The sequence below is a fragment of the Ipomoea nil genome, unplaced genomic scaffold, assembly GCF_001879475.1.
Source record: "Ipomoea nil cultivar Tokyo-kokei standard unplaced genomic scaffold, Asagao_1.1 scaffold3069, whole genome shotgun sequence".
NCBI lineage: Eukaryota > Viridiplantae > Streptophyta > Magnoliopsida > Solanales > Convolvulaceae > Ipomoea > Ipomoea nil.
This window is the reverse complement of record NW_017619497.1, coordinates 1,382,501-1,435,357: the sequence shown is the minus strand read 5'-3', so window position 1 is coordinate 1,435,357 and position 52,857 is coordinate 1,382,501. Positions and strand designations below refer to the sequence as shown.

Genomic DNA, 52,857 nt, shown 5'->3' with positions numbered 1-52,857 from the left:
AGCTCATGCCCAGTCAACCCAACCCCGAGATCAAGAATCGATACGACCTCCATCTCCTTGGGCAACCTCTGGTTGACCTCGAGTCTCCCAAGTACATCCTTTAAGCTCATGCCCAGTCAACCCAAACCCGAAATGTGACCAATCTTTTTAAGCCAACCCTAAGGTTGGCTCTTGGTCTACATCTTCAACTTGCTTCCACACCAGACCTCTTGAGTTTAAATACCTTGAATTGACTAAGTCTAATATATTTGTCATTTACTATGTTAAACAATACAATACCAACACCATATTGTATATGATATAATAACGTATATATGCATAACGAGTTGTGCATAATACTATTACCATCCGTGTTAATAATATTCAATACAATTTATTACTCTTGCGTACAAAACACACCATAACAGTGATGTTAATCACCACTTGTAATGTTTATTGGATTTAATTTATTAGTAGTACATGGTCAATAGTATGTAGGTACCTGCGAAGTATTTAATAGCAATGCACTCAAATTAATTTTGGTTTGAAAATGTTGACATGGAGTAATGGTGCGTTGGGGGGAGTTTATCAAAAAGTTGGTAAATTCTGACTCTTTGCATTTCATAAATGTTTTGGTAATTGCTAATTAAATTATGAAAATTATTAATTACTTCTATGACACCATGAAACATGCAAGTTACATTGATCCATTATTTTTATCAACATAAATTAATCAATAAAAAAAGGCACAAGTGTCAAATAGACTCATCTACTATTGCGAAGTGCTCAATTCCCACCACGAACTAAATTAAGTGTCAAATAGGTCCATCTACCAGCTAAATTTGTTCAATTGACATTTTTTACAGGTTACTAGCAGGTTACCTATTTAATTATTAAAAATAAATAAATAAATAGAATAAAAAATTAAATTAAAAAAAAAAAAAAGAATATCAGCCACTGGCTGTCCTCGCCGGACAGCCGGTGGCTGAATTTTTTTTAATTTTTTTTAATTTTTTTTAATTTTTTTTTTAATTTTTTTATTCTATTTTTTTTTAATAATTAGATAGGTAACCTGCTAGCAACCTGTAAAAAATATCAATCGAACAGATTTAGCCGGTAGATATACCTATTTGACACTTAATTTAGTTCGTGGTGGAAATTAAGCACTTCGCAATAGTAGATGGGTCTATTTGACACTTGTGCCACAAAAAAATATAAAAGTATATTAAAAGCATATTTGATTGGATGGAAAATATTTCGCAAAGAAGTCGATTTCATAAATTTGGAAGAAAATGCTATTTTCTCTTGTTTGATTCATGAAATTCATTTTTCAAAAGAAATATAAATCTTCAAATTTGATAAAAAAAAATTCTCTCTCAAACATTGATATTTTGTTTTTCAAAAAAATATTCTTTGACCCGACAGAGCATTTGGGAAAATGTAAATCACAGAGACTAGACCTATACTCACTGTGCACAAGAAACCCCCTCACTTTGAGAGGGATTCAATCCCTAGTCATTCTTCCAAAGTTTCACCTCTATGACCAGTTGAGCTGCCCATTATTATTATTATTATTATTATTATTATTATTATTATTATTATTATTATTATTATTATTGTTGTTATTGTTATTGTTATTGTTATTGTTATTGTTATTGTTGTTGTATAGGCGTATATTGATCTTTATATTCATTATTTATTACAACTACTAACTCTTTATATTCACAATAATTTTATTTTTACTTGGAATCAATCTTTCTGGTAATTTCTTTTCAATGGAATTTCAATTCCATTCATCTTCAAATATTTCTCACGAATCAAACAAGATGCAAGTGTTTTAAGAGCAAATTAAATGTAATTAGTTATAATATTTGTCATCATAATCAGAAACTATACCTAATAAATTTGTACTTTAACTCATAAATGTGTTAATTATATGTTGTGTTTATACTTTATGTATAATTCAAACATGTTTCATTTTATGCACAATAAACATTTAATTATACATGATATGTGAGCAAGTTGCTTACGGCACTGCTACCGCGAGTGAGGTGTGCATACGTAATCCTACCTGTGCCGGTAAACATCACGACAGGACCACTTCTTTGTTTCCAGTGAAAACCGAACAGCTTTAATTAACGTTAAAGGCTAACGCCGTCAGTTATTAAAGTTAGCGAATGAGAATCCGACAGCACGACGCAGTCAATCTTCAAATTTATTACTCGTTATATCCACTTGTCCCCAAACATAGCCCCCGCCACCGGCTATTCTTGATTAAAACGTAACGCTTTCATATACCTTTTTTTTTTTTTTGCTGAATTATTTATGTATCTATATTGATCTCTTCAATTATTTTAAAAATGATTATTTTTTTCCTGTTAAATGTATATTTTTATTTTTATAATAAATATTTTATTTATTTTTATTCTCTAACAAATTATTATTTATATGTGAGAATCATAATTGATGTGGTAAATATCATCGGGTATATGTATTCTTATATTATTGAGTAATGTAGTTGTAATGGGCGGGTTGGGTTATTGTGACCGAAGGTCGGAGGTTCCCGATCTCATAAATACTTTTTAGAGAGAGAGAGCCAAAAAGTCCCCCTTCACAAGTATCTAACAAGGGTATTTATAGGGGATTGAAGGAGATACACGCTAAATGGTCGACATGTGCGACACGTGTTCTTCACGCACTCGAAGCTCTCGGAGACCTATGGAAAATACACACGTGTAGAAGTATATATGATTAGCCAATAGCCATCGGACTCAATTATCAATATGCCCTTTTAAGGCTTATACCGCGGGCTCGGGGCTAGCTCTAGTCAATCAATTAGATTGGGGCCGAGCATAAAAGGTTTAGAGCAATGGCTCATCAAGCCAATTAGTTGTTTAACTCTCAGGTAGAGTCGGATAGGTGCTCCTCCCAGGTTGGAAATGGATATCTGCCAATAATGTAATCGGATCCGAGCAGGCGTTTAGAACATACGAGTCAGTACACTAGAGTATATTCCCTCTTAATAATAAATGCGAAAATGAACATATTCTATTTGAAAATATTATAATCATAATTTTAAACTAATGTTAGTAACAAAATTAAGACTTTTTTTGAAAAGCATTCGTTAATGCTTTAATAAATTAGTTGTGTGTTAAGTTTTAATTTTATTATTAGTATTAACTTAAAATTATAATTATAATATTTGTAAATGTTTTTTTTTTTTTGCATTTATTCTGATTTTCACATATAAGTAATAATTTACTGGAGAAAAAAATAAATGAATTATTTATTTTGCCCTTATTTTTAAAGATAAAAATGTACATTTAATATAAAGCGGAAAAAATTGTCACTTTTAACATAATTGATGGGGTTAATGTGAATACATGAATAATTTAAATAAAAAAAATACTATAAATATATAATTTAGATGGAAAAAGTTTCATTTTCCCTTATATAACCTTTTTTTTAAGTCAAAAATTCTTAATATACATCAATTTTTCTTTCATCTGGTACAGTTTTAAAATGAATGGCAAAGACATTACATTTGTACTAAATACTTTGAGGAATATGACCCCACATTATTCAGTACAAACATCATTGTAGACATATAAATATTAATTAAAAAATAAATATTATATGAGAGCAATGTAATTAGAATGTTTCAACTTTCTAATTTTATTCTCACCATTTCAATTGCTCTAATACTATCACTCTTTGCAAGAATCTTAATTAGATAATGAAATTTATTTCACCTTTGATTCATTGATTATAGTAACATTTTCATTTGTTAGTCATCAATTTTGATTTATTTCACTTTTATAATTTTTAAAGTTGAAAATTAAAATCGAAACAAATCAAAGTTGAGAGTCAAAAGGAAAAATATTTCTGTGGTTAATACATTAAAAAAGTGAAATAAATTTTTAAATGAATTAGAATTTAACTACAATAATAAAAGAGGTTGATGTTATTCCAAATTTGCACTACTTATACAGTACTTTCATTTTCCATATGTTATATTTAGACAAATTTTAATTTATACTCTTCTTTTCTTTTTGACTTAGAATAGTGACACATATAGGTATGAAAATTTTTATTTGTCCTATGATATCTACTCCCATCTAACCAACATGGGTTGTATGCTTTTGGGTAACATATGGGGATGGATTGGGAGCTACTATTAACAATTATTACTCAATATAAGTGTAAATGTGAGTAGATATGAATTTTAGATACAATACCAATTGACAATTATTATACCGTAGACCAGTAACATAATATTAATATTCACTTTATATTAAAAGTTCATTTATAATACATTAAATGTTACTCCCTCCGTCTTATTTTATGTGTCTGGTTTGATTAACGAGGCTTGACCGAAGTTGTTTCTAATTTAATTTTTGAGAATATTAAGTTTAGTATTAGTATATAAAATTTATATATTTAAAAACTACACTAAAAGTACTATTAAACACACAAAAATCAAATTTAAAAATAAGTAAAAAGTACTAAAGAAAATAAACATAGAAAAAAAGAGTTGGTTTGACCAATGAATAGTAAATAAGACAGATAAAATGAATAATTTTAGGTATTAAAAATGTGCATACTTTGGACATAATCCTCATATTGCCGCTGTCTAAATTTAAACATTTTTTTTGGGTGTAAAATTATGAGGTGCTGTTTAACGGTCCACCTCGTTTGCTCTAGGAGGCACGGGAGCTGGTCCAAAGGGAATCACCCGACTAAATCCCGTTCGCTCCAAGAGCCACGGAACTAGCCCATGTACACCCGACTAAACCCCGTTCACTCACGGAGGCACGGGACTGATCGTCACTGTGAGAATCGAACTCAAATTATCTCAGAATTCTCCCCTACAAAAAGAGCTCATTTGCCACTTGAGCTATCCCTTAAATTTTTTAAATTTAAACATTGATCTCTTCTTCCAAATATTGTATACTAAATTAGTAAGTTAAACCTCTACGGGCTTCATTAAATTACTCAAATGACTAAAAAAGTTAAATATTACTCCGTAGAATAATAATTTTGATGATAAGATTAATATTTTAGTATTATGGGATAAAAATATTAAAAAAAAGTATGATAATGTGAGTCCGGAGTGGGACTGTGGGAGTGTGCAATGTGGCAGCATACCAATTGTCTATATTGACCCTTCTCTGCTTATTGAAAGGTCTCTGTTCTGTGTCATAACGCTACTAGCCCATCTTCTGCACACACACACACAGAGCGAAGCTGATGTAGAGAGAGAAACTAGAGTGAGAAAGCTTTGGAATCTAGAGAATTTCCAGTTGATTGAGGTGATTTTGGTGTTGTGTCTGACTGAACATCTGTTTTTGGAGAATCGCGTCGGGGATGTGAGATCCGTATCTTGCGAAGAAACTCCTCGAAGGTTCGGAAATGGCTACTTCAGAGGTTACGGCGGCCAGGGGTTACGCTGAGTCGAGTTGTGGCTCGTGTGCGCCGCCTCCTGACGGTGGTCGGAGTGTCTCCGGAGCCGGTAAAGGTGAGCCGAGCCTAGCAGCTTTTGTTGTTGTTGTTGTTTTGCTCTAGTAGAATTTTTCATATATTGCGTTTTATGTGTTTTAATAACTGTTTGTGGTGATGCTAGATTGCTAGGTGCTGAGTTAAATTTGTGTTTTGTGTTTTTGTTTTAGATGTTGAGAGAGCGTTGTACACGGAGCTATGGCGGGCTTGTGCCGGGCCGCTGGTGACAGTGCCACGTGAGCAGGAGCTGGTGTTCTATTTCCCGCAAGGTCATATCGAGCAGGTTTGTTTCTACACAACTCGTTAAGCATCTTTTCGAGCTAAGATGGGATAAAGATTATTCCAGTTCTCTTAATGTTCTTCCTGATTTTGCTTCTACTCGTACATATTTTTGCATTATGTGTAAATTCTATGGCTCCGTTTCGTTTCCTTCGAACTTGGAATTTCCAATTTGGGTTAAATTAATGACGCTGGTTAAGTAAGTAGACACGACTCACGAGTGCGGAAACTTCGATGTGTTTGTTTGGTAGGTTGAAGCATCAACTAATCAAGTGGCAGAGCAGCAGATGCCAATCTATAAGCTTCCTTGGAAGATCCTCTGCCGCGTGGTTAATGTCCTGTTGAAGGTAAGACACTGATCTGTTGGTCTTCTCTTAAGAATTTTTTTTTCTTCTTTTTTTTTTTTAAAAAAAATTTTATATTTGGCTTTAGAAAAATGCTTGTTTCTTGAGATTTTTCTTTTGACACCCCCCACTAGTCCTTACTGGATTTTATTATGTCAAATCATATGCAATTTTCTTCTCTATGTGAATGGTTAGGCTGAAGCAGATACTGATGAGGTTTATGCACAAGTAACATTGATGCCGGAAGAGAATGTAAGTTTTATACCTGTGAAGGGGAGATGGTTCAATTTGTGAATTTGAATGATGGGAAAGATTTATTTATAGTAATTGGTGTTATTCAATGGCAGCAAGATGAGAATGCAATTAAGAAGGAAACCGTGCTACCTTCACCACCACATGTTCAAGTACATTCCTTTTGTAAGACGCTTACAGCCTCAGATACAAGCACCCATGGAGGATTTTCAGTGTTGAGACGGCATGCTGATGAGTGTCTCCCGCCATTGGTTAGAAAGATTCCTTTCTTGCGCAATCTTTGTATATGTATGATTACTGTTTTGTATTATGTTTGTTGTCAGATGTCTATTAGAAACTAGTGCTTGATGGTAAGTGCTCTTTGATTTACGACAGGACATGTCCCGGCAGCCTCCAAGCCAGGAGCTGGTGGCCAGGGATCTGCATGGAAGTGAGTGGCGCTTCAGGCATATATTTCGGGGTATGATTGCATCTTTGGTCTAAATAGTCTTGTGCCTACTTTGTGGAATTTGTTGTAGTTATGGTTGCCACATGCTTTAAAGTCTTTTATATGAGTACGCAACTATTTGTAATTGCAGCTAGTTCAATATGACAATAATTTCTGATCAAATTGGTTAAAAAGATTTAGATACTAGTATCAGCACACCATCCTACTTTTGTCCATGTCAACCCCAAACCTACTAGAAGGGTGTTTTTTTGGGCTGCTTTTTCTTGAAATGATACTTATGCTGCTATCCTAATTCAGGCCAACCACGGAGGCACCTCCTTCAAAGTGGTTGGAGTGTCTTTGTTAGTTCAAAAAGGCTTGTTGCTGGTGATGCCTTCATATTTTTAAGGTTGGTTATTTTTAATATTTTTACTATTTATTTTTAAAGATATTTTTAGAATTTTTTTCATGACTCTTATCCTTTTCGATTTCTAGAGGTGAGAATGGGGAGCTTCTTGTTGGGGTTAGACGCACAATGAGGCATCAGAGTAACATTCCATCATCTGTTATATCCAGTCACAGTATGCATCTTGGTGTGCTGGCAACAGCATGGCATGCCATTCAGACTAATACCATGTTTACGGTGTATTACAAACCTAGGTAGGGACTGAAAGTCTTTTTCTTGTGTCCAGAAAATGACTTAAAAAAGGAGTTGAAAAGAGAAGCATCTTGCCTTTCAGATTGAAACAATGTGTGCACTTACTGGTGATTTTATTTGTGCAGGACAAGCCCCGCAGAATTTATTATTCCACATGACCAATATATGGAGTCTGTGAAAAATAACTATTCCATAGGAATGAGGTTCAAAATGAGGTTTGAAGGAGAAGAAGCTCCGGAGCAGAAGTACGTATGATGTTAGCAACTTAGCATTGCTGAGGTCAAATGTGTCTATAAGAATTTAATACGAGTATCATTAATTCATTTCTGAGTGTTTTATGGGGGATAACTTTACAATTTTTTTAGGTTTACTGGAACTATCGTTGGAATTGAAGATTGTGATCACCAAAGGTGGCCGGAATCGAAATGGAGATGCCTCAAGGTAATATCTTGCGTCTTCTGGTGAGTTACTGGCTGCTTTTTATTTCTGCTTCTAAAATGGTCATTCTGTATGGCTACTTTAAGGTGCGGTGGGATGAAACTTCCACCATTCCTAGGCCGGACCGAGTTTCACCTTGGCAAATAGAGCCCTCTCTTTGTCCATCTGCACTTAATCCACTTCCTGTACCAAGATCAAAAAGGCCTCGATCGAATGCTTTTCCATCTTCACCTGATTCATCTGTTCTTACAAGAGAAGGTTGTTAGTGCTTTTAATTTATATTTCTCATTTTTGCCATTTCCATTCTGTTGGTTTCAAGCTATTGGAGCCTCATATGCTTTTTGGTTTGCTGTAGGTTCATCCAAACTATCTGTAGACCCCTCTTCTGCCAGTGGGTTTTCAAGGGTCTTGCAAGGTCAAGAATTATCGACCTTGAGAGGTGCCTTTGCAGAAAGTAAGCAGTCAGAATCATCTGAGAAGCCAACACCATGTCCACCATCTGTGAATGATGAGAAGCTTGATGATCTTTACGCATCACACCGCTGTAGTTCAAATAAACGTTTGTCTTTAGGGAGGCCAGAATCATCATTTACAGCTCTTCTATCATCAGGTTTTGGGATGTACATTAATTCGTCCCATGGCCTTTCTTTTCAGTCAGGGGATCAAATGCCAGTTCCTGCTAGTTTGGTGAAGCGACAAACTAAATGTCAGGAAGGGGAGTTTAACTTACTTGGAAAACCATGGCCTGCTGTACCCTCTGCCTCTGGTCTATCACTTAATTTGATGGATTCAAGCAGTAAACCTCATGGACAGGGTTCTGATACACCTTATCAGGCACCAGGAGACTCTAGGTGTGGTGGCTTAAGTGAGTATTCAATGCTACCTGGTCATAGACTTGACAGTCAGCAGGGGAACTGGTTTATGCCTCCAACTTCTTATCTGCAAATACCTGCTCATTCTAGAGAACTGATGCCAAAACCAGTATCAGTACAACAGCACGAGGCATTTGAACCAAAAAAGGGGAACTGCAAACTATTTGGCATACCTCTGATTAGTAATTCTTCTTCAATGGGTCCTCCTATGTTAAGTGAAAATGCAATGACTGAGTCAATAGTCCATAGCGATTTGGGTATATCCTCTCATCAGTCACCTGCAATTGAATCTGAACAAAGGTCTGAGCAACCAAAGGACTCTAAAGTGATAAATGGAGTTACAGGCAATGAGAAGGAAAAAGAACTTCAAACCTTTCATGTTGGTGGTAGAGGAAGGGTGGGCAAGGTCTGCAGTGGTTCAACAAGGAGTTGCACCAAGGTTCTAAAAAAATATTTTTTAAAAGTTTTTTTTTTTTTTTCGTGTTTCTTTTATGGACCGCTTGTGCATGACTTTGCTTTTGCACATGCATCTTTATATTCAGGTTCATAAACAGGGCACTGCCCTTGGTAGGTCCGTATATCTTGCCAAGTACAACAACTATGATGAATTGATTGCTGAACTGGACAATCTGTTTGATTTTAATGGTGAACTTAAGGCACGGAACAGCAATTGGATGGTTGTGTATACTGATGGTGAGGGTGACATGATGCTTGTCGGAGATGATCCGTGGCAGTAAGGACATTCTCATATCTTGACTAAATATATAAAGAAAGATTATCTACATTGTAATTTGAATAGCATATTTTGTGTCATCTACTTAATGTTGCCTCCCCTTTCACCAAAAACAGAGAATTTTGTGCTATGGTTCATAAAATTCACCTCTACACAAAAGAGGAGGTGCAGCATATGAAGCCAGGAACTCTGACTTCAAAGGATGAGGATACATCGTCGATTGCAGGATTGGACACCAAGGAAGTGAAGGTTTTGCTGCCTCCTCCTAAGTCCAGTGCTGAGGAATGTTGATTTCTCCTCAGATCTAGGTATTTTGTTTGTAAAGCACTACTAGAGGGAATAATTATACACATATGTATGCTCACAAGTCTTTTCCTCCTCTCGGTGGGCTTTCATCTTAATTAACATACTCAAGGAATTTGAGTTTAAATCAAACTTTTTATCTACGGGTTGGTTGCTACTGAATCTCATTGGCTGTGTATCATACATGACAGGTTGATAATGCTGCCAGGAGAAGACAAGTATCCTTTCAGGTTGTTTGATTTTGTGGGGATGCTTGAATGCAGTGAGATGCATGTATGTATCATTGCAGCTTCTTATATTTTTGCAATTTTGGACCCCTTGGAAGCCAACTTATGGTTCCCTATTCTATACATAGTATGTATATTGGCATTAATGAGGTAACACTGCTTTTGAATGTTTCACATTTTTGTACATAGTAGTTCTGTAAGTAAGAAAAGTTAATACGATTACTCGAATGCCTTTGCAGTTGTTTTTTGTAGAGTTTATGTTTTGGGAGTTGAAATGTCAACCGTTACATGGGACCGGCATTATAGTTTATACATCCATCATGTTCTTGATGCAATTTAATATTTATGGGAGTATTTTGGTCTTGATTTATGTCTATTGGAATCGCACTTCCTACAAGTCCCATTTACATTCACTGTATTGCTCCTTAATTGATTGAACGGATGCTCATTCTTGTGGAAGAATGTATCAAAATACATTTTTTAGGATCAAAGTTATTAGGACTCTAGGTGTTATACTTTTGTTAGATCTCTTGTTGTCGTTTGTATTTACATATGGGCCCTGTTTGATAAAAAATTGGCCTATAGGCCAATTTTGATTTATTTGACCACTATTAATTGTTTAATTGTTTGATTTAGTTAAAATATCAATATAAATGTTTGGTTAATTAGCTTTTTGCAACTCCAAAAGGCTAAAATTGAAAAAGCTACTCTAAGCAACTTTTTCAATTAGCTTTTTGAGAAAAGAAATTATACCAAACAACTATCAACTAACAGCTAATTTACCAAACACTTTTCTACAATCAGCTAATGTTATCAACTATTTATACCCTCTAATTAACACAATCAGCTATCAGCTAGCAGCCATTTTACCAAACAGGGCCATATTCTTTGTAATCTGATTAAATACACAATACACACTTCTATACTCTCATCTGGTATCCGTAGGTTAGTCGATCCTTTCTCTGTAATGGCCACTCACAGTACCGCTTCTTCTGAACGTACGGTAATGACAGTCTCCTCTCCACTGACGATGGCCTCCAACTCGCTATCCTCTGCGCACTATTTCGTGTCCATCAAACTTACCTGTCGGAACTACCTCTTTTGGATCACACATCTGATTCCTTTTCTTAGAGGGCAGAACCTCTTGTGTTTCGTTGACGGCTCTCTGCCCTGTCTGCCGGCGACCTTGGCGAATGATGGTGGTGCGGCTGCAGCTCTGGCGAATCTTGCGTATGTTGCGTGGGTGCAACAGGATTAGGTGATCCTCTTAATGCTCATCTCCTCCCTCTCGGATGAGGTGATGTGTCTGGCGATTGGGCGTCCGGCTTCCCGGCAAGTCTGACAGGCGGTGGAGGCGGCGTTCGGTTCCTCGACGCAGGTATGAGCCAGACGAAAAAGACATCGTTATCCGATGCAAGGTGATAGCTCTCCGTCGGATAACGATGTCTTTTTTCGAATTTATCCTTCTTTCTTTGTTGTGAAGGATCGCGTTACCAATGCGGTACTGCTTAGAGGTCCAAGTTCTATTGGGTTGTACTCGCTGTCGATTCCACGCTCTCCTATTGCGTACCTGTCTGCTCGTGCCTCATCTGTTGTGTGGCATCATCGGTTAGGTCATCCTCATTATAAAGTTCTGAGTCGTGTTATACAAAATTGTTCCGTTAGTTCAATAAATGTTAGTTCGTCATCGTTGTGTTCTGTTTGTCAAATGAGAAAGTCTTCGAGATTTTCTTTAGATAGGGTTGATTCTAGTAGTAGACATGTACTTGATCTTGTTTACACAGATATTTGGGGTTTTACCCCTGTTATGTCTTTGAATGGGAATCATTATTTCGTGTTATTTGTTGATGAGCATACGCGTTATTCTTGGCTATTTCCTTTACGCTTGAAATATGATATATAGAAAGTGTTTGAGTAGTCTCGTTCTATGGTTGAACGCTTATTTTCTTGTTCTATTAAGTTTATTCAATCGGATTTAGGGGGTAAACATAAAAAATTGCACTTTGTTTTCCAGTCTCTGGGTATCGTTCGTTCATAGGTGTAGCAGATTGGCTGTGTGGAGCATTGTCATCGTCACATTGTTGAGACTGACCTCACTCTACTGGCTAATAGCTTTGTTCCCTATAAGTATTGGGATTTCGACTGTCTATCTAATTAATCGTTTGCTGCCTTCTGTGTTGAAATTTGATAGTCCGCATCGAGGATTTTTCAGTCTGTTCTTACTTATTCTTTCTTTCTTGCTTTTGGTTGTCTTTACTTTCCTTATTTGCGTCCATATAATAAGCACAAGATGGAGTTTCGGTCAGCTTCGTGTGTGTTTCTTGGTTATGCTGTGTCTAACGGTATCGTTGTATGACCTGAATACTGGTAAAATCTATATGTGTCGTCATGTGCGTTTTGATGCGGGTGTTTTTTCCTTTGATTCAGTCCCTTCTGTGCAGGTATTAAGTGAGGGTCTTGGTGATGGTGTGATGCCTTGGGGTGCTGGTCCTGTGGCTCCAGCTGGTGAGGTTGGTTCTTCTGATGGTCTTCATGTCGGTTCCGTGTTGAGTCCTGCTCCGGTTGTTCCTGCTTCGTCTCCTCGGAGGAATAGGACACGCACGATGCCCTTGCAGCGCTCACATCCTAAGATGCTGCGTCATATGACTCATGGTGATCCTTCACAGTTACAGGCTTTAGTGGCTTCTACTGGATTGGTGGATCCAACATGTTATTCTCAGGCAGCCCGTCATCCAGAGTGACGTGAGGCCATGGATCAAGAGTTCAATACTTTATTGAACAATGACACGTGGAAGTTGGTGCCTGCTCAGTCTGGTATGAACATTATTGGTTGTAAGTTGGTGTTTCGTACCAAGCGCAAGGTCGATGGGTCAGCTGAGCGCCATAAGGCGCGCTTGGTTGTCAAGGGGTTTAATAAGGTGGCTTGAGAAGACCCCTTTTTGTATAATTGTAAACTAGTAAATTAGCCGTGCGATGCATGGATAAATTTTTTTTATTATATATTTAAATAATAAAATTAATGATAAAATTATAAATAATTCTAATATTAGAAAGTGTATATTTATTTGAAATTATAAGATTTGTATATTAGTGTTGAAATTGATTACTTAAAAATTATATTAGGAAAAGGTCTAAACAAAAAATAGAAGGAAGAACATGACTAATTGATATTATTTTAAGTAACAAAAATATACTATAATCAAATGAAGATATATTATATTATACCAAAATATATAATAGTCTATAGAAAATTTATCATTCAAATTTTCACTTAAAAAGTGACATTCTTCTTTTTCTTCAGGGATGTAAAATCATTCACCAATCCATTGAGTCTTTTCTTACAATATACTTGATCATAAGTAAGATTTCAACAACTTCAACTTTAAAAAGTTCTTTATGCATATACAACAGTAATGGAAATAGTCAAGACTATTTGATATTGCAATTGTAGCATCAAAATACAAAAAATTAGATTTTTATTCACCTATCAAAAAAATTCCAAATTTTGAATAAATTTAAAGAATTAAAATATTTAACTTACATATTTTCATCGTTTTATCATGAAGGATAAAAAAATTGAGGATGTCAAATGCACAAACAATGCACTTCAAATTAATAATTACTGAGACCGAATTTCTGCATTGTGAATACAAATTTAGAAATAAGAGTAAGTTTTTACTCTTTATATATATAATAATTTTACAATAGTCAAATAGGTCCACCTCAATTCCTATAAGTTGACTATAACTCTATACGTAAATCAAGTTCTTAGGAATTAAGAATGTAAACTTTGTAGAATTTTAGACTGTCTTGATTTCTTTATACATAAGTTACACAAACACTAATATATAAAACATAAATATATAATAATATTTTTTTTTTTCATAAAAGTGCCCCAAAAAATTGGGCCAGCCACCACACTATGTAAATGTGTGTACATATATATACTTCATAATATTTGGGGGCACCAAAATTTGGGGGCTCTGTGCGCAGGCCCTGGCTAAATATGGCCAGGGCCGACACTGTCTTGACCTTTTATAACGTATATTTTGATACATAAATCAATATTCCTGATGATATGGCATCGATTTTTTGCTTATGTGGCCTTATTTCTTAATCAGTTCCCCCAAATTAGGTTTATTAGATAACCAAAATTCTAAATTATTGAGTCATACCACTTCTTCTGCCCTTCTTATTGCCGTGCAAGCATATCTAGTAGACTAGATAGTTTCATCAACATATAAGAATGTTGGTGATGTTATCTTTTTCGAATTCATCACGAGTGAGAGCAAATATGAAGTACGAGCCTAGTATATTTTGTAATAGTTGTTTGAAAGTTCCTATTTGCACAACTAGAGACTCGAACACAAAAATTTTCAGGTGTCAAAGATGAAAGGTAGACATTGTGTGAATTTATATTTCAATTTTCTTCATTTTTTTCATTTCTTTCATAATTTTTTCCTAATTTTCCCGTAATTTTACGGTTATTGTCTGTAATTTTTTTTTTTTGTTTCTTATTTTTCCAATTTTAATAGTTTATTTTGCAGTTTTGTTTCCCTAATTTTTCCGTAATTTTACAGAATAATCTGAAATTTTTTTGTTTTTTATTTTTCCAGTTTTAATCGCAAGTCACTTTTTTGTTTAAAGTTTTATGTATTTGTAGTTTTGTTTCACTCTTTTTTTTTTTTTTTAGAATGTTTCACTTTTACATGTCCAGGATGGAAATAGTTGCAAGTTTTTTCTATGGAAGGATCAAAGTTTAAGGAGAGAAGAATTTGAGCACGAAGACATAAACAAGATGCTAGTTTCTTTGAGTTGTGAAATAGGAGGTGTGCATAGTAAGGATCTTTACTTGAAGACTTATGAGCTTTTTGATTGCAGATTTAGGCAAGGACATCATGCACTTTTTTGGCCTTCTAGTTGATTATCCCACATTTTGATTGCAGATTTAGGAAAGCAAAAACCTAATTTGAAGAAATATGTGCGCAGACTGTTTGAAAAGAATCACATTGCTTTAAATAGGAATGCAAAACTTAAATTTCCAGTTTTACCCTTCATTTTAACACCAACTTAACACTAAAACTAACAGAGGACCATTTTGACTTAAATTTCAAACATCGAAGGACCACTTGAGGAAATTAGAAGTCAAGGGACCAATTTGAGAATAGGTCATAGTCGGAGGATTATTTTGGAAATTAACTCAGTCATAAACATTTTTTTTGAAAGGAAAGAACATATTTCATTAAACTTCAACCAAATGAGAAATATAGGAAGGTGGCACAGTGAACCACGATCCTAGGACAGATGAAGAACCTGTTACCCGTGCTAGCACATGAGCGACATATCAATCTTTGCTTCTTTTGAAAATATTTGTGGTACCCTGAACGTGCGTTTTTTTTCCTGTAACATTAGATGGTGACAGAGCGGATAACGGCAATCAGAGAGTTAATTATTCAAATCATTACTTAATAATGACATATATTTTTATAATAATATATAGTTCTACAAATTAGAAACCTAATCATTAACTATAAATAATTATTATAATCATTACTACAATCATCATATTTTTATATTCGTATAAGAGCATGAATATCAGTTGGGGATATTAAAGAGTTATTGTAAGAGTGATTAGGAAAGAAAATGTGGAAGGAGAGAGAAAAAAAAAACAAAAATTGATTTCAAAATTTTAAAAAAATAATATATAATCATGGTCGGCGCCCAGCGGGCGCGTGCACTGCATGCGCCCGCTGGATGCACTTGTGACAAGCTACACAAGGCTGTCACGTTTGGTTGTTTTTCTAGCTGGGTCCCACCATCCTGCCATTAATCGAGTCCTTGCAGTTGCTATCCCATTTTTTTTCTCTCTCTCTCTCTCTCTCATTTTTTTTTTTAATTTTTATTTATTTATTTATTTATTTTTTGTTTATCTCTAATCCATGTAGGTATTAAATTCCTTTGAAAGTAATGTATTCTCCTAACATTCTCCTCTTATGTGCATGGTCTAAACTTCTACAAATATAAATTAGAATACACAAATTTTGATTTTTTTTTTTTTAAATGAACTAAACACGCCTAAGGGTAAGCGCACATCCTCCATGAATCCATGATGTACACAACGTTTTATATTAATCATTATTTGTAATACATAATAGTATTTATCAACATTTTAATTCTTTTTACTTATTATTTATTGCAATAAATAATAATCCTAATCATTCTTATAATAAATATTTATTACCATGCCAATAACTTTGTGGTCTAGTGAGGGCGGTATTGACTCTTTAATTTGTGAGGTCATGAGTTCGAGTGAGGACGGTATTGACTATTTGTGCTTCAATAGATTGAGAAAATAGATATGAACAGATAGTAGTACATTGTAACAGAATTAATAGTACTCAAAAAATATTTATTACTAAAATCACTAATGTCATAAAAACTTACCCTAATCATTACTTAATAATATAATATTTTTATATGCAACATGTAATACGAAACACACAAATATACGAAGCACACAAATACAAAATTTTTGTTTTTTTTTTTTGTTTTGTTTTGTTTTTTGTTTTTTTGTTTTTTTTTTTTGTTTTGTTTTGTTTTGTTTGTTTTTTTTTTTTTTTTTCAAAATAAAGCAAACACTCCTTCCCCTAGGGCATGTTTACTTTTAGCTCACATGGGTGAAGTTTGAAAACAATGATCTAAGATCGAATCTCATCAACTAATGAATTATATTAACCCCCGAGTCCGAATTATATAACCCGAATATGTGAATGAATGTGACAAGTATAGGATTAAACGAATAAAGAATGTAACAACAGGATGAAATATGCACGAATATATGTCACAAGGATAAATATTGTATTAATTGTGTATGAAATGCTATTACAAGGACAAGGATTATGTAATAACGAGACAAAGTATGTAATAAGAACAAGAGATGTTTGAACAAGACACAAATGAAGGTTTTTATACCCCATGTCGTCCCAACAACCCCGGAAAAATCGGTGGAGGTCCCCTCAACGTCTGTCACAGGGATAAATATTGTATTAATTGTGTATGAAATGCTATTACAAGGACAAGGATTATGTAATAACGAGACAAAGTATGTAATAAGAACAAGAGATGTTTGAACAAGACACAAATGAAGGTTTTTATACCCCATGTCGTCCCAACAACCCCGGAAAAATCGGTGGAGGTCCCCTCAACGTCTTGGACCGTAACACGCGCCGCGAGACTCGGGCAACGCGAAGACCCCGCCCCTTGGCCGAGCACGGAGCTTGGCCAAGTGGCCGACCCTCGAGGTGCCCGACCACGAGGTGGCCGACCCTCGGGGTGCCTTACCCTGGCATGGTAGACCATGGGGTGGAAGGCCATCCCATGCTCTAGTTGATTACTTGATTATTTCACATTTTGATTGCAAATTTAGGAAAACAAAAATATAATTTGAAGAAATATGTGCGCAAACTGCTGAAAGGAATCACATATTGCTTTAAATTGGAGTGAAAAACCTAAATTTTCAGTTTTACCCTTCATTTTAGCACCAACTTAACACCAAAACTAACAGAGGACCATTTTGACTTAAATTTCAAACATCGAAGGACCACTTGAGGAAATTAGAAGTCAAGGGACCAATTTGAGAATAGGCCATAGTCGGAGGATCATTTTGAGAATTAACTCAGTCAGAAACACCTATGATCCCTAAAGAAATATCAATCTTTGCTTCTTTTGAAAATATTTGTAGTCCCCTGAGCGTGCCTTTTTTTTTTTTTTTGCTGTAACATTAGATGGTGACGGAGCGGATAACGGCAATCAGAGAGTTAATTATTCAAATCATTACTTAATAATAACATATATTTTTATAATAATATACAGTTGTACAAATTAGAAACCTAATCATTAACTATGAATAATTATTATAATCATTACTACAATCATCATATTTTTATATTCGTATAAGAGCATCAATATCAGTTGAGGATATTAAGGGGTTATTGTAAGAGTGATTAGGAAAGAGAATGTGGGAGGGGAGAGAAAAAAAAAACAAAAAATTGATTTCAAAATTAAAAAAAATATATAATAATCATGGTCAGGCGTGCCTAAGGGACGTGTGCACTGCACGCGCCCGCTAGTTGCACTCGTGACAGCCACACAAGGCTGTCACGTTTGGTTGTTTTTCCAACTGGATCCCACCATCCTGCCCTGCCATTAACCGGGTCCTTGCAGGCTCTCTCCAATTTTCGCTCTTTTTTTATCTCTCATCCATGTAGGTTTTTCACTCCAATTTAGGTTTTTAATCGGGTCTCTCTTTTTTACCCTTCATTTTAACACCAACTTAACGTCAAACCTAACGGAAGACTATTTTGACTTAAAATTCAAAAATCGAAGGACCGGAGAAATTAAAAGTCAAGAAACCTATTTGAGAAAATACCATAGTCAGGTTTGGGAATTAACTCTAATAATTTTGAATCCTCACATTATTCTTTTCAATGTTTTCATCGTTGGGATGAACTAAACACACTTTTATCTTAAACAACCAGCTGAAATGAACCTTGAACACAAGAGAGATCGAGGGTGATTGAACTCTGAACTTCTCTATAGTCAAATAACCATAATATATATAGAATGTAAGAGAGCAAACTTGAAACCAGGTTGGAATGGTAAAATCTCTGCATCCAGTTTGCAGAACGACAAAGCCAAATAACGGTGTTTCTTCCGGGGGCAAAATACAAAACAAAGCCATGCTTAATGCTAAACTAAGCCGAAATATTGAAATTCCAAAGGTTTTGACTTACGAGACGACATTATCTGTTACGACTGATGCATATCAGGAGGACTGCAAAGTTGATCTGAATAACGACATTTAACTCCATGACCTTAAGCGGGAGATATTCCGTTGGCCACTCATAAGCTTAGATCATCCCATTGAAGCGAGCGGAATCCATAAGTACTGCTTTGATTTGATCTGGATGGATGTCTTGGCCTTCCTTGCATTGCTGCCAGCATTAGAGCATCCTTTTCAGTGGGGATATTTAGAGGGGAGAATGTAAGAGTGATTAGGAAAGAAAATGTGGAAGGGTAGAGAGAAAAAAAAAACAAAGCAAAAACTGATTTTAAAATAAAAAAAATAAATATAATATCTATGCGCTCCGGGAGCGTGCAATGCACGCGCCCAGCGGGTGCGTGCAGTACACGCGCCTGCTGGGTGCACTCATGACAGCCACGATTGGCTGTCACGTTTGGTTGCTTTTCAGCTGGGCCCCACAATACTCTCATTCTCTCAACTCATGCAGAAGATCCCCAAAATTTCTCTCTACACTCTCTCTCTTATCCATGTCAACATTAAATATATTAAAGGTACTCATGCTCCCCATGTGCTCCCCTAGTGTGGATGCTCTTATAGAATCCCAAATTAGTTTCAGAATGGAGAAAAGTATAACACACATCTTAAAAGCTGAACATGGTCATTTTAACACCAACTTTACACCAAAATTAACACAGGACCATTTTGACTTAAATTTCAAGCGTCCAAAGACCACTTGAAGAAATTAGAAGTCAAGGGACCAATTTGAGAATAGGTCATCGTCGGAGGATCATTTTGGGAATTAACTCAGTCAGAAAAATTTATGATTCCTAAAAAAATATCAATCTTTGCTTCTTTGAAAATATTTGTGGTCCCCTGAGCATGCGTTTTTTTTTTTTCCTGTAACATTAGATGGTGATGGAGCAGATAACGACAATCAGAGAGTTTATTATTCAAACTAGTACTTAATAATAATATAAATTTTTATAATAATATACAGTTGTACAAATTAGAAACCTAATCATTAACTATAAATAATTATTATAACCATTACTACAATCATCATATTTTTATATTCGTATAAGTGCATCAATATCAGTTGGGGATATTAATGGATTATTGTAAAAGTGATTAGGAAAGAGAATGTGCGAGGGGAGAGGAAAAAAAAAAAGAAGCAAAAACTGATTTCAAAATTAAAAAAAATAATAGAATAATCATGGTCAGACGCGCCCAGCGGGCGCTTGCACTGTACGCGCCCGCTGGGTGCACTCGTGACAGCTACACAAGGCTGTCACGTTTGGTTGTTTTTCCATCTGGGTCTCACCATCCTATCATTAATCAGGTCCTTGTAGTTGCTCTTTAATTTTCTCTCTTTTTTTATCTCTCATCTATGTAGACATTAGATTCCTGAAAAGTAGTGTATTCTTCCCACATTCTCCTCTTATGTGCATGCTCTAAACTTCTACAAATATGAATTAGAATACACAAATTTTGAATTTTTTTTTTAAATGAACTAAACACGCCTAAGGGTAAGAGCACACCCTCCATGATGTACACACCATTTTATATTAATCATTATTTGTAATACATAATAGTATTTATCAACATTTTAATTCTTTTTACTTATTATTTATTGCAATAAATAATAATCCTAATCATTCTTATAATAAATATTTATTATCATGCCAATAATTTTGTGGTCTAGTGAGGACGGTATTGACTCTGTGTGAGGTCATTGGTTTGAGTGAGGGTAGAATTAACTATTTGTGCTTCAATAAATTGAAAAAATAAATATGAACAAATACTGCATTTTAACAGAGTAAGTAGTACTCAAAAAATATTAATAACTAAAATCATTAATGTCATAAATAATTACCCTAATCATTACTTAATAATATAATATTTTTATATGCAACATGTATTACGAAACACACAAATATATACGAAGCACACAAATACAAAATTTTTGTTTTTTTTTTTTTTTTGTTTTCAAAATAAAGCAAACACTCCTTCCCGTAGGGCATGTTTATTTTTAGATGCCCGCATGAGCAGCTCATTTGGTCATATGTGTGAAGTTTTAAAATAATGATCCAGGATCGAATCTTATCAATTAATGGATTATATTAATTCCCGGGTCCGAATTATATAACCCGAATATCTGAATGAATGTGACAAGTATATGATTAAACGAATAAAGAATGTAACAACAGGATGAAATATGCACGAATATATGTCACGGGGATGAATATTGTATTAATTGTGTATGAAATGCTATTACAAGGACAATGATTATGTAATAACTAGACAAAGTATGTAATTAGAACAAGAGATGTTTGAACAAGACACAAATGAGGATTTTTATACCCCATGTCGCCCCAACAACCCCGGAGAAATCGGTGGAGGTCCCCTCAACGTCTTGGACCGTAACACGCGCCGCGAGACTCGGACAACGCGGAGACCCCAACCCTTGGCCGATCATGAGGTGGCCGACCCTGGCATGGTTGACCATGGGGTGGAAGACCATCCCATGGTCTAGTTGATTACTTGATTATCCCACATTTTGATTGCAAATTTAGGAGAACAAAAACCTAATTTGAAAAAATATATGCGCAGACTGCTGAAAGGAGTCACATATTGCTTTAAATTGGAGTGAAAAACCTAAATTTCTAATTTTACCATTCATTTTAACACAAACTTAACACCAAACTAACAGTGGACCATTTTGACTTAAATTTCAAACATCGAAGGACCACTTGAAGAAATTAAAAGTCAAGAGACCAATTTGAGAATAGGGCATAGTCGGAGGATCATTTTGGAAATTAATAACTCAGTCAGAAACATTTATGATCCCTAAAGAAATATCAAATTTTGCTTCTTTTGAAAATATTTGTGGTCCCTTGAGCGTGCGTTTTTTTCATGTAACATTAGATGGTGACGGAACAGATAACGGCACTTAGAGAGTTAATTATTCAAATCATTACTTAATAATAACATATATTTTATAATAATATACACTTGTACAAACTAGAAATATAATCATTAACTATAAATAATTATTATACTCATTACTACAATCATCATATTTTTATATTCGTATAAGAACATCAATATCAGTTGGGGATATTAAAGGCTTATTGTAAGTGTGATTAGGAAAGACAATGCGGGAGAGGAGAGAGAAAAAAAAAAAAAAGAAGCACAAAACTGATTTCAAAATTTTAAAAAAAATAATATAGTAATCGTGGTTAGGGGCGCTTGAGCGGGCGCGTGCAGCTGGGTGCACTCGTGACAAACACACAAGGCTGTCATGTTTGGTTGTTTTTCCGACTGGGTCCCACCATCCTGTCATTAACCGAGTCCTTGCAGTTGCTCTCCAATTTTCTCTCTCTCTCTCTTTATTTTTTATTTTTTTTTTATCTCATCTATGTGAACATTAAATTCCTTGAAAGTATATATTCTCCCCACGTTCTCCTCAGATGTGCATGCTCTAAACTTCTACAAATGTGAATTAGAATACACAAATTTTGAATATTTTTTTTTAAAAAAAAATAACTAAACACGCCTAAGGGTAAGAGCACACCCTCCATGATGTACACAACATTTTATATTAATCATTATTTGTAATACATAATAGTATTTATCAACATTTTAATTCTTTTTACTTATTATTTATTGCAATAAATAATAATCCTAATCATTCTTATAATAAATACTAGTTTTGTACGCGCATCGCGCGATTGGGATAATGCTCAATGTTTTTTTTTTTTTTTTTTTTTTTTTTTTTTTTAATAAGTACTTTAAAGTATATCAAGGCAATATTATATTGGAATTGTTCATGCATAGATAATTGAATGTTAAATTTGCGTATTTAAATAGGCAATTCTAAGTTTACAAATGCAAGATAATATAGTCAAGATTGATTATAATATTATCAATAAAATAATTGTATAGGTATGGTTGAAACCAAATACGGGACATAAGGGAGAGCAAATAAAAATTAGGGCTTAAAATATTAAATATATACTGATATTGAAGAGCTAACGGCTGATTGCCAAACAAGGACATTGCGAGATAATTTCCCACTTCAATTTGTTGTGTGATTTGAATATTCTTTTTGTCAATAAATCCCCCAAGTAGTTAATATGATTGGCTTAATTATATTTTTTTATTTTTTTAAAAACAATTATTATTATTATTATTATTATTATTATTATTATTATTATTATTATTATTATTATTATTATTATTATTATTATTATTATTATTATTATTATTATTATTATTATTATTATTATTATTATTATTATTATTATACCCTTAAATCATTTTACATGTTAATCTAAACAGCTAATTTTTTCAAATATCTTTTTACCAACCGTTGATATAATTCGCTGGTCAAATTTGCTAATATAATCCGCTAATTGCTGATTGTCAAACAAGGACATTGCGAGGTAGTTCTTACTTTAATTTGTTGTGTGATTTGAATACTCTCTTTGTCAACAAATTCCTCAAGTAGTTAATATGATTGGTTTTATTAATTATATTTTTTAATTTTTTTCATGGTATTAATAAAATACTTGGTAAATAAATATATAGCATTATATTGTATTATAACTTTGATATTTAATTAAAAAATAGTGCACAAAAAAGATAATAGACAATGTAGTGAATATAATCAATTGATGGATTTGAATGTAAAGAATTTTTTACATTGGAGAAATATAAAGACAATATAACTAATAAAATTATTTCTCTTAATTAATTTGTTGATAATGAATAATTTTTTTTTTAATAAAGACATTGTAGAGACAATGTATCAAATATAATCAATTGATGAATTTGAATGTAAAGAATTTTTATAGTGGAGAAAAATAAATACAATATAACTAATGAAATTATTTCTCTTATTTAATTTATTGATAATGAATAATTTTTTTTTGAATAAAGATATTGTAGACACATAATTCTAAATTAAAGAAATGCATATGTATTATTTTTTGTTGTAGCTACTAAATTATTATTTAATTTAATGAGAGTAAAATAGAGTACTAATTATGTCAATTTTGATTGGGATGAGGTTCGAACATAAGACCTTTCTTATTGAAATGAATGAGTAAGTTAACGGTGAACTAACAGAAATTAACGGAAAAGATAATATTTAACGGATAAGTTAACGGATAATCATATTCATTAAGGATAAATTAGGAAATCTTAAAGAAAAATTAAAATCTGATCAATCTGAGCCATTCATTTGATTAAAAAATTTGACCGCCATTTTTTCTACCCATTATAGGCCTAACTCTCTTGGGCTCTTATTAGTATAGTAGATAGTAGATAGATTTATTATCATGCCAATAACTTTGTGGTCTAGTGAGGGCGGTATTTACTCTTTGTGAGGTCATGGGTTCGAGTGAGGGCGGTATTAACTATTTGTATTTTAATAGATTGAGAAAATAGATATGAACAGATACTACATTGTAACAGAGTCAGTAGTACTCAAAAAATATTTATTACTAAAATCATTAATGTCATAAATAATTACCCTAATCATTACTTAATAATATATTATTTTTATATGCAACATGTAATACGAAACACACAAATATAAAATTTTTGTTTTGTTTTGTTTTGTTTTTTTTCAAAATAAAGCAAACACTCCTTCCTCTAGGGCATGTTTACTTTTTATACTCCCGCATGGACAACGCAGTTGAACACATGGTGAAATTTGAAAATAATGACCCAAGATCGAATCTCACCAACTGATGGATTATATTAACCCTCAGGTCCGAATTATATAACCCGAATATGTGAATGAATGTAACAAGTATATGATTAAACAAATAAAGAATGTAACAACAGGATGAAATATGCACGAATATATGTCACGGGGATAAATATTGTATTAATTGTGTATGAAACGTTATTACAAAGACAATGATTATGTAATAACAAGACAAAGTATGTAATTTGAACAAAACACAAATGAGGGTTTTTATACCCCATGTCGCCCCAACAATTTCAGAGAAATCGATGGAGGTCCCCTCAACGTCTTGGACCATAACACGCGTCGCGAGACTCGGGCAACGCGGAGACCCCGCCCCTTGGCCGAGCACGGAGCTCGGCCAAGTAGCCGACCATGAGGTGCCTGACCACGAGGTGACCCTCGGGGTGCCCGACCCTGGCATGGCAGACCATGGGGTGGAAGACCATCCCATGGTCTAGTTGATTACTTGATTATCCCACATTTTGATTGCAAATTTAAGAGAACAAAAACCTAATTTGAAGAAATATGTGCGCAGACTGCTGAAAAGAATCACAAATTATTTTAAATTGAAGTGAAAAATCTAAATTTTCAGTTTTACCCTTCATTTTAACACTAACCTAACGCCAAACCTAGCGGATGATCATTTTGACTTAGAATTCAAAAGTCGGAGGATCGGAGAAATTAAGGAACCTATTTGATAGCTTTCAAAAAAAAAAAAGGAACCTATTTGATAAAAGGCCATAGTGGGTTTGGGAATTAACTCTAATAATTTTGAATCCTCACATTATTCTTTTCAATGTTTTAATCGTTGGGATGAACTAAACACACTTTTATCTTAAACAGCCAGCTGAAATGAACCTTGAACACAAGAGAGATCGAGGGTGATTGAACTCTGAACTTCTCTATAGTCAAATAACCATAATATATATAGAATGTAAGAGAGCAAACTTGAAACCAGGTTGGAATGGTAAAATCTCTGCATTCAGTTTGCAGAACTACAAAGCAAAATAACGGTGTTTCTTCCGGGGGCAAAATACAAAACAACGCCATGCTTAATGCTAAACTAATCCGAAATATTGAAATTCCAAAGGTTATGACTTACGAGGACGACATTATCTGCTACGAGTGATGCATATCAGGAGGACTGCAAAGTTGATCTGAATAACGACATTGAAAACCGTGACCTTGAGTACAGCTTAGATCATCCCGTTGAAGCTAGCGGAGTCCATAAGTACAGCTTTGATTTGATCTGGATGGATGTCTTGGCCTTCCTTGCATTGCTGCGAGCATTATAGAATCCCAAATTAGTTTCACAATGCAAAAAAGTATAAACAATCATTTTTGGGTAAACCCCGCCTTGTGACCCTAGCCATGGTCGTAGGTTGCCCATAGCTGACTGGCTCAAACCAAGAGGACTGGGATTTGAACCCGTGAGCTTGTGGTTACAAGTTTGTATCCTTAGCCATCTTGGCTGGGGTTACCCCAGGCCCGAACGTTTTAAAAGAAGAAAAAGAACTAGCACACATTCAGAAACGGTGACACTTGATTGTTCCAACAAAGTATTCAAACAGCAGCACTGTCTCTGAATAGAGGACAAAACAGGACATCTAAAATTCTTACTCAAAAATGGAGGTTGGGATGAGGGTGGGGGCGACAATAATGTTTCACAAAGGATGGTCACTCAAAACAAGAAAAAGTGAAATGGTTAGTCCTAGCTTTCGCCTACATATGTGCATGTGGACAGTTGTACATGTATTGTGCAATGTGAACGCATGTGAAAGCTTGCAGGGGCGAGGGGATAGATTTCTGTGTGTGTGAGCTTTTCATACACATGCTAGTGTGCACCAGTTCATAATAGAAATTACCTCTGCTCGGAAAATATCCAACGCAAACCCGTTGAAGCAGCTGATAACAGCCTGTTGGATGTCTATACCAAGGTTGTCAAGAGCCTTCATCGTTGAAAGTAATAGCCCGGGTTTGCGGCTACAAAACATATGGATGTTCACCGCTCTTCCTTCTCTAACCCTTACTTCAACCTACAAATACACATAATGTCATCATACTTGGGGGTAACTAGGGAAACTCGAAGCCACTACCCGAGGGTGTGCACTAGATAAACCCCGCCTAGCTAGCAAAGGACCACAAGGTCCCTTACTTCAACCTACAAATACACATAATGTCATCATACTTGGGTAACTAGGGAACCCGAAGCCACTACCTGAGGGTGTGCCCTGGGTAAATCCCGCCTTGTGACCCTAGCCAGCAAAGGACCACAAAGAAGTAAACCAGCCTAGGTTGGCTATATCTGACTGGTTCAAACCAAGAAGGCTGGAATTCAACTCGTGACCCTGTGATAACAAGTTTTATCCTTAACCAACTTGGTTGTGGTTACCCCCAATTTCATCATACTTAATACCATAGAAAATGAATATGACACCATATATATTCTTCTTCTTCGTTTTTGTGATGAGTGCAAAATCAGAAATTCATTTTACGTATAAGAATCATATTACCCTTGCAGGCTGTCCAGTTGGACTAGATAGCGGGCTTGCAAATGCAGTTGGACTGATTTCTTCTTTGATACGGCAGGGTAGGGCAGAAGCAGTTGGTGTCAACGGGTAGAAACTTGAATTAGGGGTTAATGCGGAGCAAGGTGGAGTAGACTCGAGTTCATTGTGGAGGTCATTGATTTTCTGCAGAAGTTCCTTCAAGTATTCAATTGCATCCCCTAAAATCGAAGCTCTGTCCATCTGCAATACGCAAGAATTACAATTTAAACTCATAATCATTATGGTACCAAAGTCACGTATCGATCTGCATAACTTTGAATTGCACTAAAAAACAATAAATATCAAGCCCTCGTGAAGAAAAATTCATGACAGAACAAACCAGACTATCTTTCTTCAATGTTTTCTCAAAGCAAGGCCATTGGATTTTAGAAACTTAGCAATAGTTTTGAACCAAGATGCAAGCCATCTTTAGTTCACAAACCCAACCATTCAAAAGATTTTAAAATGTCTTTTTAGGATTTAAAGTTTTAATCAGTCTGTTCTAGTGAAAATTCAGAGTAATGATTAATTACGGTACTAAATTTTGCACAAAAGACTAGGTGTTTCTTGAGCAATATATAATAGTGGGAAAGTATAAAAAGCAATGCAAAAGATTATTAAAATAAAAAATAAAAAAGAAGAAGAAAAAGAAGCAAATTCGACATTACAGCATGTCATTGAAGTCTGAAGAGGATAACTAATGGGGCTCACTGGTATAGTAGTAGCTTTCAAAGCATAGCAGTGTCTATCTCCCTGTCTGTGGTCCAGAACTTAAAGATGCTTTTGAACATAATTTCATAAACTCCATGTGAGTGTATTTAATGCTATCAATACTTTTAAATTAATCAGCATATCTTTTGAATAGCACAGTCGAGTAATTCATAAAATCAAATTACACAAGCAAGCAAGAAAATTCAAAATCGAAAGGGAAGCAAAAGGACTGATGAATGTGAATTGCTAAAACATGTTGAAATTCACGAGAACTTGCTGCAAAGAATTTTACCTTACTAATCTTTGGGACGACAGACCTCAACATGTAAAGCCTGTCGTTGAGCTTCTTGCGACGCCTCCTTTCTGCCATCAAGTTCTTGGCTGGAAGCCCTTTCTTCTTCCCCTTTTGGTCGGCCCCGGTGGCATTGGAGGAGCTAATTCCACCATTCTTGACACTTTCATCAACCTTGCCACTGTTTTCGACAAGCTCATCGGAGTCATAGTTGAAGTTGGAGCCATCAATGCTCACATCCTCCAATTCATCCCCCCCATTGCTCCCTTTCCTCTTCCTCTCATTCACTTCATTCTTGTTATCGAAGCCGCTATCAAGATTGCTACAAGTGTGGCCAATTTCACCACCCAAAAGTGCTAAATTCCCACTAGAATTACCAAGATTCTTCCTAAGAGCAGCCCTCTTTTGAAAGAGAGTAGGCTGTGCCCCAATTGAGGCAAAATTATCAAGTGGTTTTAACAACTTGGACCTATTAAGAAACAAAGCATTCTCATTCTCATTCCCATTCACATTCACATTCACATTCAAGTTCACACACCCCTCTCCAAACCCTAGTGGACCAAACCCCCCTCCTCCTTCACCATTGTGTGGAATTTGCAGCAAATGGGTTGAACCAAATTGAGGAACAGAGCTCAAGTTGGGAGCCCCCAAGAAGTTCTGACAGCTCAAATCACCAAACCCACCACCCAAAACCCCTCCCCCTCTGCTCAAACCGCTCAGAGCTTGAGTTTCAAGAAACCCACTCTCACACCCCAAATCAAACCCACCCTGATCCAAGGGATGGGTCATGATGGTGGGCTTGTGGGGCAAAAAATAGTGAACCTGAGAAGGGTCAAGAGCATTGAACACTGAAGCAGAAGAGGGAGAGCAAGAGGAAGAGGAATCCACTGGGTTCAAGATCAGATTGTTGTCAGGCTCAGAGAAATTCGTAGAGAAAGAGATGCTCCCATGGCCTTGCATGGGTGCACCATTGTGGCTATGGTGATGGCTAGCCATGTACCACTCCACATCCTCAGCTTCCAGCATGGACTTGATCGTTGCCATCTCCATTTCCTCTTTGCCCGCCAACCCTCCTCCGGCGCCACCGCTATGGTGGTGGTGGCCGCCGCCATTTGTGCAGCCGTTGTTGTTGTTCTGTGCCCAAGAACCCGTTTGTTCTTCCTCTTTCCCATCCATCCATACCATGCTTGTCACTCTTGATAACATTTCCTTTGTTCCCCAAGATTCTTTCTTTTCTCTCTGCAATGGCGAATTCAACGAGAAGAAGAGCAGAGTGGGGCTAGAGGGGTGCAGAAAGCAAGAGAGAAAGGGGTGGGGGTGCAAAGGCCAAAGGGAAATGCCTTTTTGTGCTATCATATGGCTTTATACTTGCCAATGTTACACTCAAAACTGAAAAATAAATATTCAAATGTTACTGCTTTTATTGGAAAAATGGATTTGTATAATTAGAGTAAAAACTGTCAATATATATAATCTTTTTCTCACTCCACAACCCCTGTCATCTCACTTTTTATTTTAGATTAAAATATTTTGTTATAGTATTGTATTAGTATTTTCGCCCGGAGGATGCACGGAATGAATATTTTATTATTTTAAACCATAAATTTATTAACTCAGTCACATTTATCTCATTGTGCGCAGTAACTAAAGATTTAGCATGTCAGATGCTTTGTCGGGCCGAGGTGTCGGGGACCTTGGGGGAGAGGATTCAACCTTTTGGGAAGAATATCATCTTCAAAACGCTTAATTTAAACCCATCTATTACATTTGTACCGTCACCATCGATTCATAATCTTTTTGTTAGATTTTTAAATTATTTTGACAATCTTAGATCATCTCCAACTCAAAATACCAAATTATGCACCAAATTTGACACCGATTCAACATATTCTTACATCAAAAAAATTTCATCTCCAACCCATTACACCAAAATTTTTATTTCTTCACTAAAATAATTTGTAATCTTATAAATTAAAACTTTAAATATTTTAATATACAATATAATTATAATTAAATTAATTTTAGATGTAATTTGCTTTAATTTTGTTAAAATTATGTTTTATGTAGTTTAATTTTTAATTAATTTATATTCAATATTAGTCTCGTTTTAATCGTCTCAATGAGATCATTCAAATGGTATAATTTATGTTTAGTAATATAAAATTTATGTATAAGTATTTAACAATATATATATATATATATATATATATATATATATATATATATATATATATATATATATATATATATATATATACATAAAAACAAAATAAAGGATACAAAAAGAATTAAGAAAAAAGAACAGGGATAAAACATGAATATAAAAGTTAAAAAAAAAAAAAAAAACAAGTGAATATTCACAATCGGCAAAAATTTGCCGTTTTTCCGTCCCTACTAGAGATTGATCGAATTTGGCGTTTTTTTTTTTGGGGACAATTTACCGTTTTGCAGCATCCGTTGGAGATGCTCTTACTTAGCACACAAATCGTCATCTTGAATTATTTTTCTAGGTAGATATTATTTTGTGCTTTCAAGCATTACACATGTGTGATTTTTTATATATCGTGATTAATTCTATCTACAATGAGACTTTTTAAGAATAATTCTAGTGATAAAGTGATCTAAGGCACGATAATTTCACGCTTTCATCCAAAAAGAAATTCAACCATTATTTGTTGATGATAAGCTTTTGATTTTATTTTTTGAATTTAGAATCGTATTTTATTATTTAAATCATAAATTTATAAAGATAATCACATTGCATTTATTGTCTTATTATCTTTTATTTTCAATATAAATTATTTTCTTATAAGATTTTGTATTATTTTCAAAACGTTTACTTATATGAAATTTCTTATTTAGAAATTTATTTAATTTTTTTTATAGAAAATATATCAAAATGATCACATTTATTATCACTTTTCATTACAATTTTAGTCATTTCATAAGGTTTTATAACATCTTCTACAATTACATTTGCATCCATCCATTGAAATATTTTTGTGTGGATTTGAACTAAATTTCAAGATTTCCTACAATCTTACAAATATATGAGTTCATGAATTGTCATCTTGAATTATTTTTACTCAACTATTATTTTGTGTTTCAAGCATTAGAAATGTGTATTTTTTTTTTATATATCATGATAAATTCTATCTACAACGAAATTTATGAACAATAATTGTAGGGCTTAAAGTGATATAAGACACGTGAACTGCACGCATTCATCCAAAAAGTAGTCATGTCATTATTTGTTGATGATAAGCTTTTAAGTTTTTACTTTTATTTGAGTTTAGAACCATATTTTATTAGTTTAAAGATAAAAAAATTTGTAACACTTAATTTAAACTCATCTATAACATTTGTATTATCACCGTGGATTCATCATAATCTTTTTATGGGTGATATGAAGTAGATTTTTTAAATTTTTTGATAATCTAACATAACACACTAGTCTACATCTTGAATTATTTTTTAAGATATATATCAATAATTTTATATTATTTCTAAACCCACCATCGTCATTCGTCAACTTATTTTACTAAAATTTGTTGTTTAGAATTGTACTTAATAATTTTAATCACAAATATATCAAGATAATCAAATTTTCTATCTTATTCTAGTTAAGTTTTAATCACTTTATGAGATATACCTTCGGAAAACTTTATAATCTAAGTAAAAACTGTCAACATATATAACCTTTTTCTCACTCGAGAAGCTCTCTCATCATTTGCTATTGCCCACTTTTTAGATTAAAATAGTATTATATTTTACTATTTTAAATTATAAATTTATTAAGATAATCATATTTATCATTTTTTAAAAAATTTTTACTCGTTTTCTTATAATATATTGTATTATCTTCAAAATGTTTAATTTAAATCTCTCTATTACATTTGTATTGTCACCACTCACCATCAATTCATCATAATCTTTTTGTCGATAATATGAAGTAGATTTTTTAAAATTTTGATAATCTTACATAGTACACATATATCATCATCTTGGATTAGTTATATTACTTTTCAGGGTAGATATTAATAATTTTATACTATCCCTAAACACCAACATCATTAATTTATTTTAATAAAATTTGTTGTTTAGAATGGTATTTAATTCTTTATAATCACAAATATATCAAGATAATCAAATTTACTATCTAATTCTAGTGCAATTTTAATCATTTTATAAGAGTTTATATCACCTTTACAAAACTTTACTTGTAACAACACACCACTTTTATACTGTGTACGGTCATTTAGTGATATTATTGTGTAGGCGGTAAAGTAGATTTGTGTATGTCCTTGAAAATTTCTAAGGATTATCAATATTTATTTATTCATAACTTTTAAGATAAAATTTTCTTATTTAGAAATTTGTTTATTTATTTTAAAAAATCTATCAAAATGATCACATTTCGTTGCAATTTTAATCATTTCATAAGTTTTAATATCATCTTTTTACGATTACATTTGTATACATCCATTGAAATATTTTTATCTGTGGGTTTAAATTAGATTTTGAGATTTCCTACAATCTTAGAAATATAAGAGTTGTCATCTTGAATTATTTTTATGCACAAGTTGCAAGTATAAAAGTATTATTTTGCGTTTTCAAGCATTACACATGTGTAAGTTTAATTTGTTATATATGGTGATTAATTTTATCTACAATGAGATTTTTGAACAACAATTCTAGGGCTAAAGACTAAATTGATCTAAGACACGTGAATTGCACGCTTTCATTTAAAAAGAAGCTATGCTATTATTTGTTGATTATAAACTTTTAGATTATTTTATTTTGGGTTTAGAACTGTATTTTATTATTTTAAATTATAAATTTATAAAGATAATAGATTTATCGTATTATTATATTTATTTTTTTTCTTTTGTAAGTTTACTCAATTTCTTATAAGATTTGACATTATCTCCAAAACGCTTAATTATATGAAATTTTCTTAATTAGAACTTTATTTAATTTTTTAAAAATATATCAAAATGAGCACATTTGTTATCACATCTCATTGCATTTTAATTTAGTCATTTCATAAGATTTTATATCATTTTCTACAATTACATGTGTATCCATCCATTATGTGTGGATTTGAATTAGATTTTGAGATTTCCTACCATCTTACAAATATAAGAGTTGGCATCTTGAATTATTTTTATGAACAAATTTCAACTATTATTTTGTATTTTCAAGCAATGGAAATGTGTTATTATTTTTTTATTTTTATTTTATATATCATGATAAATTCTATCAATAATGAGATTTTTGAACAATAAATCTAGGGCCTAAAGTAGTGATCTAAGACACGGAAATTGCACGCATTCATCCAAAAAGAAGTCCTGCCATTATTTGTTGAAGATAAGTTTTTTTTTTTTTTTTTTTTTAGGGGAGGGGGGGGGGGGGGTGTGGGTCTAGAACCATATTTTATTAGTGTAAAAATAAAAAATTTATAAAGATAACGTTATTTATTTTATTATTATTATTATTATTTTCAAAACGCTTAATTTAAACTCATCTATTACATTTGTATTTTCATTGTCCATTCATCATAATCTTTTTGTGTGGGATATGAAGTTGCATTTTTTGACAATCTAACATAATACACTAATCAACATCTTGAATTATTTTTTTGGATTGATATCCAACACTAACTTATTTTACTAAAATTTTTTTATTTAGAATTGTATTTAATAATTTTTAATCACAAATATTTCAAGATAATCAAATTTACTATTTTATTCTAGTGAAATTTTAATTATTTATGAGAAATTGTATCACTTTCATAGAACTTTATTTGTATTGACGTGCCACGTTTATACTATGTGCGGTCATTCGGTGATATCTTCATGTGGGTAGTAAATTAGCTTTGTACGTTCTTAAAAATTTTTAAAAATTGCCTATATTTACTTATTTATAACTTTTTAGATGAAATTTACTTATTTAGAACTTTACTTTTTTTTTTCTTAAAAAAATCTATCAAAATAATCATATTTATTATCACATTACATTGCAATTTTAATCATTTCATAAGGTTTTATATCATCTTCTACATTTACATTTATCACCATTAAAATATTGCTATGTGTGGATTTCAATGAGATTTTGATATATATTTTTTAATGATAGGGATTATACGAGCATGACCGGAGTCTAATGGGTCAAACCGATCGGAACCGAACAAAGTTGAGAGTATCTGAAACATTTCCAGATCTCCGGTCAATTTTCTCACGACACTTGGCATAGACTCCCTGACCAACTAACTCACACCCTACATGTGTAAGACATACGGGGACCCCAACATGTATCTCCGAACCTGCCTATATGAAGCGCATTTATTGTTGGGGGAGGGGGGAGGAGGGGGGGGGGGGGTTTCCCTTTCAATAATTCTAAGGCTAAAGTGATATAAGACACGCGAATTGCACGTTCTGCCATTATTTGTTAATGATAAGCTTTTAGATTTTGTTTTTTGGGAGTTTAGAAGTGTATTTTATTATTTAAATCATAAATTTGTAAAGATAATCATATTTATCCTCTTATCATGTTTTTTTTTTTTTTTTTTTTTTTGTTGGTAAAATACTCATTTTCTTATAAGATTTTGTATTATCTTCTAAATGCTTAGTTATATAAAATTTTCTTATTCAGAAATTTATTTAATTTAAAAAAAGAAATATCAAAATGATCACATTTATTATTATTATTATTATTATTATTATTATTATTATTATTATTATATGTAACTTTACTCATTTTCTTATAAGATTTTGTATTATCTTCGAAACGCTTAATTTAAACTCATCTATTTCTTTTGTATTGCCACCCAGATTCATCATAATTTTTTTGTTGGCGATATGAAATAGATTTTTTTACCGTCTAATATAATACACTAGTCAACATCTTGAATTTTTTTAATAATAAATATTAATAATTTTATAATATCTCCAAGCTCCCTCTAAATAACTTATTTTACTAAAATTTATTATTTATAATTGTATTTAATAATTGTTAATCACAAATATCTCAAGATAATCAAAATTTCTATCTTATTCTAGTGAAATTTTATTCATTTGATGAGAGTTGGTATCATTTTCAGAAAACTTTATTTGTATCGACATGCCATCTTCATACTTTGTACGGTCATTCAGTGATATCTTCCCGTGTATAGTAAATTAGCTTTGTACGTTCTTAAATTTTTTTTAAAGATTATGAGTATTTACTTATTTATAACTTTTGGATGAAATTTACTTATTTAGAACTTTATTCTTTTTAAAAAATTTTTTTTATCAAAATAATCGTATTTATTATCGCATTACACTCCAATTTTATTCATTTCATAATATCATCTTCTACATTTACATTTATATCAATTGAAATATTTCTATGTGCGGATTTGAATTATATTTTGTTATTTCTTACTAATAGTGATTATATGGGCACAATTGGAGTCTTATGGGTCAAACTGGTCATAACTGAACAAAGCCGAGCATATATGAAATGTTTCCATGTCTCTAGTCAAGTATGACCGAGAAGAATATACTTGTGATCAGAGTAATAAAGATCTTGCTTCACGAGCATCCCAAACCGACCTCTCGGATTGAAGAAGTAATCAATTCATGTCTAATCTTCTTTTTAGTTTTCTCACGACACTTTGCGCTATCCGCTGACCGTCTAAGTCACACCCTACACGTGTAAGACATGCAAGAACCCTGACATGTGTCTGTGAACCTGCCTATATAAAGTGCATTTATTGCTTTGGGGGGGGGGGGGAGGGGGGGGGGGAGGGGGAAGGGGCTTTTCACTTTTAATAATTCTAAGGCTAAAGTGATCTAAGACATGTGAAATGTTTTTTTTTTTTTTTTTTTTTTTTTTTTTTTTTTTTTTTTTTTGTAAATTTAATCATTTTCTTATAAGATTTTGTATTATGTTAAAAATACTTAATTATATGAATTTTTTTATTTAGAATTTTATTTAATTTTAAAAAAAATATATTATACGCAACAAAGGAAAGAAATAATTGGTGATTTAATTAGTGGACGATCTACAAGGACTGAATCATATGTAATTAGAGTATAATTGACTAAATATTAGTATGGAGAAATTATGTATATTAGAATATATGATTACCTTGTATAATTAGTATAGTTTTGTTAGGTTAATTATTATAGGTATTAGTAAATTAGTATACATAGGTTATTGTATATGAAGATAAAGAAAGAGAAAAATATATTCTGATTCTTCTATTTTAACTATTCTTCTTGGAGCCCTCACGCTCAAAGTGTGAAATTGGAGTTTGCCGTGACTCGAATATAGTTAGGAGCCAGAAGCCTGCTCGAAAGGTTTCTTCCATTGCGTACTAAATTTCAGTATGTAACAATAATATATCAAAATGATAACATTATTGTTATTATTATTATTATTATTATTATTATTATTATTATTATTATTATTATTTTGTAACTTTACTCATTTTCTTATAAGATTTTGTATTATCATCAAAACACTTAATTGAAACTCATCTATTACATTTGTATTGTAACTATTGATTCATTATAAAATTTTTGTGGATGATATGAAGTAAATTTTTTGATTTTTAGACAATCTAATATAATACACAGTCAACATCTTAAATTATTTGTTTGGATAGATATTACTAATTTTATAATATCTCTAAACACCATCAACAACTTATTTTACTAAAATTTGTTATTTAGAATTGTATTTAATAATTTTAATCACAAATATATCAACATAATCAAATTTTCTGTCTAATTCTAGATGGTGACTCAACTGAACATTAATTACAGAGGCTAGACCGGTGCTCATTGCGCCCCCCTCACTTTGAGAGGTTGCTCCACACTGCCGTTGATGGGACTCGATCCCTGATCATTCTTCCAAAGTTTCACCTCTATAACCAGTTGAGCTACCCATGCGGGCAGTGAAATTTTAATCATTTTATGAGAGTTCGTATCACTTTCATAAAATTTTATTTGTATCAACATGCCACGTTCATACTGTGTGCAGTCATGCAGTGATGCAGTGATATCTTCATATAACGTGTGCGTAGTAAATAAGCTTTGTATGTCTCTAAAACTTTTTAAGGATTACCAATATTTACTTATTTATAAATTGTGAGAGTAAATTTAATTATTTAGAACTTTACTTTTTTTTTTTTTCTAAAAAAACTATCAAAATAATCATATTTATTATCACATTAGACTGCAATTTTAATCATTTTATAAGGTTTTATATCACCTTCTACATTTACATTTAAATCCATTAAAGTATTTCTATGTGTGAATTTGAATTAGATTTTGAGGCTTCTTCCTGATAGAGATTATACGGGCACGACTAGAGTCTTATGGGTCAAATTGGTCAGAACCAAACGAAGCCAAGTCTATCTGAAACGTTTCCAGGTCTCTCAGTCATACTTGACTGGGAAGAATATACTTGTGATCAGAGTGATAAAAACCTCAACCTGGGGTGGTAGCTAAAGTGGCAAATGAACTTTCTTTATAGGGGGAAATTTTGGGATAACTTGGGTTTGATTCTAAGTGATGATTCCCTCGCTTCACAAGCATCCCAAATTGAACTCTCGGATTGAAGTAACCAACCTTGGCATGTGTCCCTGAACCCGCTTATATAAGGTGCATTTATTGCTTGGAGGGGGGCTTTCACTTTTGACTTTTGAATAATTCTACGTCGAAAGTGATCTAAGACACGTGAATTGCACGCTTTCATCGCCATATTTTATAATTTTAAATAAAAAATTTATAAAGATAATCACATTTATTTTCTTATTATTGTCTTCAAAATGCTTAATTATATGAAGTCAAAAGTGATCTAAGACACGTGAATTGCACGCTTTCATCGCCATATTTTATAATTTTAAATAAAGAATTTATAAAGATAACCAAATTTATCGTCTTAGTATTGTCTTCAAAATGCTTAATTATATGAAATTTTCTTATTGAGACTACAATTATTATTATTTGTAACTTTACACATTTTCTTATAAGATTTTGTATTATCTTCAAAACGCTTAATTTAAACTCATCTATTACATTTGTATTGTCACCGATGTACATTCATCATAATCTTTTTTTTTGGGCAATATTAAGTAGATCTTTTGATTTTTTTGACAATCTAACATAATACACTAGTCAACATCTTAAATTATTTTTTGAATAGATATTACTCCGTAATAATTTTATATTATCTCTAAACCCACCATCATTAACCTATTTTACTAAAATTAAATTTTGTTATTTAGAATTGTATTTAATAATCTTTAATCACAAATATATGAAGATAGTCAACTTTTCTATCCTATTCTAGTGAAATTTTAATCATTTTATAAGAGTTTGTATCACCTTCAGAAAACTGTATAATCTGAGTAAAAACTGCAATATATATATAATCTTTTTCTCACCCCAGAAACCCTCTCATCATTTGTTGTTTCGCACTTTTTAGATTAAAATATTTTGTTTAGTATTGTATTTTACTATTTTAATCATAAATTTGTTAAGATAATCATATTTATCATTTCTTTTGTAACTTTAATGGTTTTCTTATAATATTTTGTATTATCTTCAAAACACTTAATTTAAATACATCGTCTATTACATTTATATTGTCACTGTCGATTCATCGTAGTCTTTTTGTCGGTGAAATGAAATAGATTTTTAAATTACATAATACACATATCATCATCTTGAATTAATTTACTGGGTAGATATTAATAATTTTATACTATATCCCTAAACGCCAACATCATTAATTTATTTTTTATAATTTTTTTTTATTTAGAATGGTATTTAATTAATTCTTTATAATCACAAATATATCAATATAATATTATCTTATTCTGCTTAGTGCAATTTCAATCATACTATAAGAATTTATATCACCTTTAATTTAGAAAACTTTATTTGTACCAACACGCCACTTTTATACTTTGTGCGACCATTTCGTGATATCATTCTGTGGACAGTAAAGCATATGTATTATCTTCAAAACACTTAATTTAAATTCATCTATTACATTTGTATTGTCACCGTTAATTCATCATAATCTTTTTGTTGATCAATGATATGAAATAGATATATAATTAATTCTTTATAATCACAAATATATCAAGATAATATTATCTTATTCTGCTTAGTGCAATTTCAATCATAGTATATAAGAGTTTATATCAACTTTAATTTAGAAAACTTTATTTGTATCAACACGCCACTTTTATACTTTGTGCGACCATTTCGTGATATCATTCTGTGGACAGTAAAGCATATGTATTATCTTCAAAACACTTAATTTAAATTCATCTATTACATTTGTATTGTCACCGTCAATTCATCATCATCTTTTTGTTGGATTGGAGAAAGGATTTTGTTAATGATCGTAACATCAGGATTACAGAGTATATCTAACTCTAACTAATCCTATCAAATAGCTAAACTAAGTCAAGCTATCTAAGCCACATAATATAAAACATATAAAGGAAATAATAACTTATACTAACACACCCCCTCAAGCACAAGGTTGGAGGGCAACAACATTGAGCTTGTCACGCATGGCAGCAAACCGCGGAGCAGGTAGCGGTTTCGTCAAGATATCTGCAAGCTGATCTGTCGTAGAAACATAATTGACGAGGAAGTCACCTGAAGCTACATTGTCACGGACGAAATGATAATCTCCCTCCACATGTTTTGTACGTGCATGGAAAACCGGATTGGCACATAGATACGTAGCACCTAGATTGTCACACCAGAGCATTGCAGGCTTCCCGGAATGTAACCCAAGCTCGCGCAGTAATGAAACGACCCAAGTGACCTTAGCAGAGACATTAGCTAAGGCCTTGTATTCAGCCTCAGTGGAGGACCTAGCTACAGTGCGCTGCTTCTTCGAGAACTAGGAGATTAAATTATCACCTAGGTAGACAGCAAACCCGCTCGTGCTTTTCCTATCCACAGGACAACCAGCCCAATCAGAGTCTGAATAAGCGTGAATGTCGGATGATGCAGACGGAGAAATCCGAAGCCCATAACTCAGAGTGCCCTTAACATACCGCAGAACTCGCTTCACCATACCCCAATGCTCCTCAGTGGGTGCGTGCATAAATTGACACAGACGGTTCACAGCATAACTCAAATCCGGCCTCGTAATGGTTAAGTACTGTAGCGCCCCAACTATACGCCGATACTGAGTAGGATTATCATAGAGTTGAGCGGAAGGTGTAGCGGTCTTTGTGACGGCTGCCGGCATAGTAAGAGGCTTGCAGTCAACCATACCTGAACGACCTAACAGATCAGTCATATAGCGTCGCTGCGACAGAAACATACCGCTAGTAGAAGAAACAGTCTCAATACCCAAGAAGAAACCCGGTGAGCCTAGATCCCGAATCTTGAAGGTAGAGGCTAGCCGCTGTAGGATAGTATCAACTAGCGTGCTATCATTTCCCATCATAATTATATCGTCAACATAAAAGAGTAGATAGACACGCGCAATGCCTGAAGTGTAGTAGAATAAGGATACATCTGTCTTTGATGACTTAAACCCCGCCGACAACAGAAAATCGTGAAGCCGCTTAAACCAAGCACGAAGGGCCTGTTTAAGACCATACAGTGACCGCTGTAAATGACAAACATGCCCTGGTGTAGATGGGTCCTCATACCCCAGTGGTTGCTTCATCTAAACCGTTTCTGCTAAGTGACCGTTCAGAAAAGCGTTGTGAACATCCAGTTGTCGTAGAGTCCACTTATTGGTTACGGCTAGAGAAAACAAGAGTCGCATCGTGGTTGGTTTAACAACTGGACTGAATGTATCGAAGAAGTCTTCACCTGCCACCTGATTGAACCCTTTGGCTACCAACCGAGCCTTGTACCGTTCAACTGACCCATCTGCAGTGCGCTTCGTCCGAAATACCCACTTGCACCCTATTATGTTCATGTGTGGTTCTGGAGGGACCAGACGCCAAGTTTGATTATGTAATAAAGCGTTGAACTCTTGATCCATGGTCTCTCGCCAGTGTGGATGCCCTACAGCTTGTGAGTAACAAGTGGGATCAGTGACTGCTGTTAAGGCATGGAATGGTTCCGATGTGCCTTTAGTCATATGACGAAGACGCATAACATGATCACGACCTTGCAGTTGTGCACGCCGTTTGCGAGGTCGTACCAGAGCAGTCTGTGTGATTGCCAACTGAGGAGGAGCCCTCGCTAGTGGTAATGGTTCACTTTCAGACTGCATAGTATTAGACGGTGCAGTGTGACTACTTGGTGCTGGTAGACACAAGGGTGCAACCGCCCAAGGTATCTCCGGAGGTGTAGATACCTGTGTGTAGTTTCCTGTTGCAAAAGGAAAGTTAGTCTCGTCAAAACGCACATGGCGGCAGATATAGGTTTTCCCAGTTGCCAAGTCAACACATCTGTATCCCCTAAAGGAGGGTGGGTAACCAAGGAAGACGCAAGGAATGGAGCGGTACTCGATTTTGTGTCGATTATATGGACGGAGATGTGGGTAGCATCGATACCCAAAGACACGTAGGAAATTATAGGGTGGTGGTGTTTTGAATAAGCGGGTGTATGGACTTTCAAAGTTAATTGCTGATGACGGAAAGTAGTTGATTAAGCATGTTGTTGTTTCAAAGGCGTAGTCTCAGTATTGTTGCGGGACTTTGCCTTCAGCAAGAAGGGTAAGGCCTGTTTCAACTACATGCCTGTTACGGCGTTCGACTTTGCCATTTTGTTCATGTGTATAGGCACATGATTGGCGATGGTTTATACCTAGAGATTGGAAGATTGTATGGAGTTTGCGGTATTCACCCCCTAGATCGGACTGAATTGACTTGATAGAGCGCGAAAACTGCCGCTCTACCAGGACACGAAAAGACTCAAAAACTTTATATATGTCTGATTTCACCCTTAATGGGTAAAACCAGCAGAACCTGGAATGATCGTCTACAAATAAACAAAAATAATGATTACCACTACTAGATAGTTCAGGGGAAGGACCCCAAATATCGGTAAAAATTAAATCGAGTACATTGTCACTGGAATAAGAAACACTATCTAGTTTAAAGCGAGACGATTTGCCCAGGTGACACGATGCAAATTGCTCGGGAGTGGTGCTTTTATTGATTGTGACGGGACAGCTTTTCAAGACTTTATTTAAAACTTGACTGTGCGGGTGACCAAGCCAGTTATGCCAGACGGTGGGAGTGGCACGAGAACTGACGAACGCATATTGTGATCGTAACCTTGGAAACTTGTACAACCCGCCAGAAGTGGACCCTTTAAGTAGAACCGCCTTGGTTGTGGAATCCTTCACAAAAAAAGAATCGTTATGAAATTCAAAATACACTTTGTTGTCATTAGTAAATTTATGAACGGACAACAAAGGAACAGACAAACGCGGGACATGTACCACATCATTTAAGTGGGGGGTTTTAGATTTGGACAGAATAGACGTGTGACCGACTCTTGAGATAGCCAAACCTGCCCCATTGCCGACACGAAGCACATCCGGCCCACCATATTCCTCGGAGTTACCCATCATTGACGCATCGGGAGTTGCGTGCGCGGTAGCCCCGGTGTCGGGATACCACCCATCCGAAGCATGCGTTACGGAGGTCGACGGTGGCTCATCGGACACGGCCACGTGCGCTTGAGAGGGTGGTTGCGTGGAATACCTTTTAAAACAATATACGGCCGTGTGACCGTGAGAGCGGCAAATTTGGCACCGCTGATTCCCACGGCCTCCACGACCGCCACCACGATTCGAGTTCCGGCCACCATTGTCGCTAGAGCTCCGTCCACCGCCCGAATTGTTCGAACCACGCCCCTGACCAGCGTACAAAGCAGTGTGAGCCACGCCGCTGTCCAGAGAAGGGTAGTCATCTACTAATATGAATTCATGTGCCTGCAAATAATCAGACAAGTGTGATAAGGAGACCGGATTCCCGGTGGCTGTAAGCGCGGTGGCGAGAGGTTTGAGCTTCGGACGAAGCCCACGTATGATGTACAGATTCTGTTCCATCAACGTCAATGGCCGGCCGGCCTGAAGCAATGCCTCCACGAGAACGCCGGCACGCCCAAGGTAATCTGCTGTGGTCGCGTTCCCCTGCCGGAGCATCTGAAACTGCGACAGTAAATTGAGGCATCTCGCCTGACTTGAAGATCCCAGCGCGCCGGTGATGGAGGACCATATCTCAGCCGCCGTGTTCCTCCCAAGCGCAAGGTGTAACGTCTCATCCGCCATAGACGAGACCAAGAGAGAGATGATGGTCTGGTCTTGTTTCATCCAGGCCTTGAAGGTCGGATTGGGAGTGTCGGACGGAGCAGTGCGACTGGATGAGGCGTCGTCGAAAGCCGGTGTGCCGACGATCATCTCCGATGGGCAGGGAAGGCTGCCGTCGACGAAGCCCAGAAGCTCCTGGCCACGGAGGAAAGAAACGATCTGCATTCGCCAAAAGAGATAGTTCTTTAGCGTGAGCTTCATCGAACTTAATGATGAGCCCCGGCGAGGGAACCACCGGCTGCCGGAGCTCCACTGTCGGAAGCTGTGCGATCGGAACCGGACGACATGGCTGTGTGAAGTGCGGGAAGGGAGGGGAAGATTTGTGGTGGAGGTTTGAGAGATCGAAAAATCCTAGTCTGATACCAGATTGGAGAAAGGATTTTGTTAATGATCGTAACATCAGGATTACAGAGTATATCTAACTCTAACTAATCCTATCAAATAGCTAAACTAAGTCAAGCTATCTAAGCCACATAATATAAAACATATAAAGGAAATAATAACTTATACTAACATGTTGATCGATGATATGAAATGAATTTTTAAAATTTATTTACAATATCACATAGTACACATATCATCATCTTGAATTATTTTTCGGGGTAGATATTAATAATTTTATACTATTCCTAAATACCAACATCATTAAATTATTTTAATAAAATTTGTTATTTAGAATATAATGATATTTAATTCTTTATAATCACAACTATATCAAGATAATCAAATTTACTATCTTATTCTAGTGCAACTAGTAATTCACCCGCGCGATGCACGGGAACAAAATTATGTTATTATAAATATAAATTAAAAAAATAGAAAAAATAAAAATATTTTAAATTGTTTAATATAATAATATTTTTGAGCTTCCATTGGTCAAGTATTTATTATTTTTATAGAATACAAAATTATAATTAAAATTTTGTATGGTTAATATAATCTCTAATTATGTACATATTCAAATAAATTTATAGAGAGAATTTACATAATTACATTGATTTATTCTTAATTGTATTTCATCTATATTATAATTTTCACTATACGAATAATAACTAAGATAATTACATTTAGAAAGCAAATTTCAAATTTTGTATGAGTAAATTTAAACTTTATTTGAACATATTTTTTTTATATGATTATATAATATATTCTTTATGCACATGGCATTCCATAAACTCAAATGTCATTTTATAAGTCCAAGACCACTTTTTGTGGAGATAATTAAAATGTATTTTTTTTCTTTTAAAAGTCCTAAGTTTAGACATCCAGAAAAACATTAAAGACCTATACGATATATACATTTATATATATTTAAATTTTTATTTATGGCTTAAATGATTTTTTTTTTTTAATTCTGAAGTCCAATAATTGACCCACGGCCCGCAACATTTGCTTTCTTCATTCCTTCTCGCTTCTGCCATTTCTTTGAAGCATTTGAGATGGAGAAAAATTATATGTAGATGCTTGCATTAATTGCACTGTTTCAGATATTGAATAGGCTTTCATCGAAAATTTAATTAATATTGTAATCCCAAGAACCACCATAAATAACAAAAGCATATCAAATAGACTTTCATTGTAAAGCCAGAGATTTAACTAATATTGCATTGTTTCATATTTTCTATTAATCGGGAATCAGAATCCTTAATCCTAATATCATAACATTTAATAACTCCATTAATTCAATAAATGTAATCCTTTGTTATGGGCAAGAAAAAAAATAGCTATTTTATTTTTCAAATGTTGTGCTTCTTTTTTTTTTTATTTTATTTATTATAGTAAAAGGTGTTGTGGCTATTTTATATTTATAGCTAGTAATAATAATAATGTTGGTAATTAATTGTAACATTAATTATTTCCCAACTATATAGCTTTATTATATGTAAGATTTTAATCATTTTAATTTTTATAAGAGTTTATATCATCTTTACAAAACTTTACTTGTATCAACAAGCCACTTTAATATTTTGTGCAGTCATTTAGTGGTATCATTCTGTGAGGCGGTAAAGTAGATTTGTGTATATTTCCGGAAATTTCATATATATATAGACTAAAACACAAAATTTTGGGGGTTAGGGTGGGGTTGGTTGGGGGGGGGGGGGGTTAGGGCTCCCTACCCTCAAGGGTAGCTCCGCCCTTACCTGTGTTACATGATGTGTATCTGATTTAACTTGAATCCATTATTTTCGAGACATTTTACTTGTCTAATTCTAGCGAGAGGTAGATAGTTCCAGGGCCGGATTTTAGGCTGTGTAAGCTGGGCTATCGCACAGGGCCCGCTAATTTTAGAGGGCCCCCAAATTTTAGCGAGTCCAATATTTATTTTTACCTAACTAATTTAGAAATAAAAAATAAAAGTTTTCAATAAAACTTAAAAGGTTTCATGAAGTAATGGTAGAAATATGTGCTTATTGTATTTTAACCTAGAGGTCAGAGGTTCGAAACTTGGGTCCAATATTTAATTTTTACTTAGCTAGTTTAGAAATAAAAACAAAAAGTTTTCATTTAAACTTAAAAGTCTCCATGAAGGAATGGTAGGAATATGTACTTATTGTATCTTTAACTTTGAAGGTTAGAGGATCAAAACTTTGGAGCTGCATTGTGAGTTTGCACACTATTATTATTACATAATATGTTTTTTGTTTTTTTTTTTCTTTGTGCACACAACATTTTACCACCTTCTTATTATTATTATTATTATTATTATTATTATTATTATTATTATTATTATTATTATTATTATTCCAAAATAAGGTATTGATTTAAAAGATTGTGATTTTGGTAGGGCCTCATTTATTTACCCGAACGGGGGCACCAAAATTTAAAAATCGGCCCTGGATAGTTCAACCGTCAATTTCTACGATATCTTAATGTAGGCAATGAAGTAGTTTCCTAGGTTCAAAACAAATCAACAATCTCTAAGGGTCACTAACATTTACTTAGTTGTAACTTTTTAAACTAAATTTTCTTATTTAGTACTATATTTTTAAATTTTTAATTAAAAAATATACCAAAACAATATAATCCTGTTTTTATTTTCAAAAAAAAAAATATAATCCTGTTTTCTATCTTTTTTTTTTTTTTTTTTTCTAAAGCTACTGACTCTATTACACTGTAGTATTGGAGACTCAAACTCACAATCTCTCATATGAGAGTCCAACTCGGGTGCCATTAGACTAAAATGTATTGGCTCCCGTTTACTATCTTATTACACTACAACACATGAATTACCTGCGCTCATCCAACAACATTTTGTATATCCGATTAACCATTTTTCTTATTTAAAACTATATATTTTTAAATTTTAATTAAAAAAATCTATCAAAATAATCCCATTTACTATCTTATTACACTACTATAATGTAGGTATATATGTAAAGCAAAATGATCAATGAAATTAGTGACCTGTAGTTCCATGAGTTGAGATTCTTCTCCTTTCTTCTCTCTATTTTCGATGTCTTATGTTCTTTATTATTTTACAACATTATGGTCAATTTGTGTATTGTATAGTAGAAAATGGACACTTATTTATTAAAAAAAATAAAATTGGACACTAAAAATTAGGGGCATGGTTGCAGTAGGCGCTAGTCGGGCGCCCGTGCAGTGCCTAGCGCCTAGGCGGAATCTAGGCGGGCGCTAAAAAAGTAGTGGCAGACTTGTAATTTGACAATTTTAATGAGATTGCTTTCAACATTCAATCAAATAACACATCCAAATAAATGAAATAATGATAATTCATAAGTCATAACATCAAAACAATATTAAAAAATAAAAATACTCAAATATGAAATACTCAAATACTTCAATCATCCAAAGGTTCAAAGTATCAAACTAGTTTATGGACGGCTAGACCAGACGACATCGGACGAAATCGATATGATCGACTCGGCTGAGTTGACCGACTAGGCCGATTTTAACCGATTTCGCCGCCTAGCCGGCTGGCCGATTTTTGAGCGCCTAATAGTGAAAGCGGAATGGCCTAGGGGCGCCTAGCGCCTAGGTGTCGCCTAGGCCGATTTTTACAACAGTGATTATGGAATACATGCATAATTTATATTGCACTTGGCCAAGGTTAGCCTAATCGTCTCTTAAAAAAAAAAAAAGAATAATTCGGCTTATGTTCTAATGTGAACAAAAATGTTTGATATATATGAGGTAATGAAAATCTAATTTGGCATTGCAATGAAATTATGTGTTTGGTTTTATTAATAAGGTTTGACTTAAGTTATTTTAATTCAATTTTTTTATAATATTAAATTTAGTATTAGTATACAAAATTTATATATTTAATAATTACATTAAAATTTTTATTAAAAACAAAAAAAATAAATCAAATTTAAAAATAAATAAATAAACATTAAAGAAAATACGTAAAGAAAAAAGAATTAATTTGACCAATGAATAGTAAACAATACAGGTAAAATGAGACATATGAAATATGACAGATTAGTGGACTTTATCCCGTACACTCCCTTAGATATTTGACTGCGGGTTTCCACCATCATCCAAAATATAGGCCGAATTGATTTTTTTTTTTTTAATGTCAAATATAAGAAAATGAAAGCATAAACCACATATTATATATATTATTAATTAAAGCCTTTAGAAATGGACACATAATACTATAGAATGAGATGGATATTTTGTGGGGAAACAATGTATGGAATGTAAACTTGTCTCATCCTAAACAAAAAAGAATGTGAATGTAAGAAGAAAAGGAAAAATGATTGAGCTGATGATACTGAAATGTGGTCCCTCCATGGATTTCATATCACAATTCACAATACTTTGATTACTTTCATCTCACATGTATGTGGAATTCTGGATCAATTAAAGCCACTAATCAGTTCCTTAGCACTCATGGATGCCCTTTTTGACCCTAAGTACCCTACTACAACTGCAAAATTTATTACATCTTGCTTTCTTTATAAAACATTTAAGGATTATATAGTAATCAATGATAATAAAGTTTTAACGAGAATAAAAAACATGTTAGTGATCGATTGTAGTATTAAATTGTTCATTATATATATATATATATATATATATATATATATATATATATATATATATATATATATATATATATATATATATATTTTGTATATTCATAATTTTTTGTAATTTTACCCTTATTTTTCATCTAAATTGTTAACACAGTTAAATAATGTTATTAAATATAATAAGTTGCATATATATCGTACATACTTTTTTATACACTTACAAATTCTTTTTGATTTTATATAATTTTTTTATTTGTCCATGATGTATTGATTATTTTTATTATCATGTTGGCTTTATAATTTTACTATTTTTTTCTCATTGGATATTTATTCAAGCACACAATGCAGGTGAAAAAGCTTTCCTTATTAGGTAAAGAAAAATAGGGTTTAGTCCCATCCATTGATCCAGTTCAGATAAAGGGTCCAAATGCGGTGACATTATGGTAATTTTGTATAAGTAAGTTACTTGATTTTTTTTTTTTTTGGTATTTCAGAGCAATTTTTCCTTCTTGCAGACCACAATTTTATACCCTTCAGAGCACAATGTTGTGCTTTCCAGAGCACACTGATATGCCTTTCAAGGCACACTAATGTGTCTTACAGTGCACATTGTTGACCTTCCAAAGCACATTGTTGAGCCTTCAAGAACATATTGTTTTACCTTCCAGAACACATTGTTGTGTTTTCGAAATGCATATTGTTTTGCATTAGAGTATACATTGTTGAGTCTTCCAGGACACATTGTTGTACCTTCGAAGTGCATATTATTTTGCCTTGGAATACACATTGTTGAGCCTTCCGTAGCACATTGTTATGCTTTCCAGTGTACACTCTATTGTGCCTTCCAAGAGACAATTTTGTGCCTTTCTAAGAGATTAATCACCGCCTAGGCGCTCTAGGCGCTAGACGCCCCTTGAGCACTCGAGGAGCGCCTAGCGATTTTTTCAACCATGCTAATTCTCATCCATGTTTATTTACATTTCCATCATAATTAATAAGACTTACATTATACTGTACATTATTTTTCAATTTAATACCTCTGGTAAATAAGAGTCAGAGTTAATTCTATTTTTGGTCCTATATTTATAGGTGACAGTTCACTTTTGTCATTCCTTTTCAGAACATCCCCCTTGGTCTTAGTATTACTATGGCCTGATCATTTTTGGTCCTCCGTTAATAAAATCGTTAAATACAAAGATATTTTGATCTTTTTTATACAAAGCAAATTGACCTACTACATTTTATTATTTTTAAAAAAAAAATTATAATTGAAGACCTAAATGCCCTTGTATTTTATAAAATTTAAACAATTTTATTGATCAAGGACAAAAATAATCATCACACAATAATATTAAGATCAAAGGAAATGTTTTGAAGAAAAAGAAAAGATTAAAATAGATTGTAACCTATGACTAAAATTGGAATTAACTCACAAGAGTCATGTGGGCAACTGGGCATATTAACTCCTTAAAAAAAAAAAAAAAAAAAAAAAAAAAAACTCCTTAAAGTCACTCTTAGACGTTATATATCTTTATTTTTATTATATATATATATATATATATATATATATATATATATATATATATATGTGTGTGTGTGTGTGTGTGTGTGTGTGTGTGTTAAAAAGCATCATCTATCCTTCTTATATTATAACTAGTATAATGCACACATTACATAGTTAAATTATTGTCCTACACAAAAAATAAAATAAGTAAATACTTAATACAATTTTTAAATATCAAAGTTAATTAATATAAAATAAAAATGATTAATTTAAATATAATCAAAATAAGTATTTTTAAACTTGTAATAAAAGTAGTAGTAAATATTAGTATTGTTGTAGATTATTAATTATTATAATAAAAAATAAAAAGTATATCCTAACAATTTTCATATTGAAATAAATTAAGTCTTCTTAATGCGATATTGATGAGTTAGTAAACTTAACTTTTTTTTTTTTTTTTTTGTTAAGAGTGACATGATTATAATAGACTTATTGATATTGTCGAAGAGTAATTAAAGAGTTATGTAATGAAGTTATAACATACGAATTCATAGTTTTTTCTTGTGTATATGATTAATGTGACTAGGGGTGTTTAATCGGTTAACCGTTCGGTTAACCAAACCGTTTTAAGCGAACCAAATTAACCGAAGTTTTTTTTTTTCCTTTAACCGTTAACCGAACCGAAGTTTGCTCTACCGAATTCACCGAACTGAAATTTTTTTCGGTTAATCGGTCGGTTAACCGATTAACCGAACTTTTTAAAGGTAAAATTTAAAATTCTAAAAATAACACTTAAAATAATAAATCCAATTAAAATAAAATACATATCATAATAAATTCATAACAAAATATACAAAAACATTAATTATAAACTCCAAACATCTATAACTTCAAATTAGTATTTATATTTATATTATTATTTATTATTTATATATATATTAAAAACTTCGGTTAACCGTTCGGTTAATTCGGTTAACGAACCGACCTTTCGAACCGAATTAACCGTTAACCGAAGTTTTAAAATTCCTTTAACCATTAACCGAACCGAAAAAGTTCGGTTCGAAAACGGTTAACCGAACTTTGTCGGTTCGATCGGTTAACCGAAAATTATCCGAAGTTTGCGCACCCCTAAATGTGACCTCAATTGTCTTTATATGTGAATTATTCATTTTGTAAACTCCCATTAATATTTTAAAATATTAATCTTTCCTATAAGATTTATTAGATAATGAAAATTTTGCATTTAAATTCTTAAAGTTATTGTTGTTGTTGTTATTAAAATGTTTGAAAATATTTTACAATGAATAAGTTAAGAATAATAAAAAGTTAATAGAATATTTTGTTACTAAAGTTTGTACATAAATAGAAAAGTATAAAGGGAAAAATGGTAACTTTTGAAATGTTTTATCATTATACAAGAAATAAATCAAAAAATGTACAAGTTATCAACTCATATTATTACACCAACATAATTTTTATTCCCATTATAACCTTACCAACATTAACTTTTATTATATTTATTCTCTCAATCTTCTATTATATTTTGTTATATATTTAGTAGATAGATTAGTAGAAAATATCAAGCATTGGCATGTTTAATAAATTTAACAATATTGGGAAGAATAAATTTAACAATATTTATTACAAATGTCATTTAAATAGGAAGTTCAAATAAAGTATTTTCTACACTCGATGCTCTCATTCACAAATCCAGATGAATAAAATTAAAAATATATCACTTAATCGTTGTAATAAGTATATTTTTGTAAAAGGTGACAATTTTTTCTAAAAGTATTAAACTCTTTTGTTGTACGAAATATTTGTTTATCGCGTCAATTCTTTTTTTGAGTTAATACCATCTAGGGTCCTCTGAGTATAGTGGTTTTGCCACGTTTAGTCATAAACTTTCAAATTACCACCTATGGTCCTTCGACTTTCAAATTTTTACCATCCGTGGTCCAAGTTAACCACACAAGGTCCTTCAACTATCAAATTTTCACCACCCATGGTCCTTATAGAGGACTGCGACTGGTTAAATTTTAAAAGTTGAAGGACCATAGGTGGTTAACTTGGACTACGGATGGTAACAATTTGAAAGTCGAAGGACCATATGTGGTAATTTGAAAGTTTAGAACTAAACGTGGCAAAATCACTATACTCGGAGAACCCTAGATGGTATTAACTCATTTTTTTTATAAAGCACTTTTATCTAGTTTTTTTTTTTTTTTTTTTTTTTATTACTATTGACTTTATTACAACATTGTATATGTTCTATACTATCCTCAAGGGAAGTTACAGAGGTGTCATTTGAACACAAGGTGCTTGATACATTTTTATCTAGTTAATCTATAATGTGTCAACTAAGTCACGATAATTAATGCCAATGACCTTGTGGGCCAGTCTAGTGGCACGAAATGACTATTCCAAATGAAAGGTCATGGGTTCAATCTCACTCTTTGTACTTCAGTAGGTTGAGAAAATAATTTATAACAGATACTGCATTGTAATAGTCAGTAATACTCAAAAAAAGTCACGATAATTAATAAATACAAACAAAAATTACATTTACCCATAGAAACTCAATTATCCAAAGCAGGAAAAAAAATTAGAGCGCGAACATAATTTTTTTTCCCGGAAATAAATTCAAAGCTGCTAAAAACGGCATTTAACAAGTTGCATGCTTATCTGTGCCGTAATAAAATTGCGTAATTTTTTATTTTTAGTCTTTATTTTGGTGCTGTTAAAGGGTAAAAGGCGGCCAAGTTTCTCGTGAGGGCTTTTAATTTGATGTTCACCGCACCAAATTCCCAATTATAGCCATAACTCTTGATGGGGCCCAACCCGAAATCCGAATCCTGCAATACCCATCCCCACTTTTAAAGGATCTTGTAATGTTGTTTCCTCACATCCAACCTCCACT

General features: G+C 33.2%; 3 protein-coding genes and 1 long non-coding RNA gene across 6 annotated transcripts; 1 reads left to right on the top strand and 3 right to left on the bottom strand.

Annotated features, from left to right (window-relative positions):
* Positions 1-5,162: 5,162 nt before the first annotated feature.
* LOC109165472 (auxin response factor 2-like) lies at positions 5,163-10,362 on the top strand. Its single transcript, XM_019314251.1, has 15 exons — positions 5,163-5,497; positions 5,649-5,761; positions 6,009-6,104; positions 6,297-6,353; positions 6,449-6,604; positions 6,729-6,813; positions 7,099-7,189; positions 7,276-7,440; positions 7,564-7,683; positions 7,804-7,879; positions 7,963-8,134; positions 8,232-9,187; positions 9,291-9,481; positions 9,598-9,789; positions 9,976-10,362. Exons 1-14 carry the CDS (start codon positions 5,392-5,394, stop codon positions 9,770-9,772), a joined length of 2,559 nt encoding a protein of 852 aa, XP_019169796.1. The 5' UTR covers positions 5,163-5,391; the 3' UTR covers positions 9,773-9,789; positions 9,976-10,362.
* Positions 7,690-32,208, bottom strand: LOC109165475. The gene is made up of 3 exons (XR_002051553.1): positions 32,194-32,208; positions 11,582-11,585; positions 7,690-7,764 (listed from the first exon to the last, which is right to left on the bottom strand). It is a non-coding gene; the product is annotated as an uncharacterized LOC109165475 (long non-coding RNA).
* On the bottom strand, positions 18,641-29,495 carry LOC109165473 (transcription factor ICE1). Of its 3 annotated transcripts, none has more exons than XM_019314252.1 (5): positions 28,125-29,495; positions 27,086-27,322; positions 26,438-26,608; positions 25,766-25,852; positions 18,641-18,919 (listed from the first exon to the last, which is right to left on the bottom strand). In XM_019314252.1, the coding sequence occupies exons 1-4, from the start codon at positions 29,478-29,480 to the stop codon at positions 25,769-25,771; spliced, it is 1,848 nt and encodes a 615-aa protein (XP_019169797.1). In that variant the 5' UTR covers positions 29,481-29,495; the 3' UTR covers positions 18,641-18,919; positions 25,766-25,768. The 3 variants fall into 3 exon arrangements, with proteins under 3 accessions (XP_019169797.1, XP_019169798.1, XP_019169799.1); XM_019314253.1 differs by having other exon boundaries at positions 18,641-18,898; XM_019314254.1 differs by lacking the exons at positions 18,641-18,919; positions 25,766-25,852; positions 26,438-26,608 and adding an exon at positions 26,686-26,733.
* Positions 32,209-40,043: 7,835 nt separating the features above from the next.
* On the bottom strand, positions 40,044-40,823 carry LOC109164734 (uncharacterized mitochondrial protein AtMg00810-like). Its single transcript, XM_019313284.1, has one exon. The coding sequence runs from the start codon at positions 40,821-40,823 to the stop codon at positions 40,044-40,046; it is 780 nt and encodes a 259-aa protein (XP_019168829.1).
* Between the last annotated feature and the right edge of the window lie 12,034 nt (positions 40,824-52,857).

Coding starts and splice junctions, on each gene's coding strand:
- LOC109165472 (XM_019314251.1), top strand. CDS start 5,392: ATGGCTACTTCAGAGGTTACGGCGGCCAGGGGTTACGCTGAGTCGAGT. Junction 6,605..6,728: donor ATGAGTGTCTCCCGCCATTG/GTTAGAAAGATT, acceptor GATTTACGACAG/GACATGTCCCGGCAGCCTCC. Junction 6,814..7,098: donor CTTCAGGCATATATTTCGGG/GTATGATTGCAT, acceptor ATCCTAATTCAG/GCCAACCACGGAGGCACCTC.
- LOC109165473 (XM_019314252.1), bottom strand. CDS start 29,480: ATGATAGCACAAAAAGGCATTTCCCTTTGGCCTTTGCACCCCCACCCC. Junction 27,323..28,124: donor TCGTCCCAAAGATTAGTAAG/GTAAAATTCTTT, acceptor TGCGTATTGCAG/ATGGACAGAGCTTCGATTTT. Junction 25,853..26,437: donor TGGATATTTTCCGAGCAGAG/GTAATTTCTATT, acceptor TAATGCTCGCAG/CAATGCAAGGAAGGCCAAGA.
- LOC109164734 (XM_019313284.1), bottom strand. CDS start 40,823: ATGAAGCAACCACTGGGGTATGAGGACCCATCTACACCAGGGCATGTT.